We start from the raw sequence: 72,089 nt of genomic DNA, 5'->3' as shown, positions 1-72,089 counted from the left end.
ATGAAGATCACAACGTTGTAGTATGGGCAGGGCAAGACGACATGGAAGGGACGATTGGTGTATAAATGAACTAATGAGGTGCAATAAATTGCTATGAAATTGATGTGGCTAAGAGGAGGAAGGATGCACATGCTCTCAAGTATAAATGACAATCAAGAACCAAAGTACTAGACAAGGGAGCACTTACCTTACAAAAAGAAACATAGGATGACTTGAGCATTAAATAAAGGTCTAAAGCTCTTATTAGTCTATCAATCTTACTTCACGCTCAAACATGTGAAGAGCAAGTGAGAAAAATCCAAGCCAAAGAAGAGTAGAAACAGAGGAAATGACAATTAGATAAATAGAGATTGAGCCAAAAGATAATATTTTCAAATATTGTGCTACTTTTTTTAAAAGTAAACTTTGATCTTTTGGAATTTAGGAGGTAGTCTATCCATTGAAAACTCTTTTTTTGTAGTGGATCAATATATAACAAACAATAAATATTTTGTTGATGATAAATTTTACTATATTGCATACAAACACTTGCTCGGGTTTGTCTTTGCTCGAAAAAACTCGCTCGGAGCGTGGTAAGATTCCTATATGCCAATACCCATCAACTAAGCATTTTTTAATGTTTCAAACTTAAAGGCATCTTACAGTTCAAGCTCATTTTGAAAAAACTTATAGTTTCCAATTTCTTGCAAAAAAAATTTGCTATGAGAAACCAATGAAAGTGTCTATATAAATTCCCTAAGTGTGTTCATGCGAGGTATTTGTATACAAATAAGTGAGATGAATGGAAAAATAAAAAATTAGACTTTATTTTAAGGCTAATTTTCTATAAATAAAAAATAAAAATACAATGTACATTATTTTTGGGATATAACATAAATCACCAAATGTGGCTTGCATGACCATCAAATAGTATCACCTTACATAATGGAGTCATAGATCTAGTATATATGCATCATAAAACATTGCAAATTTAGATGAACTAAATGTTTTATGTGATTGTTAATTGAATTTATAAGCGTTGCATTTTTTACCTACACAACTTTCTATATTTACATGAACTAAATGTTTTTTTATTTTACATGACAATTGCAAAAATGTCAAACACATATACAAGTAGTTACCATGGATTATTGCATGCACCCTCCTCATTTTTTTCTTTAACTAAAGTATGATTTTTAGTGAAGAATCAACTACTATTTTTCATAGGTGCTTTTCATGAGGTTGTGTACAAAAGTGACCGATTATAATTTTTATGAGTACTTTGGATAACATTTTATAAGTTTTCAAAAGGATTTCTTGAGATATTTTTTAGATTTCTTGTAGCAATTTATTTAAATTTGTGAAAAAAGGACAATAAAGTGTCCTTTTTGGTACCAAACTAGTGTTAAAAGATCTAGAATTGTGTTATTAGTATCTTCTGTTTGTCTCTAAGAATCAAGATGAAATGCATTTGAAATCAATTTGATTGCTCAGATTAGTAATCCCAAAATCATCACAAAAACTCCTATCTTGAATTTTCATTAAAGATTTAGGCTTACCATACTAAACAAAAAAGTGTTTAAACAACCAGAAAATTGTTTGCTTAACTAAGAGGACCTTGCTACAAGCTAGAAGATAAGCATGCTTGCTAAATCTATAGGACAACCAAATTGTATCATTTTGTGCACTAGTGAGTGGCAAGTTAGTAAATCCATGGAAAGATGTTGCTATAGGGAGTCAAAAATAGGTATGGGCATTAACAAACTATATTGCTTCCTATGATGACTCTTAATGTGTTGGCAAATAGAACATTGTGTAATATATATCATGACATCTTTTCAAAGGTGAACTCGAAAGAATTGAGATTCTATTATGTTAATACTTGTTAGAATTCTTAGGATGCTCAAGTTCATGATATTCCTTGAGGACAAGTACTAAAATGAAAATGTAACACACAACCTCTCTTCTTAAAACAAATATCCACCATGAAAAGAATACTTTGTACGAATAGGAGATGCATGATTGCAAAAATGAGCATAAATTTCACAAAGTCAAACTTGTCATTAGCATAAATATCACATATTTTTAAAACAAGGTGTTGAGGCACAAAGACCTGCTAAGTTAAGGGAGGAATGAGATTTATGGAAAGTAACTTTAATTGAGTGCCTAGAATCACATGAAATTTTTATTGTGTTTTAATATAAAATTATATTATTCATTATACATATACAATCACAAATGGTTTATATATTAAAAAAGGCCCCACTTAAATAATGAGGTGAAAGATGTACATTGCACATTATTTTGAAAAAAAAATGAAAATAGAAATAAAAATAAAAATATACATTATATTATTCATTATACATACACAAGCTAAATTCACAATAGTTGTGGCAGCAAAAACCTCGTACTATTCCACCTCTCTCCTCATTCACAAGGGATGGAGGTAGCTCTATAAAATTTATTATGTACAATTTTGACGTCCAATGAGCTATAGTGTAGTGGTAGTGTTGTTTAGTACGTAGCTGTTGGATTTAATTCAATCCCCCCGCTCCATGTTTTGTGTTGAAAAGTGAACGACAGAATTGCTCTTCCGAGGGTGGAAGACTTGCTCATTTTTTTGTGGGTCCAAAGAAGTATAATTTTCTTTTGTGCCAGTGGACCATGGATAGACTCCACACATTCCTTTTGGAATGTCTTTCATCGGCTCTCGTGAACCCAACCATAATCTCAAATGATTTATACATCAGAAAAAGCTCCACTTAATTAATAAGGTGAAAGGTGCACATTACACATTATTATTTAAATACAAAATAAAATGAAAAAAGGCAATAAAATAAAAAAAACACATTAAAACTAAAACAACATAATATTTTAATGTTGTCATTAAAAAAGATAGATTTAATAAGCATAGAGAATAATAAATCAATCTAATAATTTAATAGAATGAATCTTGGTAAAGTCTTTAAATAAAAGGACTCTTTACAAGTGAGAGTATTTTAAAAACAAGTGAAAGGGTCACGACGGCTTCCAAAAACAATAAGAAAGTGATAAAATTGTTAGGTTTAATTAAACTGGTAATAGTGTTTGGGAAAGGATTGCCTCAGCTTAGTCTTGAGCTGATTGAAAATCGAGACTAGCTAGCTGCAAACCATGGTAAACGGAAGAAAAACCGATGAAATATGTGAGAAAGTCGTTCAAAATTTTTGCAAATCTCACGGCTTTCTTCTTTGTGAGAAGGAAACTCGATCAGCAACCGCTTAATAAAAGAGACTTTCTCAAACGTTAACACTGACTGGAATCAAGCTTCAAAATGCAAGGAATGTAAATCCATGTGAAGTTGTGAAATGAAAGGTGAAATAAAAAGAATTAATTAATATATGTGTGTGTGTATATAGAATTTATTAGCATTATGCAAGGTGAAGCTTTACTTTAGCATTCTAAAACAATAGAATGCAAAAAAATACATGTGTGTGTGTGTGTGTGTGTGTGTCAAATGTACTAAAATTATGCAAGGTGAAGCTTCACTTTAGTATTCTAAAACAATAGATCAGGATGTGAAATGAAAGGTAAGTCTCCATCATGCACTGAAAACAATGAAAAGTCTCCCTAACCCAACACAACATTAAGAGTTTCTTTTAGAAAGCCAAAAATTGAATCAATACTTCACATCATATATGGATCAAAATCCTATGCACACTCTTTAATCCTTTGTTCTTTATCTTTTTAGCATGCCAAATTTTTTTTAAAAAAAGCATCTTTGAAAAATAGCATTTGAACGGAAATGTTGTCTTTCTCTTCAATTTTTAAAGGGACACATGTCAAGCAAACAAATTTCAACGACCTTCACCCATATGGATACTAAGGCCTTTAGCAGGCCAAAAGGTTTTATAGACATATCGGAATTGTTTTCAATTGATTGTATGCAAACTTCTTTCATAACCTGCTTGATATTAAATAAGTGGATGAAAACTTTGGATGATTATTGTCTATCTAGTAGGTCCCCGATAATTTTGGAAACCATTTCAATTAGCAAGCATCTTGGGAGATCCTCGTTGGGGGTTCCCATCGTTGCATAGCTCCAATGACCAACAATATTATCAATCTGGAGGGATGAGCTACCCGGTTAGGACATGGAAACACTCACACGATTAGTGAGCTAATCATGGTAACACGAATGGTGACTCTATGAGGTGAGCTTCTCGGTCTATGGAGGAGCTAAGCCACAATGATGGGCAATCTCCACATCCACTTCCCTTCACCTCCAATCAACCCAATCACACACACTAACGATTACAAGACGCACACAACACTAATCATATCATGCAGCACACTAATTGCAAGCACACACACATAGATCTATCGAGCACCACACTCCAATCAAACCTACATGTACACACAAGCAAGAGAGGACAATCACACAAGATTAGAGAGGGATTAACCACTAATTAGTTACGATAATCTAGCTGATCAAAGCATCATAGGCAATCATAAGAAGCATAAGAGAGACATAGTGAAAGAGAATTAAGCATCTATTAGTGTTAACCAAGTCACAAGAGCAAGGAGAAGCTCAAGGACTCCATAGCCACACACCTCAAGAGCTTTCACCAAAGAGTGCTCTCAACAAATGAGCTTGAGAACCCAAATTTTTTTTACACACTACCTTATATACCTAAGGTAAAAATATGCAATGTTCGGGTGCCCAAGGCCTTTAGGGCTCCACCACTTTACTGAATCTGCAACCTAGGCACACTAACTGACGTGTTCTTTATACCTTGGAACTCCCATTGAGCCCGTAACACATTAAAATATTACAATGACTTGAAATAGATCGGGAATTTATAATACATGACCATTTTGAAAAACGTGGAAAATGTGTAACTCCAATCTTTACTGCTTCTTTGTATTCATCCTCGTTGTGCATCCGTAAGGCTCACGTCTTTAGCAGCTTCTGTTAAGTCAACTGACGTTGACTCAATTAACCCTTCCAATTTTAGTGCCGTCCTTGGACACTGTTGAAAAGTGTCCGTGAAGGTTGTGGAAGTTTTTTAATTGGTTTTTGATGGCCTGATTGTCTTCATTTGTCATTGGATTTGTTGATGAGGTTAAATTTGCTACAGCATTTTCATTGGGTCCGAATATGTCTGATGTGAGAGATGATGTTGCATTTTTCCGTTGTAATAGCATAATGATGAGGCTGTTGTTTATTTATGAAAAGTATGTACATGGGAAGTAGAATGATGAGGTTCTAAATTAGGGTTTAATACATGGATGACCAAAGGGAAAAAAAACCAGTGGGAAAAAAGTGTCTTTGGGTTAAGCGCATTATTGGAGTACTTATTAGAATGGAAAATATTAATAAAGTACTCAAGGAATTATTTGCTGATAGATATGGAATAAAAAAGGCAGCAAATATGAAAGGGTAGTATGATGGAACATTGGTTTGCCTGTTGTAGTCCACTCAAGGTGCATAGGTGGAAGCAAAAAAAAGTGTCTAATGCATATGTCCAATAATGGGACATCCTATTTATGCTTACACAGAAATGCATGGGAAACAATATGCTCTACGACACTCCACCAATTGTAAGTTAATAGACTCCAACTCTTATGCTCATCTCATCCAGCTTGAACGTAAGCCTAATAACTACGACTCTTAGCACAAAGTTTAATATGACTTAAAGGTTTGGGACTAATGCTTTGCTCATTTTAGCAACTTGACTTTTTATATTTTTGTGCTTACTACAAACATTTCTTCAGGTAAAAGTAAGCTTGAATCCTCAAAAAGAGGATTAGTGAAGGACCAAGTTGGCATTGAAGGTTTCTTTTGCCATACTTGTTTTATCATTTTTGAATCTGCATTCGCGTTAGTTGTGTTGTCCTTCTTTGACTGTGAAGACTCCATTACCTGTTTGATTCTCCAATTGGGCTTGTTGATAGGAGTCTTTGATGTTGTTGTAGGCCTCTATTCACTGGCGGCATTTGGCTTTTGACTAGGAGCATTAGAAGACTTAGGAATCCAAATCTCTTGATGACCTCCATTGTTGACTTTGCTTTGCTCTAGGTCTTGTTGAGTTCGTGAGATCTTTATGCAGTTCTGGTGTAGTTGCATTTGGCTTGTGATTAACTGGTAGCCAAATCTTTATTTACCTTGTGTAAAATCCTTGTCCAAGAGGAACATTCTTTGAGATCCGTCTTTGTTCTGTATCCTCTTGAGAGTTGTGGTTGACTTTAGCATTTTTTGATGTTGTTCTATTGTATACCTGCTTCTTAGGTATCTTAGGATATTGTCGAGGTTGATACCTAATGGACCTTCTTTCTTGGGAGGGAGTTGATGTTACTTCATGTGCCCTTACCTGAGGTTTTGGTACCCATATATGTATGTTACCTCCATAGTACTCGTGTTCATTTAAGCTCCATTGTGATGCTATCCATCCCATGTGTTTGTCTTTCTATGTTGAATTCTTGTCTTTAATCCAAACTGAATCATTGACTTTGACTAAACTGCTCGGAAGAAACACTTGCTTGACTTTCCTTTGCTTTCTTGAGTACTTTGGCTGAAATATCTTTGCTTTTTTGGTTTCAATTGGGTCATCAATCGACTTTAAGTTTTGAAAGCCTGACTTGCTTGAAGAAGCTGATCCATGAGGGTTCTTTGTTGTAGAGGCATATGCAGTCACACCTTCTTTGCTAATCGGTGGAAGTTCCACTTTAGGTTTACCTTTGTCTACAAGATTTGTCTTCAATTCTTGTGACTTTTGCAACTCTGAATTTAGCATTAACGGTACCTGTAAATGTTGCTAGCTACCTCTTGGAGAAGAGAGTATTAGCATTGTATCTTCTTTGTAGGCCTTGTGTTGATCTAACCACTGATGTCCAAGGATGACATCTGCAAGCATTTTCTTTGAAAGCTTCACCTGAAACTTCACCTGCTCGTCATGATGTTGGATGCTAAGGGTAGCAACCATTTCTTCTTGACTTGTAGCCGTACACATGACTTCTCTATTATCTGGCTTGGGCTGAGTAATCTCAAGAATGCTCTGAATGTTGTCTGCAACCATATTGCACTTTGCTTCTTTATCTAGTAGAGCATTGCATCTGACACTTGGTCCTTTTGTCCTATTGAGAACTACAGCTATTCCCATTGTTGGTTCTATTGAAGATCTCTATCTTGTTCTTGCCATGGTCTCATCTTGATCTAAATGTGTCTCTATGGAAGGTGGCTTCAGACTCTGTCTTCCAATCTGGCTTGCATCGGCTGATTGAACTGGAAATGAGTGATTGATCTTTGTACTTCCTACTGCTTCTTGACTTTTTGCAACCTCGTTCTTCTTAACTTCTGGCTTTGGTGGCATCATCTTCTCAATAGATTTCGTGGTTTCCCTTTGCTCTGTTTGATTTGCACTTCTTACTGCCTGATTTGCTTTAAGCTCTTCTGAAGTTATGTTTGATGGAGATGAATCATCTTCAATAGGATCTGCTTTTATATAAGTCTCCATTTTAATTGTGCTTGAGAACCTTTTGCTATTGTCCGTGGGTGACTAGTCTTGGTCTTCATTCTTTGTTGTCTGTGTTGACTCTGTCATGTTTGCATTATGTATCTCTAACATCTTCTGGGTCATTGGTATTCTCATTATGATGTCGTTTGGCATATCTTTTGTTGTGATCACGTGAAATTAAAATGTGATAATTTGTGAACTTACTTCAATGGTGGCAGAGATTATTCCCCAACATTCTACTCGTTTGTCTCCAGATATGCTCACAAATTTAAAAGCATCTTCCAGTTGTGGTTGGCCACATCTTTTCCAAGTGCGAAAGGACATGAGGTTTTTGTCTAGTTGAAAATCTAGCTTTACTTCTCCTGATAGATTTTCTTCGTTTTCACCAACAATGTTGCAATTGATCGTCTCAGGAGTGATTATGTCCATTGGTTCAGCTTTATCTACAGTTTCTTTGCTTTGATCACCCGCTTTCGTTGATGTCGGCTCCATTGGCTATAATATTGTACCTTTTGCTTGCAATTGATGAGCAGTGTCTACCTACAGCTAAGTAACCTTTGATCTTAAAAGATCCACAGTACTTTCTAGCAGAATCTGTCTCTTCAGAGGAGATTTTGGTGGTGACCTTTGTGTCACTTTTTGGACTTTAGCTCCCATTGACTTTGAATTTTTTGTCACCTGTTCAGGTAGCTTGAGGCTTTGCATCACCTTCAAATAGTCTTTGAATTCAGTCTTACCATCCATATGGGTTTGTACAAGGTTATGATCTTACTGATATTCGTTACCATGTGCATCTTGATATGCATATGTGAGCTTGATCACATGTAACTGTTTGAACATTATTGGATTTGTTGGCTTTTGACTTTGACTTGTGGAGATCAGCTGAAACTTTTGTCCCTGATGATCTTCATAGAGGCATTTGTCTGCAGATTCTAATGAAATCTGGGTCAATTGGAAACTTCCAACAACCATATGATCTTTTAATGCTTTCTGCTTTGAAGGGGTCTATTGGTTTAAGGCTCTAGGGATTCTAATTGGTGTAGCTTTTCCTGGTACATAAGTTGAGCTTGATGGATTTACAATGCCCCCCGTCCTACGATGATCACTATAGCCTGCTTCATTGTACGAGTTCAAAATTGTTTGGCTCTGGTTTAGTCTCACCTTTTGGGATTGTGAAGGTACACGTTGGGTAGCATTGTTGATGTTTGGCATTTGTAAACCTTCTACATAGTTTTCTATGTATCTTCGTGAAACATGACAAATTATTCCCCAAGTCAAGTTATAGATAGCATTATCTTTGCCCTAATATTGTCTATCCCATGGGTCTTCTATGATATGAGCCTCTATGGTTTCAGGACCCAAGGAATCATAGATGCTAGACTCTCATCTATATCTACGACTGTTTTAGTCAAAGTATATGTTCGTTTGGTCACAACATTGAAGCTTGATTTCCAATGGAGGAGAGTTTGGTTCTGAACAGATTTCTTGGTTCACTTGGGTAATATCCTTCAGCTCTAGAGAGGATGGGCTATAATAGATTCTTTTCTCTGAAATGAACCATCCTTTCTGATCTATCACTGGACACACTTCTATGAGCTGGTATGTGGGCCGTTCAAACACCGGTTGATCCTTCTTGTACAGTTTCCTTTTTTGGTTTACATAGTGTGCATATGAATTATAAGTGCCATACAAAGCTAACATCATTCTGTTTGATGTGTCCCTTAGACTTGTGAATGATTGCACACTTGTGGTAGTGGATACAAAATCATTTGCAAACCTAACAGTCTTTTCAACCTTTGGTGTTATCTAGACACCTTGACTAAATTCATGCAAGAATTTGTTTTTCAAAGAATCAATTTTAAGCTTTTCAGGTGCCTGTGCGTCTTTATGCCAATTTTGAACTTGCAGTGCTTTTATTGGTGCTTCTAATGGTAATACAGAATCATCCGATTGCATTAAAAGTGACAAGCTAGATGCACTTACATAGAGATTCGCATTTCCAATTTTCTCTGTACCTTGCTTGGCATTTGTTGCATCTGGCCTTTTGTGCCGTGGGATGTATAAGCTCACTTTGTATGGAAAGTGTGGACAAAATTTTGCAAATGCAGTTGCTGATTCAAGGGCTATCTCAGATGCAAAAGTTTGGCATGCACGTTTTGGGCATCTGAATTTTGCCAGTTTTTCTTGGACAATCATCAGAAAAATGTCCACCTTTTTGTCCACAAACTGAGCAATATACCACAACTGGTGGTATTTCATTTGGTTCTGTCATATCAAGCTCTTACAGAGGAGTTTCTGCTTCTATGCTTGCCAAGTTGTCAGCATCTTCTTTCAAAACACTAAGCATCAAGCTGTAGACTCCTCCGTCTTGTCCTTTGTACCGTCTTTGGCTTGGTTCTCTAATTAGATTGGCTTCTATTGGTTGATCTATTGGATCTTGCATTTCTGGCTCTCGATTATAGATGTGACCACTATAATCCATGTACAATGACCTTGATTGCATATGCACCAACTGTATGTTTGGCTGGTTTGTGCAGATTTCTGGATAACCACTTGGGTCAATTTTTTGCACTTCATCTTTGAGCTTGCAATACCTGGCTCCACTGAAGTCTATGAACATCTGGGAGTTATCTAAATTTGGCTTTACTCTGATCAATAGAATCTTGGTTCCTGTGCTACTTTTGCTGCTCATCAAGTATCTATGGCCTTCTGAATTTGTGTACGAAAATTTATCCCCATTGTAGGCCTATAGCTGTAAAATCTGCTATGTTGCAGTTGTGCATGTGTTGCCACTGCTACTAGCTTGCTCTGTTGTACTTGAACTCTCCGCTCGATTTGAGTTTATGTCGGCTTGATCTACCAAAACTATCTCCTAACAGATTTTGGTAACGACTAGCAAAATTTTTATTCCTCGTACTAGCCTAATCTACAATCGCATGTGAGTTGTGTCCCAGTTCGTCTAATTGGAAGCTAATTTGCAGTGCAATTGCTTGCACCTACCAATTTTTAGCATGCGAAATTTTTGAAATTTATGTGCCGCTCTACTGCTCGAGTTGGTCATTTTGCTCGCTTTTTTTGGTTGTTTTTCTGCTTCACATTGCACGGTGTAATCTTCTCGGATTTCTTTTTTTGACTTGTTCGCTTTTGCGCGGTTTGCTCGATGTGATTCTTCGACGATGAGTTTTTTGCTTTTTTGGATCTTTTTTACTTTTTATGGCACTTTTTGGCTTTTTCTGGCACTTTCTGCGACTTTCTTTTTAATTTTATTATTTTTTAATGAAAATTTGACTTATCTAAAAAATTTGGTCTTTTTATTATTTTTTGAGAAAGTTTTGATTTTTTTTTTTGAATTTTTTGTGAATTCTGAAAGTTTTCTGGGGTTTTTTGAAGATTTTATAAATTTTAAAAAAAAAACTTTTTCGAGCACTTTTTGCTTTTTAATTGATTTGTTTTGTGCTTTATGAATTTTCTACTATTTTTGGGATTTCCTTGTGAATTTTTTTATTTTTTAATGAACTATTCTAATTTTTCTTTAAATTTTTGATATTTTTAATGAATTTTTAAAGAGGTTTTTATTTTTTTAAATTTCTAATCCTTTTTTTGATTTTTTTATACTGAGCTTTTTGTGAGCTTTTTATTTTTCTATTTTTGTGTGATTTTTCAATCCTTTTCTTAAAAAAATTAATGGATTTTTTAAATTCTTTTTTATGTTTCTTTTAAAATAATTTTTAAAAAAAATTTACCTAGACTTACGTGCAGCGCCGCTTACTAGCGCTAACATGGCGGGGCTGTGTGGATTTTGCGACTCCAACGCGAAGGAGGGTGTGGACCAGCAGGGCGCGCGTAGTGACAGAGAGAGAGAGAGAGAGAGAGAGAGAGAGAGAGAGAGAGAGAGAGAGAGAGAGAGAGAGAGAGAGAGAGAGAGAGAGAGAGAGAAAGAAAGAAAGAGAGAGAGAGAGAGAGAGAGAGAGAGAGAGAGAGAGAGAGAGAGAGAGTGCACGTGGGTCTGGGTCCGGGCTGGCTGCTGTCAACGAAGCAGAGGGGAGAGGGAGGGCGTAGGCGTGTGTGTGTGTGTGTGTTTTCGTGCGCGCATGTGTGGGAGACAACGGGAGAGAGAGAGAGTTAAGAGGCACGCGACAGGCGGGGAGGTGGGGCCTTGTGCTCTGGGGGGTACACGATAGAGGAGGGGAGGGGATGTGTGTGTTGAAAAAGACAAGGAGGGGGAGGGAGGTGGTTCACGCCCTGCGCCGAAAGGCAGAGAGAGAAAGAGGTAGTGTGAGGGAGTTAGAGAGAGAGTGAGGGGGAGGTGAGATAGAGCAAATAATCGGGATTTTTGGGAGGGGAGGAGAGAGAGGAAAAGAGAGGGGAAGGTGAGAGAATGTTGATAATCAGACTTTTGGCAGGGGAGAAGAGAGAGAGAGAGAGTGGGTGGAGAGGGAAGAAGAAGAAGAGAATTTTAATGTCGGCGGAAATTATCCCAGCATACCGTGAAGATTTATCCACCTAGGAATTTTTATGTACCGCAAGGCAAAGATATCGAACTCGAAACCGTTTTTTTATTCATTTTTTATTTCCAAACGTCCAAAAATACCAAAAATAGGCCGAAACACTAATTTTTTTTTAAAAATCCCAAAAATTTCTAGAAATCTTAGAAAATCATCGACAATCACAATCGGACACGCAAAAGCACACCAAAAATAGCAATTTTATTGAAAATGCGATTTACGACAAAATCATCAACCTGGTCCCTGGAAATAGTAAAACGCTCAAAATTTGACGAACGAAGGCCCAACTACGCTTGAAATCAAGATGTAAACAGACATTCAAAACAGCTTGTAAAGATCGCAAGATATCAATTTTTTTGGAATTAAACAAAAATTAATAAAAAAATTAGTAAAAATTTACCAAAAATTTACAAAAATTATCCGAAAAATACCCAAAAATTTTCTAAAAATTCTCCACACATTGGGGATTAGTGCAGCTAAATACAATCACAAAAGTCTCATCAATATTCAATTGCCAAACAATTTCATCAATAAAATCAAGACTAGGCAATTAAGCCGGCAAAATTAGCGACAAAATTAGGTCAAAATTTGACGCGATTGGAGTGTGTAAATCTCTGTTTTGAGCTCAAAAATGCAGCAATTAACCATTACACACATCAAACATGCAAACAAAAATTGAATTAATCATGCACATTAAGCACTTTTTAGGCGCACACACACTAATAAATGGCAGTTTTTACCAATTTTTAGGTGCACACACAAAAGGGTAAATCTTGTGGAAATTGCAATGTGACTTCACAAATCGTTAGTTGGGCATGACCACAACACAAATCAATCATCACAATTGAAAAGCATTAAGCACACATTGATTTGTAAATGCACAAACTTGGGCAAAATAGTGCACACACACCTAAAATTAGGCATACACACACTCAATTAGAATGCACACACACTTGATTTTAGTGCACACACACTTGCAATTGACCATTCAAGCATGCAATTAACTCAATCAAGCACACAATTAGCAATCTACAATCATCAATTAACAATTGAACTTGTCAAATTCATACGCCACCAAATCTTAAAAATTTCGACATTACGACGGCATGAAAACAAGCAAACCAAAAAAATTCAATCCAACATTGCATTGCAATAACATAGCATCAATATTACATTGCATCATGGTGGGATCTCTACAAAATTTACACATCTTTAGATTCTAAGGAGGTTGAGAATACCACCTTGATTACCTTTCCAATGAAGATCGATTGAACGGTTGAAAGCTCCAATCCTTCGTAGCAAATTAGAGTGTAAGTTATCAAAAGTAGTCAAATTAGCAAGGGGTTAGTGTGAAATTAGAGTGTGTAAACACACGATTGGCAAGATACGGTGACAAATTACGGAATTATGAACACATTGCTTCATGCATACACATCCAAAATCCACAAAAACATAAACACACAAGTGAAATTAGTAGTGAAATTAATGAGGAAACACATCCAATTATACCGTAACTACACTAGCATAGGCCATCGTCCCCGATAGCGGAGCCATATGTTGGGAGTTCCCATCGTTGCATAGCTCCAATGACCAACAATATTATCAATCCGGAGGGATGAGCTACCTGGCTAGGGCATGGAAACACTCACACGATTAGTGAGCTAATCATGGAAATACGAATGGTGACTCTACAAGGTGAGCTTCTCGGCCTATGGAGGAGCTAAGCCACAATGATGGGCAATCTCCACATCTACTTCCCTTCACCTCCAATCAACCCAATCACACACACTAACGATTGCAAGACGCACACAAGATTGTAAGAGCACCACACTCCAATCAAACCTACATGCACACACAAGCAAGAGAGGATAATCACACAAGATTAGAGAGGGATTAATCACTAATTAGTTACGATGATCTAGCTAATCAAAACATCATAGGCAATCATAAGAAGCATGAGAGAGACATAATGAAAGATAATTAAGCATTGATTAGTGTTAACCAAGTCACAAGAGCAAGGAGAGCTCAAGGACTCCATAACCACACACCTCAAGAGCTTTCACCAAAGAGTGCTCTCAACAAATGAGCTTGAGAACCCTAATTTCTTTTACACACTACCTTATATACCTAAGGTAAAAATATGCAATTTTCGGGCGCCCAAGGCCTTTAGAGCTCCACCACTTACTGAATTTGCAACCTAGGCACACTAACTGTCCTGTTCTTTACAGCTTGGAACTCCCATTGAGCTCGTAACACATTAAAATATTACAATGAATTGAAATAAATCGGGAATTTATAATACATTACCATTTTGGGAAAACATGAAAAATATGTAACTCCAATTTTTATTGCTTCTTTGTATTCATCCTCGATGTGCATCCATAAGGCTCAGGCCTTTAGCAGCTTTTGTTAACCGACGTTGACTCGGTTAACAAAAATTGAAGGTTGAAGTTACTCTTTACGTCAAAAGGGAAAGGTGAGTTGAGCAGCATGTCGCACGTGGAGAGAGAAAGGGAGGCGATGCGTGGAGAGTAAAGCATCTACAACTTGGGCCATAGCACCTGCTTTACTAAGTTTTTCTTGGGCTCTCAATAGGGTTCCTATTGCTTGGGGCTGGGGATGCTTGCAAGGCAAGTGGAAGGGGGGATTATTTTAGGTTCACAGTCACAAACAAAGCAAGGGCTTGCACTGGTCATGAGGTGCAAAGGAGAGCTACAGAGGTACGCATCGCAAGAACGGGGGGAAGGAGGGGGATTGTTTCCAAAAAGTGAAGGGCTGCTAACTTTTGGGGATCATGAGATAGAATATAATGAAGATTTCATATATTGAGCCTGAAAGCAAACGCAGGGAGGCACACGTGGAAGAGAGACGAGAAGAGAGGCGGATATATTTTTGTGTTGGCACAACCTTTGTCTCTGCAGGGAATGGCAGGTGTGCAGCTGTCCCCCCCCCCCTCTCTCTCTCTCTCTCTATCTCTCTCTCTCTCTCTCCCCTGCTTCATCGACCTCCCCCTGAGTGAGGGGTTGCCCTACGGGGGGGTCCAGCTCTAGCCAGTGCCGCCCTGCACCAGCAAGCCACAACACTATCATTTCTAGCCAGCCGGCGTTTTTTGCATCACCACTTTCCCTGCTCTCTCTCCTCACATACCCTGTCGTCCTCATCACTCACTACCTGGCATTTCCTGCTCTCTCTCCTCGCATACGCCGCCACCCTCGTCACGAGTTCCCTCCCGACTCCCGAGCTTGTCATCGTCACTGGCTAGCCTACCTTGAGTTTTATTTTCCTAACCTTCAAGCCTACCCACACACATAGTCAAATTACTACCTATTAAGAGGTCTTTCCCACCCCGAGATTACTGACAGCCCATCCGTGGGTCTTCTAAGCAGCAGCCATGGCCACTCGGGCATCATCCCGTGGCAAGCCCACCTTCGCACGGGTTGTAGCCATACCCCCGAAACAGGACAACGTCATCGGCTTTCAAAAGGAAGTCGAAAATCTTTGCAAGGAGAACGATGAGCTGAAGCAAAGACTTGCTTCTATCGAGGCACAACTTGCTGCAATGGAAAATTGCAAGAAAAAAGAGATGGAAGAGATGGAACTCAAGTTCAATAAAACAAAGGCGGAAGTGGAGACCATCCTCACAAAGGAGGTCAACACTCAAGTGCAGGAGGTAATCATTTTGCAAGGTTGAAGACCATGTGGCATCCATGTTACGCGAGCGACAACGACAAGAGGACATCTCCCTCAATGTCCGCATCGGCGGGCTCCCAAGTGACTGGAAAGGGGAGGGGGATCTCAAGTTTCACGAGTGTTTTTCCCATATCCAAGCAATTACCCACCTGGTACAATGGGATCCAGCAACAATCACCTCTCTTACACATGAGCTTCGCACCAATCACGCAATCCTCGCTTTCAAGACCAAGACGGATCAAATCAAACTCCTTGAGCAATCAAGGCTTCTCAAGGATACTAAAATTCGGTTTGCAGAAGATCTCGCACCCGCCCAACTCAAACAAAAGAAGGCAGAACTCCAGAAGATACGAGAAGCACGCACATCAGGGAAGTGGGTAGTCTATCGATGAGGTAAAGCCATTATTCAGGAGTTTTGAACTCCCAAGCCGGCTCCCGCCTCACCTTCCCCTTCTTAGTTTTGTTCATTTTAGCTTTTCTGTAATGGAAATGGCCTATGAACTTGGAGAGTAGCGGAATTAGGAAAGTAGGTGAAGCACTTTTAAGAGATTACTTTGTGAGCATAGCAGGTGAACTTAATTGATGGTAGCAACATAAACATGGTACTTAGTTAACTTGGCATGAACAATACTTTTGCAAGAGAGAGAGTTTAGAGAACATGACAATAGTTGAGGACCAGATTCATATGGAGCCGGTCCCCCCTCCAATAGGCATTTGTATTATAGTTTCTCCCATCAAGAGAGACTTGTTACAATACAATCTTTGTGTTCCTTGTGACCTTGGTGATGCAATGAAGATGGAAAGCTTCATGCATCACAAACATAACATAACATAAACTTGAATAAAGCATTAACTATCCCAAGCCTCAGTCCCAAGGCCTCAAACACCTTCGAAGGTGGAGAGAGCTAGCGCGGAATGAGGACAGGGAAGAGGAAGAAGAAACATTCCATAGGAGAAAGAAGTAGCTCCTCACTTATCATTACTCTTCTTGCTAGCATACATAATAGCATAGTAATGGATATAGAGAAGATGGTAAGCTTAAGCATTGAAGCATAGCTCTTGATTGGATTTGCATTCCATAGCCAAGAGTGTTGGTGTAGGCTTTCACTCTCACAAGCTTGGAGAAGGAGGTGGTGGTCCTCAACTTTCACCAAGTGAGAATGGTGTCTCCAATGAGTGTGTGTGATGGTGTATATTCCCCTAGCACCCCCCTTTCTTGCTTTGGGAGAAAATTCTACTTGCTACAAGCTCATTGGACCCCTCTCCCCTTAGCCAATCACATCCAGCATGCAGTCAAGCATATGGGTAGTCCTTTGACAAGTGTCTTCCTTACCCCTTAGAGAGAGAGAGAGAGCTTGAAAATATCTAGATATTTGCTAGATAGAAGTAGAATCTCATTGGACCCCTCTTTAGCCCAACCAATAGCATTCAAGCACACCATGTGGTTAAGGTTAGTGAGAGTCTGACATGTGTCCCATGTGCTCTTTTAGAATTCCCTTAACTTTGAGATTTTTATGCATAGGAAGTTTCTCAAGCAACTTCCTCATTAAGTGAGTAGGATCTCTTTTTGACTCAAGCATATTACCCCCCATGCATAGGAAGCTTCTCAAGAAACTTCCTCATTAAATGTGACAAGTACCTCAAGTACCTTAGTCATCAAGCATGACAAGCACCTTAGGTGGGGTTCCCACCTCAAGCACAGCCTTAGCTTGCTTAAGTTTAGGTCTGGTTCCCACATCAAGCACATCCCTAGCTTGCTTAAGTTTAGGTCGAGTTCCCACCGCAAGCACAACCCTAGCTTGCTTAAGGTTCCCACCTCAAGCATAGGCCTAGCTTGCTTAAGTTTAGGTCGGGTTCCCACCTCAAGCTCAACCCTAGCTTGCTTAAGTTTAGGTCGGGTTCCCACCTCAAGCTCAGCCCTAGCTTGCTTAAGGTCAAAGGACTTTTAACACTAACCATTGGAGGTCTTTAATGAAGCTAACCCTAAGGTCTTTTAAGCTTCATTAGTTGCACATTGCTCTTTGATAGACTACCTCCTTTTGGACCCTTATTGAGATGTAACCATCTCTCCTCTTGGTCCCCTGCTGAGGTAAGTCTAGAAGCACTTATTGCACATTGCTCTTTGATAGACCATCTCCTTTTGAACCCCTATTGAGATGCAACCATCTCTCCTTTTGGTCCCGTGTTGAGATAGGTCTAGAAACACGTCTCTATTCTAACTCTTATTCTCGTTTATTCTCCCACATTAAATGATCAGTTTAATATGGCTTTGAGAGATCTAATAGTGTGAGCACATGCTGAGAGATAAGATTCTCCTTAAGCTTCTCAAAAGCTTCTTGCACTTTTGCAGTCCATGAATACTTAACGTTTCTTTTTGTTAAGTCATGTAATGGGCCTGCTATTAGCGAGGATTTTTTCTAAATGAAGGTTCGTACCTCATGTAGATTCCTTGGATTAGGCCATCCTTTTATTATCTCTAACTTTGTTGGATCCATACGGGTGCCATCATTAGAGATAATGTGACCTAAATATTGAATCTCTTGTACAAAAAATTCACTTTTCTTTTGATTAATGAAAAGCTTATTCTCTCTCACAACTTGAAAGGTTACCTGGAGATGTCGCTTGTACTCTTCAAGAGAATTTGGATGGCCTGAAGATTTTTGTCCATCATGAGTTTGAATGCGTTTGGAGCATTTGTCAGGCCAAAACTTGTAAATCATCAAATAGATCTTCTACCCGCGGCACGGGAAATCCATTTTTGATAGTGATCTTATTTAGTGCTCTATAGTGGACACACATGTGATATGTGTCGTCTTTCTTTTGCACTAAAAGAAATGGTGAACAAAATGGAGAGGAGTTAGACCTCACCATCCCTTTTTCCACCAATTCATGCACTTACCTCATGATCTCCTCTTGTTGAGCTTGTGAAACTCGATAAGGAGGCTTGTTAGGCACTGAGCTTCCTGGTAGGAGCTCAATTGCATGGTCATCATCCCTCATTTTAGAGGTAGCTCACTAGGGATGTCATCAATGCAAACATCTTGGGATCCATTTAAGAAATTAAACAACTCTAATTCCTCTTGATTCCCTTTATTGCAAGGATATGGTGTTCCTCGACTCATTAGCATCTATGTACATTGTCTCTTCCCTGTAGGTGAAGTAGATTTTCCTTTTAAGGAGCTTCATGTTGGAAGCCATGCGGTTAAACCATGGTGCCCCAACGACAACATTCTCATGTTTGAGAGGGGAGATGAAGAATCCTTTTGTTCCACATAGCTTTGGACATGAAGCATTAATTTTCCAATTAAGGAAGTAATTGAGAGGTCTTGTCCCTTGATAGCTCCATTAGATTTCAATGTATCTCCCATCTTGTGGGCTTGTATGCTTAGCTTGGTGGTCAACTCCATGGATATGAAGTTGTGAGTTGAAACAAGGTCAAACAAAATAAAGGCATCATGCTCTTGCATCTTTCCCTAAGCATAGGAAAGGAGAAACCCGTGGGAATGAGCATCCTCTTTTGGAGCTTCAAACATAGAGACTCTAGGCATTGCGGGCAATACTCTTGGGGCAAGGACGATAACCATGGCCTTGCTCCCCATACTTAAAACATTTGTGGTCCTTACAAAAAAAACTTCTAGCTCTTTAGGAGAGAGTTTATATTTACCTTTGTAAACTCCCTTCTCCTGGGACCGATTATTGTTGTTGTTGGAATAGCCTTGGTAAGAATTTTGGGCATTGGTTTTCCTCTTGGCATCACTTTTGTCTTTATTTTCCATGGGATTGGCATTCCATCTAGACCCTTGTTGGAAATTGATGTGCGAAGCAAACATGGTGTGGTGGATTACCTTTGTGATAGAACCAGGCCTTTGAGAGTTGACATACTCGGCCATCTCTTTGGGTAATCCCGCACAGAATTGTTGCTTTTTCTCGACAAAGTCTATCTTTTGAAAGATAGTAGCCTTGAAATGTAAATCCCAAAACTTGTCCACATATTTGTGGATAGACTCATGAGAGAGAACCTTTAAACTTCACCATTTGGTAAGCACTTTGTTCTTTGCATCCCTTGCAAGGAATTGCTTCATGATGGAAACTCGTAGAGTTTTCCATGTCTTTGGGGCTTCGCCATTGCCACGAAGGATAGCCCACCATTGATGAGCCGATTTTTGGAAGTGCATAGCTACATGGTGTAGCTTGGAGGACTTCGTGAAGCCCTCGTCTCCAAAGGCCGCATCAAATTGTTGGATGAAGGCCAATACTTTGTCCGTAGCACCAAAGGTGGCATCATAGGTGAGAAAAGAGATACTCTTTCCTCCCTCTTGAACTTCTTTAGCTTCTGTGACCTTCGCCATGCAAGGTAAGGTTTGCAGTGTCCTCCCCTCTTGTATTCTCTAGGAGAATAGCCATAGATTTCATCGGTAGAGAAGGAAGGTGAAGAAGAAGGAGAAGAGGGTGACCTCTTTCTTGCCCTTTTCTTCCTTTGTTTCCTCTCTTCTTTTTTGGAGTGACGAGGAGAAGGACTATGGGTTAACCGTGTCCTCTTGAGAGGAGTTGGCAATCGTCTAGAACGCCATCTTCATGGAGCCACATTCTTTTTGAGGAACTTAGGGAGTCATTACTTTCTCGTTCTTTGGATTCCTTCTCTTGTATGGGAGAGAGTCTTCTTTTGGGGGCCTCACCAAGAGGCCTCCTAAGCTCTCTCTCCTCTTTGAGAGGAAAGGAAATCCCATAAGCATGAAGTTGTTGAGTAACTTCGACTTGCAAAGAGGGGTTGCCCATAGCTTGTTGCAACCTAGTAACAAGATAACTAACAAACATGGGGGCATCATCATTAGCACCTTCATGTGCAAAATCAAAGTTATCAATGTTCATTCTACTCTCTTGGTTATTGTCAGCCATGTTAATGAACTTATGTGTTTACTTAGTGTATGCTTTGGCAATTCAAAACCTTAGTTGCTACTCCTCTTAGCCTTTGAAAATAGGCACTTAAGTATCTACACCCACGGCTCGAATTGGTTAATTATAGAGAGTAGTGGAGTGAGTCTAACATAGCGAAGTTGTCGAGGGATAGCTCCTTTCGGACTTCTTATGGCTCAATAATGATAAAGCCGTAGGTTAATCTAAACAGACTCCATTATTAAGACCAAGGCTCCCGAGGTGTGCACCATATCCCACATAGTGGGCTCAACAAAATCGATAATAGATCCTAGTCCCACTTACCCTAATATAATTAACAAAATCAACCATTAATAGGCTACTTAAGGACCTCTCTTCTTAAGCAAGAAAAGAGAAACCAAATGCTCTGATACCAATGAAATGGAAATGGCCTATGAACTTTGAGAGTAGCGGAATTAGGAAAGTAGGTGAAGCACTTTTAAGAGATTACTTTGTGAGCATAGCGGGTGAACTTAATTGATGGTAGCAACATAAACATGGTACTTAGTTAACTTGGCATGAACAATACTTTTGCAAGAGAGAGAGTTTAGAGAACATGACAATAGTTGAGGACCGGATTCATATGGAGCCGGTCCCCCCTCCAATAGGCATTTGTATTATAGTTTCTTCCATCAAGAGAGACTTGGTACAATACAATCTTTGTGTTCCTTGTGACCTTGGTGATGCAATGAAGATGGAAAGCTTCATGCATCACAAACATAACATAACATAAACTTGAAGAAAGCATTAACTATCCCAAGCCTCAGTCCCAAGGCCTCAAACACCTTCGAAGGTGGAGAGAGCTAGCGGGGAATGAGGACAGGGAAGAGGAAGAAGAAACATTCCATAGGAGAAACAATTAGTTCCTCACTTATCATTACTCTTCTTGCTAGCATACATAATAGCATAGTAATGGAGATGGAGAAGATGGCAAGCTTAAGCATTGAAGCATAACTCTTGGTTGGATTTGCATTCCATAGCCAAGAGTGTTGGTGTAGGCTTTCACTCTCACAAGCTTGGAGAAGGAGGTGGTGTTCCTCAACTTTCACCAAGTGAGAATGGTGTCTCCAATGAGTGTGTGTGATGGTGTATATTCCCCTAGCACCCCCCTTTCTTGCTTTGGGCAAAAATTCTACTTGCTACAAGCTCATTGGACCCCTCTCCCCTTAGCCAATCACATCCAGCATGCAGTCAAGCATATGGGTAGTCCTTTGACAAGTGTCTTCCTTACCCCTTAGAGAGAGAGAGATCTTGAAAATATCTAGATATTTGTTAGATAGAAGTAGAATCTCATTGGACCCCTCTTTAGCCCAACCAATAGCATTCAAGCACACCATGTGGTTAAGGTTAGTGAGAGTCTGACATGTGTCCCATGTGCTCTTTTAGAATTCCCCTAACTTTGAGATTTTTATGCATAGGAAGTTTCTCAAGCAACTTCCTCATTAAGTGAGTAGGTTCTCTTTTTTACTCAAGCATCTTACCCCCCATGCATAGGAAGCTTCTCAAGAAACTTCCTCATTAAATGTGACAAGTACCTCAAGTACCTTAGTCATCAAGCATGACAAGCACCTTAGGTGGGGTTCTCACCTCAAGCACAGCCTTAGCTTGCTTAAGTTTAGGTCGGGTTCCCACATCAAGCACAACCCTAGCTTGCTTAATTTTAGGTCGAGTTCCCACCGCAAGCACAACCCTAGCTTGCTTAAGGTTCCCACCTCAAGCACAGCCCTAGCTTGCTTAAGTTTAGGTCGGGTTCCCACCTCAAGCTCAACCCTAGCTTGCTCAAGTTTAGGTTGGGTTCCTACCTCAAGCTCAGCCTTAGCTTGCTTAAGGTCAAAGGACTTTTAACACTAACCATTGGAGGTCTTTAATGAAGCTAACCGTAAGGTCTTTTAAGCTTCATTAGTTGCACATTGCTCTTTGATAGACTACCTCCTTTTGGACCCCTATTGAGATGTAACCATCTCTCCTCTTGGTCCCCTGCTGAGGTAAGTTTAGAAGCACTTATTGCACATTGCTCTTTGATAGACCATCTCCTTTTGGACCCTTATTGAGATGCAACCATCTCTCCTTTTGGTCCCGTGTTGAGATAGGTCTAGAAGCACATGTATCTATTCTAACTCTTGTTCCCGTTTATTCTCCCACATTAAATGATCAGTTTAATATGAGAAAATCATTTGGTAAAGTTAGATATTATATTTTATGACATTTTATTTTTGACACCTCTTTGGACCCTCAATCCTTTAAAAGAACGCCTTTGTAATGTTTTGATTTCGGTCCCATGGGTAATATCTCACCTCCGTCGGACGATAATTCTCTCTCTCTCTCTCTCTCTCTCTCTCTCTCTCTCTCTCTCTCTCTCTCTCTCTTCTCTATAGCGATGTGGCGCGATGAACTCCCTATTGTTTCCTTGCAGGGCAAGCTGACGCTGCAGGTACTTCATCTCTCCCTCTATCTTGTCTAGTTTGGTTGCAAGAAGGCCCATGTTGAAGTCGCTACATCTCTCTTTTCATCTCGTTTTGCTAGAGCGAAGGCCCTAAGTGCAGTGCACGATGTGTGAAGGGAAGCATGTAGGAGAGGACAGGAGTAGCAAGACTTACCAAGGCATGTAGGGGAGGGAGCTTGGTTGGGAGTGCTTGTTGTGCCAAGGCATTGCAAACAGGGTAGAGATGATTTCCATGGCATGATAATAATGGAAGAGGGAATGGCACATGCAAGAGAGAGAAAAGGGGAGACGAACTGCTTTGTGTGAGGGTGAGGACGAAGCTATCCTTGGCTTCAAGAGAGCTTGAAGGAGTGTGCATAATGCAAAGGTGGGTAGAGTAGAGGAAAAGGAGAGGGTGTAGGTGGTCACAGACCAGAGGAAAGCTCTAGTGGAACATGCGATCAGAAGGGTCTAGTAGTGTAGCATGTTGTAGGTTCGATCACGGGTGTCCAAGAAGGGGGATACCAAGATTGGGCACAACAAAAAGAGGCTGCACAAGAATAGGAGCAGGTAATGGCCAGGGGGTGACTTGTGGGGACAATCGGCTAGAGCACATGGCGGACATGGCAGAGCGTGCAATGGGTGTAGGCACGTCTGCAAAGGAGACGGGTAGCACTCAAGCGCGGGAGCTGCTACTACAGGCGAAAGCCTTTGAGTTTGGGGAAGGGAGGAGTAGGAATCTAAAAATATTCCTTCTAATAAAATGGGTATAGATCGAGTAATATGTTGATCAAAGATAAATGGGTGTGAAAGTAAATTACAGATGCTTGGTTGGTTAGTTTTGATAAAAAAATTAGATCCCATCAAAAAATATTTTCACCACTTGAAAGCATGCGTAACATATAATAGCTCCATATCGTAAGTGCTATAATTGAACTCATTGGGTTTCAATTTTCTAATTTCATATACAATGGGATGATATATATATGGGATAACTAGCTTGCATCAACACAACACCAATACCATAGCCGCTAACATTAGTTGTACTAAAAATGAAGGGTCTTTTAAAAGCAAAAAGTTGCAAAATAGGAGCATGTGCAAGTATATCTCATCGAGGGTTTCTTGAATTTTCTTATGCTCAATTTGATATTGGAGATGAGATGAGATACTAGTTCTAGCTTTAGGTCTACTTCTAATGTATAGAAATTTACCTCATACATAAGTATGTTGTTAATGCTCAATTTCAGAATAAAATGGTATCTCCAAAGCATATCTAAAGTTAAATCAGTGTTAGCTTTAGGTCTACTTATAATAATGTATATAAATTTACCTCACGTGTAAGTATGTTTCCTATGCTCAATTTTTGGATTAAAATGGTATTTCCAAAGCATATCTAAAATTAAGTCAATGTTTACACTTAAAAAACTAGAGATGTATGCTTATAAGCTTAAGAAAGTCAAAAGCTTTTCCAAGAGGTGGGAGTAGTGTCAAGACAAGGGTCCTCGGTCAAGGAAGCTCGTCTGCATGGGGAACGGCCTAAGAGGGGGTCTCCAAGAATATGAAATACTAGAAAAGAGGTCCCTAATAATAGCGGCATGGGAAAAGTCTATATAAAGATATGAATGGGTATTTATGGCACGCCGAACTCCCAATGGTCTCTCAATTGCATGCCCAAAAAATGTGCTTGAGCGTTGCCTAAATTGTTTCGGTTGTTCAAAAATTTGAGCCTAATTGAGGTGCAAAAATTGTGCACTTTGGTGCCAATTAAAATTGTGTGTGCCGACATTAAACTATATGCAATTTGCAAACTGTATTTTGTTTGGTGTCGGTCTATATCATAGATATTCCATGGGCTGACATGTTGGTATCATTGAAGAAGGATGGTTGATAAAATTTTAATTTAAGGATAAATTGGATGTATGCCTATATGTTATGGAGCATAGGCAATCACAAATATTGTACACACCTTTTAGGACAACTTCTAGGCTTCAATGAAGGCTTAACTAGAGAGATAAAGGGAGATATCCTTTCCACCCCACCTACCCCGTCAAGACAATGTATGAGGCTTCCTTCAATCTCTATTTATAGCCCATTTTTAATGCACTACGATGTCAATATACCATTTGTTCTACTTGGTGCATCTCCTTGTCTTATAAGTGATTTTTGTTTTATGCGAAAGAATTCAATTGTGCTCGTCATGATTTAGTCATGTACGATTCAAGTAACGATCATCCACCTTAATCACATCTAGACTAAGTACGTGGGATTTCTTGTAAGAAGTAAGGGGGTAAAGTAGCCCAAGAAAAGGGAGAGAAGTAAAAGGTGCACAAAAGTTAAACTTGTTCACATTGAAGCTTCCCTGTAAAGACAAAGAAATGAACCAATGAAACTAGATACCCAGCTCTCTATGACCATGAACCAACATGCAAACAAATGCAAGTACTCTTACTTGAGACTATTAAATTGTAAACATTGGCCCACTGGTTTGCTTTTTCTAATATTCTTGTATCAATTCTAGGGATTTCCTTGTTAAACACAAGTGTAAACTATCTAATCATGAGCCCAATCTTGGAAGTGGTTGAAGCACACCCATTCACCCAGCCATCAGATTCTTTTAATTAAGACTATTGTACAGTAGTTTACATGCAAATTGTAGAGTGTGCATGCTATGAGGATGAAGCTATGGCCGTCTCTTCATTGGTATGACAAACCTTTTACCATGTTCATGTAATTTAATTTGGTTTCTTTAAAAGCTACTTTTATTTTATAATTTTTCTAACTCCTCTTTAATTTTGACTTTTGTGCCATATGTATATAAATAAAAGCATGTGTGTTTTTATCATCCTATAGTAATTTAAAAGAAGTAGTTTACCATTTTTCTTGTGTCCATTATCATGATCATTGATGTTATGACTTTGAAGAACTTTGTTTTATGACTCTAAAGGAAGGAACGTACGAAGGTTTCTAAAGGATATTTGAAGCATTATTGTTTATCTTTTTTGGGCCAAAACCATTTCTATGTAAGTTGTTTAGTCACTAAGTGCGCAAGAGCTGAGGGGGGAGAGATGACGTAGCGCTTGCAAGGTACTTGTGGGTGTTCGTGGATGGACTTGAGGTGGGGCATCAACGCATGGACAACAAAGAACGGGACGAGGAGGCTTGCACGTGCAATAGCTAACAGAGAGAGGGGGTAGGTTGCATGGTGGGGCCAACAATGATGGTGGAGGGAGAGAAAAGAGAGAGAGAGAGTGGGTGCACACCCTTGGCGGCTTCAACTGTTGACAGAGGAGAGAGATAGAGAGAGAGGTTGAGGCTATGCACTGAAAGTGCTTTTGGCATTTTTGTGGTTTAGTGTTTTTGCCAGTTGATTGTGAAGTAGTTATATATGTGCATCATGGCAAAAAGAAACGTTTATTTTTTAAAGAATTTGTGACTTTTGATTGAGTCTCTCCATTTCGAAAGGGTCTACCTCAAAATATTAAGTGTAGCACTTGAGTTTATAGAGAAGGACTTTTTATATTTCAAAGAATTATAGAATTACATGTTCAAGAAGGACTAAACAAGGTGAAAATTCACTATGGCCTACATGAGGCTATTGAGAAGAATTTCATAATAAGAGACTTCTTTGTGAGAGAGAAAAATAGAGAGTGACACTAGTATTTCAAAACATGTGTATCACAATAAAATATTATGTTTTTTTTGGAAAGAAGTGTAACGGTGAACAATTTAGATTACAATATATTCCAAAAGTATTAAAAATAATGATTGAAAAATTAGTTGGAAGCATTGTAAGAAATTGAAAAAACAAGGTGAAGAATCACGGTGGCCTGCACAAAGTTAATAGAGGTTGATTGAGTGTGGAATGAAAATATTAGAGGTGTTAATAGAGCATCATAATGTATGTTCAGGAGTGATGTGACCAGTACACGAAGTTTGTTCCTGTTTCATAGGAGAAGATGAAGAAGAAGAGAAATTTTAATGTCGTAGGAACAATCTCAAGGGCCAAGAGACCTCAAAATCTATCAGACGAGCCTTGAGTTCAAAAATCTCTCTTGTGGTATACACATGCATGGCTGAGAATGAGAGGCCAATAGAGGGTGACCTTGCTCAACCCATCGACAGCTTGCGCACATGCAAACTAGTCAAAAGTGCTTGTTCTTCATTTCACAGTAGGGTCCACACCTTTTTGCATGTTGTAGATGACAAAAACCAGTAACTTCTCTTCCTGCCATGCGAACGGCTATCCACCATTGCGAACATTAGATCTAGAAGTGTGACCTTGTGATGCCGACGTTTAAGGACTTGGTGACTATGTACATGGCTGTGGCGGGCCTCTGGTGGGCTCACTATGCTTTTGCATCGGATTCACTTACTGCCACTTTGCATGTGCGCAACCTATCTCACTTGGGTTGGAGAAAGAGAGAGGCCACAACCTCGTAAAACCGAGTTCCACATAGTATTAGTGATATTAGTAGCATTAACTTAAAATTCCAAATCATTAGCCACACAAGAAAAAACAAGGTAATATTCACAAAATGCAGAGTATTCGGAAGATTACTAAAGTTCAGGAACTTGTCTCCTTCATTCGACTAAAATGTAATTCTCAAAGCGTGACTAGGAGTGTAGCATATTAATTAACACTAGTTTGATAACCTAACATGACATAAAAGTAGTCCTTTTAGGTTTTGGAAAAAAATTCAATACCACTCTCATTTGTATGTGTTTTAAGAAGTCCTTACATCAAATCAAAGTAAAGACCACACTTTATACGACAAAAAAAGAAACACTCACAACTCTTTATTATATGGTCATGAGGAACTTTCAAAGCCAAAGGAGTACTCGAATTGACAAAAAAAAGGGCATATTTGCAAGGTGAACCCCATTTTATACAATATACAAAATTCTCTAGTGATCGAGTATATTTTTTCTATAAACATCAATGGGTTTTTGACCAATGTATGTGGTTGATGTAGGCCCAATTTCTTTTGTTTGGACATAGAATTAAGTACAAAAAAATTGCATTTTCCTAATTTTGCTGACCTATTATCAATGTTTTAATGCCCTACACCTATTATTATCACTATAAATGCTTTCATCTTACACACTTTGGTTCTTTACTTTCATGTTCAGTAACAGAAAGCATCAAAAGAATCCAAACCTATCTTTAGAAGACAATCTGGAACACACCTATGAAGTACAAAAAATGCACAAATGAAAAAACTGGCATCCACAATGTGGCCTTCTGTATCTCTTATAAACCTATTGAGCTAGTGCCAAATTGTGATTGTATGCTTATATTTGGACTCAAGTTTCAAACACACCATGTTGATTGAGTGAAATTTTGAAATTGAAGACACCATGATCAGAACTCAAAATGAGTCCAATTTTGATAAAAAGCAAAATCACTCCCACTTCTTTGTTGTTTTCTATTTAGGGTCTTACGAGGCCCAAAACTCAAGGAGGAAGAGCTATATAGTAATCACTCCATGACCGCACTCAAACTTGCCTCATGATTTTAAAAACACTTCCAAAGTATTCATCAAAGTGTGTTTTTTACTAATAAATCAGCACAAACAATTTTTCATAAATAGGCCATAGCTTCTAATACATAGACTTTCGAGCAATTAGAAGCACAAAAACATCTTGAGAATTATCCACGCTATTTGTGTAGCACTTTAAAGGTCATTAAGTTGTGTTTTAGGGTGGTCTAATGCCAATTTTATGAAAATTGACAAAAAATAGCATACGATTTTTAGCTCGGGTTAGGTTTAAAAATGCTATTTAAACCAAAATCTAGAAATGAAATCACTAGGCCAAAAAAATTCCAAGTTTTTTTAAGGTCACAAGCTAGCTTTGTGGATATAAATGACTTTAGAAGCTTACTTGGCATCTCAAGCAACAATTCTTGGAAGTTGTTGAGTTAAGAGGACAAAAAAGTGTCCAAGGGCATAAACGTGTCTTGTCACCAATCTAATACCACTAATTTTGTTAGTACTTAGTGGGACTCGACTCTAACAAATGATAATTCAATTAACAAATGATGATTCAGATATAATGAAATACTTTTCCTAGATTCTAAGCTTCAAGCCTTTTCCAAATTGAAGCATATCACAACCTAGTCTCCAGGAGCACGTTCAACTTCTGTCAAATTTGGTATATATGATTTAAGTAAAGATTCAACTTCCAAAATAGAGCGCCCACATCGTGGGTAGGGTTTTTTCATGGGAATTTGAAGAAGTTTTCTTCTCTCTCAAAGGCACGAATTGAAAGGCTTAAACTTCCTATTTTTGAAAAAATAGAAAATGCTATTTTGATGCTAGTTCTAAAGCTAGGGAGTTAGGCGTCTCTCTCTCTCTCTCTCTCTCTCAGTGTCTGACAACCCTGATGCGCGCTATTGGCTCCTCATAGGTGTTGGAGAGGAGTGCTCTCTCTCTCTCTCTCTCTCTCTCTCTCTCTCTCTCTCCACATTTTGGGGCTGTGGCATTCTCTCTGTCTCCCACTCTCTCTTCCGCGGCGGCAGCAACGCGATGGACTTGGTCAGCCACTGTGTGTCACGAGGGCGTCATGGTCGTCCTGTAGATCTGCCACATAGTGGCAGTTTGATAAGGTTAGAATAATAAACTTTAACCTTATCGTTTGCCATTAGCCACTACACACGAAAATTAGTGTGACCACAATGCTACCGTTTATACAGTGGTGGTGAGAAGACTTGGCTCTTATCTTTTTGTTTTTGTTATAGACTCGCACGTAGTTCGATCACCGGCCAGCGCTCTGCTTAACTAGTATGGCTATCTTATCCTCGTAAGGTGGCTATGGCGAGAGAAGCTTTGCGTCGACATGAGATCTTCGAAATGCAGGGTTTCATGCCACTTACAATGTCTTCCTCAGCTCTAAGCTCATCATCATCGTCATGTTTTTCTCCATCGTCATTCAGGAGAGACTATACAGAGAAGTGGGAACCCAACGAAGAACGTAACAAAGCAGTTGACAATGTGCGTCACGTGTTGTGTAGGGCAGGTACATCATCTTCAGTCAGCTCTGCAGCTCCTTTTGGTTTCAAGCTCAGCACGAGCTCCGAAATTCATAAGCTTCAAGAAAAACAGCAGCCCAGTTGGAGCTGCGAAAACATTGGACAGGCGGCTCCTGGGCGATTTGGTTCGTGCAGAGTAGAAGCATCACCTTCATCACCATCATCATCAGCTGAATCTTTTTCTTCACTAGTATCCTTGTCATCAGATGCACCTCAATCTGATTCTTCAGAATTGCCATCTGTGTCCAAACGCAGCAGGCCTGTGTTTGTCTTGAGTGACAAGCCACATAGAGCCTTGCAGCAGCAGAGCAGGCCTCCAGAGAGAGGCAAACCAAAGAGACGCTTCGAAGATAAGGATGAAGATGATCACGGTTTGTCTCTAACAACCACCGTTCGCGATCACCGCAGTGGTACGTCTGTCTCATTTATCAATGATATGATTAAGGCTGATTGTTATGTTCTATAGGCTGCATTTTCATAATATACCCACATATATTCTGGTTATAGACTCTGATAGATGGAGAGGGTTAGAAAGAAAGATCTGATCAATGTCTTATTCCACTCGTTGCTTTCTCTTCAAGGATTTGTAGAAGACTTACTTTTCTGGTATCATGCTGGCTTTCCTCATGTGGTATTGCTTCTTTTGACATCTTCTTCTCCTTTGTCTTCAATGGCTGCTCGTGTATTTTGATCTTGTTGTCCTTTTCTTAAGAAAAGATTTTTTCTTCTAAGTTAATAGTCTGATTGTGGTTTTTCTGAACCATCTTCTTGAGTCTTAGAACTTCTGCTTGTAGCTTCTTCATTCCCTTGAATAGGTAAAGCTCTCATGAAGATGGCTTTGGAAGATTTGGCCCTTGGTGGGGGCAGTCTATATGAGTCAAGACTGCCTTTCTTTTTTCTGGTGGCCGTTGCTCTGCATTGCAGTTTAAGGCAATCTAGGCTATCTTCATCATCAACTAATTGTAAAGCAGCCCTTTTCTCTGCCTTGGTATTGGCCTCACTAAAACTGTGTCTTGTTGCTATCCTCGCATCCTATTGGGCTTTAGCTGATGTCTGTTGATTGCTGTTAACTATCCTAGTAGACAGGGAAGAGGTATGTTGAGCAGCAGCCTCAAGCAAAGAATCCGTAGGAGGGAGAGAGAGCAATAAGAGTTGCATGCAAAAAGGGTAGCTAGTAGGGAAGGGAGGTTGTCTAGGAAAGGAGGTCGCACATTAGAGAAGGGTTGTGCATGGGAAGGTTGCACAATAAAGAAGGGTGTAAACGGTGGGAACATCTGCTAGATTGAGGTGGTAACTGGCACATGGAATAGTGAGTTAGAGAGCCAATGGAGAGCTATAAATAGGGCCCATTACTTCATTTGTAGGGACGGAGTACTGAATCCCTAAGCCTAGTGCTAAGAGCCATTCATACTTTGTAATTCTCATTAAGCTGAAGGCTTACTTGTCTCATTGACTACATTTGTACACAATTATCTGATTTGAATAATATAACTTCAGTTTCAATTCTCAGTTTCATTGTCAATCTCTTTTCAGTTCCAGTCTTATCTTTCAGTTACCATTTGGTCTGATCTGAAGTCTTATGTCTGGTCTAAACTAACTTTAACTACCGACCTCGAATAGATGTCTGAAAGTGTGGAGCACATTCCAAAGGGACACACGAGGAAAAGTAGAGAGAGAAAGAATAGAAGCTTCATTAATGTCCCTACAATGAGCTTATAGGACAAATTAGATACATCTTTATCACCACATTTGGGAGGCTTTTAGTGCTCACCAAGGATCCATCTTGCCCACGTGATCACATGACACAACACAAGCCAAACACGTCCATAGAACAACATTAGGGGGAGGTGTCTGACTGAAACCGGCCCGTAGGCTTTGGCTTTCACCCGAAATTCTTTACTTTAGACACACACAGAGAGCACTTTGCAAAGGGAACCTGCGATGGGAATTAACACTTAAACACACACACGGCTCAGAAGCTAGAATGCTCCGAGCAAACGCTGACAACCTGTAGGCCCCAAAATTGGCACCCCTTTCGGTATTTCTTAATTCTATAGGAGGGTAAATTTTAAAGAAGAGTCCTGGGAATCCTTTATCTGTATCGAGCTAGATACCACCTGTTTTGGCCAAATTTCGGCAGCATAACAGCCCCAAAACTTGTACGAAACCAATTCCCCTACTGGAACTCTCTTCCACTGGCATAAACCCTCTGATTCCTGTCCAAAAACAGTAAATTCAGCATGCTGTATTTACTGGTTTTTGCCCTGTTTTCAGCCCCAAACAGTCCCCTAGTTGTCCTTTGCCAGTGGGGCACGATTCCCAAGGGGTCTGGTGTCCGTATGGCTGAAAAACAGTCAATTTACAGTGCATACACAGCACTGAATTCGCACCTGTACGGTGAGGTTATGACCGTCACCGGTGCCTGCTTTGGAGTAGCAGTTAGCTACCCTCTTTCCTGCTCAAGGAGGCTCTTGCCTCAGCACAAAAGCATGAACCCCCACTACTGTACATGAGTCAACTGAGGAGCACTCTTGTGGGGCATCACATAAATGCACGTAGGGGAGAGAGAGAGCAGTGCACACTGTACATGAGAGGGAAAGAAAGCACTCCATAGCTCTTAACCTGTGATGATAGGTTCTCAATGAAGCATCCCCCCCAACATAAATCGAGCGTCCCCTCTTCTGCCCTTGACCTGTAATGCATCTGTGAACAAATTGATGCAAAAGGGGAAGATTTCCATGGCTGCCAAAACCGAAAACGCAACAAAACAGCCCTGTAAACACGCATCTGATGTCTTCAATGCTGAAAATGAGCTCCTTGGTCCTAGGTAAAGTCATGGGAAGCTCAAAAATGGAGAGAAATGGTTGAATATCACAGTTATCAGCCTCCAAAACTACTCCAAAGAGTCAGTTACGAGTTCTGTTCTCCCAAACTTGGTACATTGATCAAAAAGTGCCACTTGGCACTCATACATGCAATTTTCCCGCATTGGACTTCCTGCTTAAAAATCTCTCAACTGGTGCATCAGTTGACTTTGCAACAGAGTAATAAAATGTTCCCTTTGTCATTCTGAAGCTAATGACGCGAATAGATTTCGTTGCCCAAAATAGCAGTTCCCTAATTTTTAGGAGATGCTTCAGTTGGGCTCCCATTGGTCTTCTGATGTCTATCCTCATTGGGACCGCATCCAAAAGTGCAATGTGGCCCAACTTTCGGATACTTTCTGTTGGTGATCCCACCTTGACTTTATGCCTTTATTGAGTTCACTTCCTAGTATCCACCAACTTGCTAAGTGCGACGGGGATACCTACATGATCTTGAAATGAGCCTAGACATCCTTTTACTTTACGAGTTGCAGTACCAACCAACTTCTCGTCTGCGGATGAAACTACCGTTCACATTGGCCAGAAACAAACCAACAACTAAGGTTATCAGTTGCCACGTCCTCGTGACATTGACTCACGCCTTAGGCTGGGTTTAGATGAATTGGCGGCAATACATTGGGTAGGGGCGTCAAGCTTCCGTGGGCGTGAAAGTATTGGCTCAATGTTGAAGACCTCTCTCCGGACCCACCTCGAAAACAGTCGGGCCCCCTCGGGAAGAGCACCTTGGGTCATAGTCACAGGGGACGCCCATTTTTGGGCTTCCCGTTCCCACTTTTCCGTCCCGGCCTCTTTTTTACACTAAAAATCCATTTGAGCCCCATCCCCCATCCCCACTCCTCGGGACGCGTCCCTTGTGACTATGCCTTGGGCGCTCTCCTGTTGGCATGAAAACGGGGGGGTTTGTTGATCACGGTTAGTGTGAAGGTGCACTGCTCTATCAAGCCGTCACTTGGAGCTTGACTGGATGCTAGTTTTCGAGTCGATGTTGTAGTTCTTCCTTGCTGCCGCCTGTTGTGAACAGGGGGTGGTGTAATAAGACTTGGGCTGGCCCGTAAAATGCTAAAATTCGTACGTTGTGCCACGTCAGCATGCTGCCACAAATCACGGGTCTATCTGCACACTGCCATGTCATCAATCTTATACGCAATTTGGCCACGAGAAAGGGACTCCTTTCTGTGTTAAGATATGCAAAGGGGAAGCAACCTCTGCAAACTTTCGAATGAACCGCCTGTAGTATGAACACAATCCCAAGAAGCTTCTAACTTCATGGACATTCTTCAAATTGGGCCAATCATGGATAGTCTCTATCTTGGTCGGATCCATTTGCACTCCTGCTATGCTGACACAATGTGTCCCAAAAAGTGTTCTAGTAGGAAAAATTCACTTTTCTTTGCATTAATCACTAACTTGTGATCTCGTAATGCCTGAAAGACCTGAAGCAGATGATCTCTATGTTCTGCCTCATTTTTGGAGAAAACAATGATATTGTCAAAGAAAGTGCCAACAAATAGCATGTACTCTCGAAAAATCCTGTCCATCATCCGGTTAAATGTCGCAGGAGCATTGGTTAGGCCAAAAGGCTTCACCAAAAACTCAAATAACCCAAAAGTTGTCCGAAAGGTTGTCTTGTAGACGTCTCCCGGCACGATTCGAATCTGATGATATTCACTCTTCAAGTCGATCCTGCTAAAGCACGAGGATCCCTGTAACCTGTCAAGTATATCATCGATCCTAGGAATCTGAAATCTGTTCTTGATGGTGATTTTGTTGAGAGCTCTATAATCGATGCACATTCTCCAAGATCCGTCTTTCTTCAAAACCAACACTAGAGAGCAATACGGTGAAGTACTAGGCTGGACAAGACCCTTTTCCAAGAGGTCTTTCACTTGGTTCATAATCTCTTTGTTCTAGGCTCGGCTCACGCGATAAGGTGGCCGGTTCGGTGGTGTGCTTCCAGGTATCAAATCAATAGTATGATCTTCAGGACGAGCGGTTGGTAACTTGCCTGGCAGGCCCTTTGAGAAGCAGTCAGCATGAGAGTGGAGAAAATCTTGACGTTCTTTATCAGGTTCAGACATATTTGTCCTATCCTCATCACTCAACTCTTTCATAAAGATTGAGTAAACAAACAGACTGGATTTCATGAACTTTGAAATGGCCGAAGCCGATACAATAGGGACAGACTCGCCTTTAAGTTTAATATCAAGTACAATGGTTTTGCCCTTCTCTGTGGTCAATGTTGCTTCTCGCCCGATGGTCGACCACGGCGTTGTTCTTGTGGTACCAGGGAATTCCCAAGAGGACATCATAACTGTTAGGTGCAGCGGAATGATTGTTTGCGCTTTGCTCAAGATGAGTGCTCCAAACTGTGCTCAAGGTTCCTTTTGTTCTTATGGAAGGTAGAGCCTTCCGTTCTTAATGGAAAGTGCTATGATCACAAACAAAGTGAATGGACACTGTGCGTGCAAGTGTATGAGACTGAGAGATAGAGAGAGAAGAGAGATACGACACTAGAGACGTAAAACCCTCCTCCGAAGGCCCCACTCTCGTCGGCGAGAGTGGTCTACTTATTGATTGCACAAAGTGGTACAATGACGATGCAATGGACTGATGCAATCTGGGACTATGCCGGTGACGACGACGGTGATGACGACGATGACTTTAGGGCTGAAATCTGTGGTCTTCTATCTGCTGAATTTCGGGGCTGTTTCGGTGGCTGAAAATGACTGTTTTGGCTGCGTTTTCGAGGGCTGAGAATGGCCATCTTCTGCAATCATTTAGGGCTGAATCTGCTGCTGTCCAATAGGGCTGAAAATGCTGACCATCTGATGCGGTAAGGACTGAAAACCAAAAACGTTGGGCTGCCTCTGTAGCGTCAGTAAAACGCTATGCAAACCTGGGACTGCTGGCGATCATGGCTGAAAACTCCAGGGCTGGGGAGGTCTTGGCGATGTCAATTGAAAACGCTAGGCTGAGTATCTGTCGGCGATGCACTGCTGTGGAAACGCAAGGGATGGGAAGTGCTGAGGGTCCAAAAACGCTAGGCTCTGGGAAAGCTTTGGCGCTTGAGGGTTCTTGCTGAGAAGAATGCTTGTTGAGCATGTGCTCCCGCTGCCTCTTCTGCCATTGAGTGCTAACTTGGGTTTGCTTATATACAAACTTAGCAAAATTGCCCTACCTACTTTTGTTGGAAAGTCACTTAAAAATAATAAGTGAAAATACCAAAAATAGGGAAAATAGGCTAAATGCACTGGAAAATTCCCCTCACTGAATCTGATGGATTTTGAAGGGAATACCGATGATCATTCTGTGTGCAACCGGAGGATATGCATCTACACTAAGTGACTGGGCATGCACGGTCTACGAATAGACTCACAAAAGTGCCAGATCACTTATAATCTAGACTGATTGGACTGATTGAACCTTGAATATGCTGTAGCTTGTCCACGGACACATAGGGTTGCGATGTGTCACGTGACATCCCCTCCTTTTCAAAGTGAGGTACGGGTACCGAATTGTATGGCGTCGAGGGAGATCGCCAATAGCATCCCGAATCATGGAAGGGACTCTTCGCCGGCCCACTTTGATGTGTGGGTCGTGCGGTACTTGAACTTCATAAAGGTCTGCAAAGCTTGCTTCTTTGGGCCGCGCCGAAAGCGACACAAAATCTTTTGAATCTCCTTCCTTGCTTCAACTTCGTCTAGAGTCGTACTTCTTCCATCTTCAAGAATCTCCATGGCTGAAAATTCCTGAAACCATTTCCAACACAAAATCATGAACATACCCATGCCATGTAAAGTGAAGGGAAAAAATCTTGTCTTCGCTAAAGACTGTGTATGCAATGTAGATGAACATAGAAATGGAGTGACAACCCGTTCATCGAACACATGCAAATAATGAGATCGAATCTTTTTCTTTTGATCTAGAGCAATCAATGGTGGCAATTCACAACGGAAATGCCCATGCTTGGTGCTCATACTTTCATGTGATCTTTCTTCAACTGTGGCATGCCAAGGAAGAGACATGGAATGTGACTTCCTGACATACATACTTTTCAGCTTTTCACGAAAAATCTGCATATATTCGTGCTCATCCATGAGAGAAACGTGCTCAACATACAATATGTCATGCCTAGGAAAAGGGATCACATAACGATGCTAACGAAAATACAGGAAACGATCACGAATGAAACACTCGAACAATGCGTGCGTATCAATCATGCGAACACATAATACTTCTTGTACGGGTTCTTTGGACCTAGGCTCGAGAGCCAAGATCGTTTCTTCGTGAATGATCGAATCTACGAGGTTAGCTTCGCTAGAAAAAGCATCCACTAACACATCATCCTTGTGAACAATCACATCATCTTCATGCAACTCATCATGCTTGTGAGAAATCACATCTTGATCATGCAAATCATCATGCTTGTCTTTATCATCCAAATCATCATGCTTGTCTTTATCATCCAAATCATCATGCTTATCATTGTCAATCAAATCATCATGCTTCACACAATCATGCAAATCCTGTGTGTCATGCTGTGGAGAAAAAGAGACTGAGAGAGTCTCCTTACCCGAATCCTTTCAATCTTGTCCTGCATATTAGCAATGAGAAAAGAGTCGCAAGAACTCTTCCCTTCGTGCTTTGATCTCGCGATCAAATTCTGCTTGTTTTGCTTTGTTCGTTGCTTGTCTTTCTGCTTCGTCTTTTGCGTGTCTGCGTTCCATTTCTGCTTTTCTTTCTTTGAATTCACGATCCAATTTGGCTTGTCGTTCTTTGGCTTTCAAGCGTGCTTGCTCACGCTCACGCGCTATGGCTGCCATTCTTGCGGCATTTCTTGCTTTGCGTTGTAAATTCTGTTCCATAAACAACAACTCCAACTCCTCCATTGGAGTTAGTGCAATCGGTGTCGTAGATGGGGAAGGGTCAGAAAAACCTCCTGGTGTGGAAAATTCTTCTTCGCCTCTCTTATGCTCATCACCTCCAAGCAAAGTATCCATTCCGCTTCGAGTGATGACCATTTTGAAATCGTGGGTTCTTGTGGGTTCTTGTGGTCTTGGGTTCTTAAGTTCACGAGGAACTTGGGTTCTTGCGGGTCTTGGGTTCTTAAGTTCACGAGGAACTTGGTTCTTGAGGGTCTTGGGTTCTCAGGTTCTTGGGTTCTTGAGGTTTTCTTTCGCTTGCAAACCGTGTTGGAGAAGGATCTTCTCTTCTCCCGAGTTCTACTCTTTTCCGCGGGCGCACCCCTTGGTGGCCTTGCGCTCACACCAAGGTTGCTTTTTCCCACCTCACTTCGATTGGCGGGCCGCTAAGTGCACGGTCCGCTCTCAATGAGCGAAAAGAGACACAAGGGGAGGCTAGACAAGCCCTTCTTTCTTGGGATTCCTGTCACTCTTCAACAAAACACGATTAGGAATCGACACACCCAAGCGAACTTGGGTTCGTACGACCTCAACAAGCAAAAAAAATTCTTGTGGTTCTTGTGGTTCTTTCCTTGAGTGATACAGAACACTGCCAAAGCTCTGATACCAATGTTAGGTGCAGCGGAATGATTGTTTGCGCTTTGCTCAAGAAGAGTGCTCCGAACTGTGCTCAAGGTTCCTTTTGTTCTTATGGAAGGTAGAGCCTTCCGTTCTTAATGGAAAGTGCTATGATCACAAACAAAGTGAATGGACACTGTGCGTGCAAGTGTATGAGACTGAGAGATAGAGAGAGAAGAGAGATACGACACCAGAGACGTTGTAAAACCCTCCTCCGAAGGCCCCACTCTTGTCGGCGAGAGTGGTCTACTTATTGATTGCACAAAGTGGTACAATGACGATGCGATGGACGGATGCAATCTGGGACTATGCCGACGACGGTGATGACGACGACGACTTTAGGGCTGAAATCTGTGGTCTTCTATCTGCTGAATTTCGAGGCTGTTTCGGTGGCTGAAAATGACTGTTTTGGCTGCGTTTTCGAGGGCTGAAAATGGCTATCTTCTGCAATCATTCAGTGCTGAATCTGCTGCTGTCCAATAGGGCTGAAAACCTGACCATTTGATGCGGTAAGGGCTGAAAACCAAAAGCTGGGCTGCCTCTGTAGCGTTAGTAAAACGCTATGCAAATCTGGGACTGCTGGCGATCATGGCTAAAACCGCCAGGGCTGTGGAGGTCTTGGCGATGTCAACTGAAAACGCTAGGTTGAGTACCTGTCGGCGATGCACTGCTGTGGAAACGCCAGGGATGGGGAAGTGCTGAGGGTCCAAAAACGCTAGGCTATGGGAAAGCTTTGGCGCTTGAGGGTTCTTGCTGAGAAGAATGCCTGTTGAGCATGTGCTCCTGCTGCCTCTTCTGCCATTGAGTGCTAACTTGGGTTTGCTTATATACGAACTTAGCAAAATTGCCCTACCTACTTTTGTTGGAAAGTCACTTAAAAATAATAAGTGAAAATACCAAAAATAGGGAAAATAGGTTAAATGCACTGGAAAATTCCCCTGACTGAATCTGATGGATTCTGAAGGGAATACCGAATCTGATGGATACTGATGATCCTGCTGTGTGCAACCGGAGGATATGCATCTACACCAAGTGACTGGGCATGCACGGTCTACGAATAGACTCACAAAAGTGTCAGATCACTTATAATCTAGACTGACTGGACTGACTGAACCCTGATCATGCTGTAGCTTGTTCACGGACACATAGGGTTGGGATGTGTCACGTGACAACAACCTTCCAAAGGCATTATGTAAAAGTCCTCATGCCCCAAATACCCCTGACAATGCAACCGAAGTTTGCCAATGACAAGTGTAATGGCTACGTCCCTGCCGGGTGCCTCTAGAACTGCCTCCGTAAGTGGTCCCATCCGATCGGGAGTGATCTCGAGCCGCGCCGCCAATTCCGGTGAAATGAAGTTTTCCTTGGCTCCTCCATCGAAGAAGATCAGGGCTTCTTGGTCTTTCACTTTACCCCAAGCTCGGCAAAGTTTTGTACTCTCGTCCAACGTGCTGCGATCGGTACCCACGCAGAGTCCTGTTTTCATCTTGCCTTTTCTTCCACGTTCCTCAGCTGCTCTCAAACTCTCAGGCCTTTCGTCGTCCTTGTCGTTCTATTGTTTCTGTGCCTTTTTAGGGCACTTCGCGGAGACATGCCCAGTTTCCCCGCATCCAAAGCACTTCCCTTCCCTGATGTAGCGAGCTCTCTCTTGTGAAGTGAGTTTGGGTCGTGCATCCTTCTTTTCAGGGTTGCTCTTCCTCTTTCTACTTTCATTTGTCGAAGTCTGTTCGGCTCTTTGCGTCATGATCTCATCGGTGGGGTAGGTCAAACTGCCAGAGTGAATGGCAAAACCCCGTTTCGCATGACTCGTCAGCTCCTGAATGGAAGCTGACTTTTGTTCCAAGCAGTGATCTCGGATCTCTGTAGGAAGACCCAAGGTAAACCGCTCAATTTGTTCCTTGAACGAGATCTTCTCAAATGAAGAGGCGGGTAGAAAAGAGCTCCAGAATCTCTCGCAATAAGCGTCCACTGTATCCTTCTTGGTCATCCACAGTTGGTTCCAAGCAGTTCGTGTATCGCGTTCATACTCTCGAGTCAGCCAAGAAGAAATAAGAAGCCTCTTGAATTTCAGCCATTTAACTGGCGCAACCTTGTTTAATAGAATCATGGACCACCAAGTTCGAGCATTCCCCTTAAAGTAAGAGGCAGCTCTCCAAATCTAAGAGTGCTCTGAGTAACACCCTCCCGCGAAAGCGATGTCAAACTGCTGTATGAAAGACAAAGCCTTCGAAGCATCTCTATAACCAGAAAACGTGTCAAATTTAATTGACTGTTTACCTTCCTTAAACTCTCGGACTTTCTTGCTTTTGTCTTGCAGAAAGTCATACTGGTTGGCTTTGTAAAAATTCTTCTTCTTTGAATAAAAGTTGCTGTCATTAGAGTCCGAACTGTCTGTAGACGAGTCCTCAGTAGAATTGTCAATCACGGGGCGAGATCTAGACTTCTTTGCCTTTTTCTTGCCCTTTCCGAAGCGTTGCTTCTTGCTTCGCTTTTTGCCTGTTCTGTCTTCTTCGCTCGAGTCAGATGAGTTAGAAGAACTATCCGAAGAAGAAGAAGAAGAAGAAGAAGAAGAAGAACACTTTGCGTCCAGATGCTCTGAGTTGTGAGAGGGCAACCTACGTATTGAAAGAGTACAAGGGGATGCTAAAAGCAGAGCCCAAAGCTTCAAAAACTGTCCATAAAAAAACTGCCCTTAAAAATAAAGCAAAGAGTTTCTTTTTTCTCTCTCTCTCTCTAACTTGCGTAAATTAAAGAAATTTCTTGCGTAGAGTTTTCAAGCCTTATTGCGTAGCCAAAAAGTAGCAAAAATCCACGCAAATCTGCCGTCCGTACAGCAAGCCACGTGGCTGACAATTTCCGCACCCTGCTGCCCAATTCTGCCGTACGCTGCCTCAGTCCAGCCAGGGTGTCCGTGTCCGTGCAGTAGGCCACGTCAACATTTCTGCTGCAGTCCGAGAGTCCTTGCCAAGAGAGGGAGGGTGTGTGTGTATATTGTGTAGGCCACGTCACGCATTTGTGACAGAAATATATGAGGGCGCCCGGAGAAAAGTAGGCAGCCGGACCAGGTACAACCTAGACTATTGGTGGCCAGCCCGGAGACATACTAGCCGTGCAAGTATGCCTGTGAAGCAGCATAGTGGTGTAAGTCTAACAGGACAGACAACGACTTTAACAACCGAGTCACTGAAGAGTGTACTTTAAGTAAGTATGATGGTAAGATGGATGCGTCTGTGATTTACTTTTGGTTGTATCAATTCAACGCTTACTTTGCTAACATAAAAAAAATCAGTAACAACAAAGTTTCTACAACTATCATGTATTTGTCGGCCGGTGATGCCATTAATTGGTATCAAGCTTGGCAAGAGACACAGTTGACCGAGCATCTTGAGCATGTCACGGATGGCGAACCATTGCCTTACAGTTGGGTCAACTTCCAAGACAAGCTCAAGGCTCGTTTTATGTCACCGTAGTACCTTGAATGGTTGAGAGAGGATTGGCGAGACCTCAAGCCAAATGGGACTCCCATTATGTCTTTTTCTAACCAAATTTTGGAGATTGGTGTGCAATTGCCTAAGTTGATTGAGGATCTCAAGGAGGCCTTGCTCTTTGGTTTGGACGAGTACATCGAATACGATGTAGAAGTGGTAGACCCTACTGACTACAATATCGCCGTCAGGATATCTCTTAAGCAAGAAATGAAGCACAATAAAGGTAAGCCTAAAGAGAATGAAACTGGCATGTAGCCTCACTGAAGGGCGGTAAACTTTGGCTTTCATCCAATCTATATTTTGATCGACTTTACCTATACTTTACGACACAAAAGTAACTTCACAAATAAACCTATGATTGGAATTCAACACTTCAAAACAAATCACCACTTGGTAGCTAGAGTGCTCCCAAGTAGACAGTGCCACCCTGTTGGCCCCAAAGGTAGGTGCCCCTTTTGGTATTTCTTTATTCCAATTTAACTTTGAGAAAACCTTTAAACTTTTACGAGCTGTCCGGCTTCTATTGGGTTGAAAATTCCCTACTCTATCTCAACTTCGGTAGCATAACGACATTAGAAGGCTTTAGAGACAAAACTCCCATGTAACAGGTGACTTTCCAAGCGCATTAGAGCCCTTTTACATATCTAGCGAGAGAATACAACACTCTGAAATCTCTGTTTTTTGCCTCTAAAATGCACCGAAACACCTGTTTGGCAGATCCTTAGCTTCCCCCAAGCTTCTGGGACTTTAGGCATCAAAAAGTGTCAAAACCCTAAACCTGCAAGAAATTACAGCAAGCTGTAATTCTCTGTTTTGGGTTATGTTTTGCATGCCAAACCCACCTGTAGGTAGCCTTCAAGTTCCTACACGTGTAGGGCTATTTGCCCTTTAATTTAGACGAGATTTGTGGAGAGAAATCTCTCTAAATCAACCCGTACTTGCTTGCGATTAGCAGTTAGTAATCCGGTACCTGTGCAACAGGCTCTTGCCTCTGCAATCGCACAGAAACCCACAGAACTGTACATACAGATGGAAAGCCCTTGAGCTGGGCATCACGATTCTGTATTCAAAAGGGGAGAGAAGTGGACGAGAGCGGAATCATTGTGCTACATAAGACAGAGGAGAAGGCAAGCTTTCCATTGAAGTTGTAAACCTGTACCCACTACTCACACAGGCACTGTGGCGTCACAATGACGCGAACAGCAACCCCAAATAGCCCCAAATTGATTTAGGTGTCCCCTTGCAGCTGAGGTGTCTGGCAGATTTGCTCTGGAGCTGCCAAGTGTCCAGCAGTACAGAATCTGCAAATATACTGGAACAACAGCTTGAGTAACTTAAACAAAAGAGAGAGAGATGGGGAGAGAAAATTTGGTAAAGACCACATCTCTTATGTTGCAAGTACTAGCAGTAAATAGAAGTGAGCACTCAAAAGCCCACTTATTCTTTTCCCCACTCATATGTAATTGACTCTGTTGTATTGGTGCTTTTTTCCTGAGGTCCGTCATCAGTTGGATGTGATAGAAACTCAGCTTATTGGTTTTTTCCATGGTACATTCTATTTAGGAACTAACTCAATACAAACCTGCATTGATGACATGAACGAGGATGTCTTAATGTTGTTCAGGCTATGCGTACTAAAGGTGATGATTGTCCACTTCCTAATGTCTTTATATTGTAGACTTTTATTATGATTTATTGATTATTTTAGGAATGAAGGAATTGCGTTTGGTCTTGTGTGTTGTTGAAAAAGTTTGGAAAGGTTCACTGATACTAAAAGTATATTTTTTGTAAAACAATGGTGAACTTCATCAAGTAAGCCTCCCTCATGGATTTTCTTGTTTGTTTTGTTTAATTCATCTTGCCCACATAGTTTTCTTGTATTTTTTGTTTAATTTCATCTAAAAATTTCTTGTTCTCTGCAGTAAAATAAGATAAAATTTTGGTTAATCTTCTACTAGTTTGAATTTTGAGTCTTCTTTCTTTTATACGTTTATGTGTATTTCTTGATTGTGTTGTTTGAGCAAGTGGTTTTGTCGTAAGCAAGTTCAGAGCAACCAAGAAAGCGGGAAAACTTTTTCAATTAGCTTGATGGCATACTGATTGTTTTGAAGTTGGTATCCCGTATATTGCTTAGCTCTAGGGCTGAACATTAAAGAAACTATGAGGTCTCTGATTTAAAGTTACTCTATGTAGCTGTTGCAATGATGCACAGTGTTGTGCAAGCAAATGGAAGGATGGGTTTGTAGTCACTCCGTTTTGCTTACATTTTTCTTATGTAATCAGGGTACGTTGCTCTGATTGGCAAACCAAATGTGGGGAAAAGCACTCTCATGAATCGGATGATAGGCCAAAAGCTCTCTATTGTCACTAATAAGCCACAGACAACACGCCATCGAATCCTTGGCATATGTTCTGGTCCCGAATACCAGGTGCACTTGCAAGGTTTAGTGGGCAGCTTTTTTTCCTTTTTTTTTGTTGGCTAAAATTCATAGTGGACTTGGGATCATGTATATTGATACTTGCTTTCTATAGATGATTCTTTATGATACACCTGGAATGATTGCAAAGAGAATGAATAAGCTGGATGAGATGATGATGCAAAATGTACGGACTGCAGCGCTCAATGCCGATTGTGTACTAGTCATAGTAGATGCTGCGCAAGAACCTCAAAAGGTTAGTGGAAATACATAGGCCCACAAAAAGCTTTGCTTTTTTTCGTTTTTAGCTGGTTATAGCACATGGAAAAAGCTGACCCTTAAGCTTTGCCAAGGATTCAGTTAATAAAATTATCTGATCTCTATTTAACTTCTCAACAAGTGCCAATATTTTTGTTAAACAAACATGTTTAATTTCTCTATGAGTTCTGAATTGGGATTTATTTGCTTTCGAAAATTGTGGTACAAGAGCTGATTCAACAATAGTTACAAAGCTTACATTATGTCCATCAAAGAGGACCTTCAAGGCTCTGCAAATTGGATGCTGAAGCCTGATTATAAACTGTTAAGAAGTTGCATCATGATTGCATGTAGCGATATAAAGCTCATGGAGGTCTGCACAAACTGATTGCTTTTACTTTTTCTTATACCCTTAGCTTGTACTTTCGCCGAATCACTCATTTAAATAGCCCTTGGCAAGGTTGGTACAAGCGAGGGACAAATGATCTGGAGAAGAGTCATATATTTGAGCTTTGACCAGCTTTTTAATTATTGAACACGGGATTGACTTGTAGGTACTAGTTGGGACTAGATTTCTCATGTTTGTTTTGTAGGATCATCTTTGCTCTCAGTACCATAGTAAGTAGTTTAAATCTTGTCAAGGAGGTATTCTGCTATGAAGCCTTTTTTGTGATGGAAAGATTCAATTTAAAGATTTAGCTTGTATATGGCATGGATCTATAGATTACGAAGCTCTCTTTGTCAGCAGTTCACGGAGGGTTTAGAGGAAGGAGCATTGAAGATTGCTCAAAGTAGGCCCAGTCTTTTAGTTATGAATAAGAGGGATGTGATAAAGCCTGGAGAAATCGCCAAAAAGATACAGGTGAAGAATGCTGTGCTTCGTTTTCCTTTATATAAGAACTTCCTAGATGATTGCAGTGAATCTGACGTTTTTTATGTTTTAATCCGTATTGTGCAGTGGTATGAGGAATTTAGTGGACTTAAAGAAGTTCTTGCTGTCAGTGCAAAGTATGGCCATGGAGTTGAGGAGTTAAAAAGCTGGTTGGTGTCTAAGCTACCCCTTGGGCCAGCGTATTATCCAAAGGTAGCATAATAGGTCTCAAAAGTTTCTGCTTGAACTGTTTTTAAGGGTGTTGAAGGAAACACATCACTATATGAGGTGGAGTCATGGTTCACTTCTCCTTACATGTGTTCATACTGCGACATGAAATTCATGAAAGGTGTCTTTTCGATCATGATCAGCTGTAAGTTTCAGGCCAGAGCACAATTAGCTTGAATATTTGAAAATAGCCTTCCCTTGCACCAGTTAGATTTGCACTGTAGTGAAGCTAAGGCATATTGTCTTCGTCAATACTACTTATCCTTGAAGGGTGATTGAGAATCGAGGTCTTCGTTCCGGACATGTTTGGGTGGCTTCACAGCTCTTGGTTTTGAGGAACAGAGCAGTTTTTTGTGTCAATGGTCGAGACATGCCGTCAGAATATGCAGCGGAAGATGCAATGAAGACAAGAACTGGCCTCCAATCTGGTGGACACCTCGACTCCGTTCTGGCTTGACTCTGATAAGATCCTTTGACACTAGAGAACACCTGCAATGCCACATACATATACAAGCACATGCACCTTATGGTTATAGCTCTAACTATTGCAGTTACTTGTTCTGGTGCCCCCTGGTTTATTCCTGAAGGCCTCTTCAAAGGTATACTCAGCAGTTGATTATTAAGTGGTCACATCTTACGATCGATTCATTCTAGGTAGACTGTCATTTTCTAGCACCATGGATGACCTAAGCTTCCAGCAGTTGTAGGAGGGTGCTCGCAAAATTGACTGGCGAGAGGTCTGCATAGCAGTAGTGGCAGTAAAACTTAGCCTTGTTGCTCTTGCTCTGAAGCAATTGCTTTCCTGAAATATCCACAGGCACATCGGTTTTCATTTTAGAGCTCACTCCTCACATGTTTGTCATTGAGGTATGTTTCAATAAGCTCTGTAAACTAGACCTGATGACCAAGCGCTGCAGGTTAAGGAGTGACTCAGGCATCAACAGCCCTCCTCATTTAAATGGAATTCTCCTATATATGTGTTTCTGGCTCAGTGTTTGTATCCTGCCGCTAAACATTTTTTATTAATTGTGTTGACCCAAGTGAGGTCCAACTCGTTGGGCCATCTTCAAAAGTAATGTTTTTATTGACGGATTGCTGCAGGAAGATGTGAGCGATCAACCTGAGAAGTTTTTTGCGAGTGAGATTATACGAGAGAAGATATTTCTTCAGTATATGAAGGAGATACCTTATGTTTCTCAGGCATGATAAGGCTTTCCTGCTTGTGTTTTGATTATTCAATTTGTAAGTCTAAGCTAATTTTCTAGCTGTCTGAATTTTCAGGTTAATGTCTTGACATACATTGAAAGGATACCCCCTGCAAAGGATTTTATTGAGGTTGAAATTGTTGTTGAACGAGAATCTCAGAAAGCTATCATGATTGGCAAGGTGAAATTTTATGCATGTTCGTGTATCTTTGTGTTCATAATTTTCCTTAATGTCTAAGTCCCAACTACGAGGATTCAATAGTACAATCAGATGTTTTAAGGCTAACAAAATTCAAGGTCTTGTACTTTGTGGCTTTGAAACAAAAGGGTTTAGCTATGCTTTTGCTCTCTACTGGTATATAGAATCTGTCAGAGGGTGGATAGTTGAGATCAGAGTTCTCCGAAATTTCTTGGAATGGAAAGTTGGAACAAAAAAATGGAAAGAGAAGCTTTCTTTCGGAAATGCCGGAGGTTAAGTATTGTTGTGACTCTGCCAGTTCAGGAAAGTTCAATCCATCCACTCCCGTCTGACTTGAACCTCTTGATTGTTGAGAGAGGCATATGATTCACACAGCTAGTGAGGAGTAATGTAAGGTTTAACTATGTATTCAAGCAAGTAAGTGGTCCATTAAAGGATGACACTGTGTGCTGATGGATGGTAGGAGATGGGGGGGGGGGTTGCCATTTAACCCATCGTTGGGCATGGATCAATACAGCGTGTCTACTAGCATTAGACGGCTATGATTGGACTTCTTGGTTACCTGGCAAAATGATTTTCCAACAATGTTGAGTTCGGAGTAAATCAGTACTGATTTGTGCATATGTATTTCAAGAGCAGTTTTATTGTGCACAAAACTTGATCTATCATTGTAGATTGGCTTGCTTTTGGGCAGACATTTCTCATTGAAGCATGCCTCAAATTTACATGAGCTTTAGCACATGCCGATGGTGACACTGATCGACACAGTGGTAAAGATGCGATGTTTGGACTTCTGATGTCCAAGAGCTTCTAGCTGTGAAGTGTTTTTGGTTACTAGAGCTCTCCATCTTTTTGTGTTTACTTAGGGGCTATTATTTAGCAAGCATCTGTGACATAATCATGTAGGAGCTACAAATCTGTGTGTGAAGGCTGTGAGGTAGGCCTGCTGTTGCCGAAACTTGCCTGATTTTAAAGGCTTGGTACTAGTAGCTGAGTTTTGCCAGGATTTGTTAGTTCATTTCTCCATGATTTCTTGAGGATAATACGTTCTGCAAGGATCTCCACTGTAGGTGCTCTAATCTTTGTTGGTCTATCCTTAATGCACATCTCATAGTTATCTCAGAGCAGATAAGAGGGCTTCCCAGGTAGTTGATTAGGTTAAAAAATTGATGGCTGCATTTTGGCCCAAATGTCAATTTCATCTGAAAAAAATGGCGTTGCATCTACAGTAATAGAGAACCCTTACACTTTAAAAGTGTCTCTAGCATTTTTTGCCTAAGCCTTTTCTAAATCATTTTCAAGTAAATAAAGGTTTGTTTTTATCTTATTTTAATTTGGGTTTAGAAATAAATAAAAGTGGTTTAGTTTTTTTTTTTGTCCGTTTTCTTTTCTGGCTTGCTTTTATGTTTTTTTGCAAGTGTTTTCTTAAGTTCAGACTTTTCTGACCCTATGAAGGTCTATATTACTTACACTTCAGCTCTTGTACAGGAAGGGTCAGCCCTGAAAACTTTGGCCACGGCATCACGACTTGATATTGAAGATTTTGTCGGCCGAGCAGTATATCTAGAGGTGAGTCTATGACACTCCTCGTACACTTTCTGGGGCTTGCACATTTTGTTATCAATGTTCACAGTTGTCTTTACTCCAGATAAAAGTGAAGGTGAAGGAAGATTGGCGTGCAAATGAGAACCTATTGAAGTATTACGGTTATGGTGGTCAGTTGTCGGTATGAAGCTTTGTGTTCTAATGGTGTAATTATCAGTGTGCAAGGGAAGTGTTTTGTGGAGTGGTGCAGCAAATCAAAAAGCAGACCTGTCTGTAGACAACCTTGCGAGTAGAGGTCCCTCACAAGTCATGCCAACAAATGTGTATTCTTTTTTTCATGGAAACATAGCCAGAGCCTGCATTTACATGCAAAGATATGAACACAACTTGAGAGTATCAGCGATCCAGAGCTGCCGATTATAAATGCTTTCCGACTTCCCGCTGCACCATAAGGTTCTGTTGGATTGGGAAGAGCTGATGCCAATGCTGGTTCTTGGGTGAGAGCGCCATCTGGAACTTTCACAATTGTACTTTACAGATTTGTTCTCCTAGAACCCCATCCTACAAACCTTCATGGGACTGAAATGATGGATTCCTTTGCTTGTAAGCAACAGAAAGCCTTGTGCGGTACTCTTTCAAGTGGCTCATTTTACACCAATGAGACAATACTGACAAAGCCGACCTCAAATACAGGGCTTCGAGAAATCTTGAGGTGGTGTGGAAGGATGGTGGCTTATTAGAGTTCTTAAGTTGAGAGTCTTGATTGTAAGTTTGGGTGAGCCTATTCTTTGTTCCTTTGGCATAGCAAAACAGAGCTCACCTATATGTCATAAAGTTGATCAATTTAAGGTATGCCCTCTCAAAATACTTCAAAGCTACTGGTCAGTGTTTGAAAGGTAATAGCATGTCTCGAAAAGTAATGAAAAACTAAAAATTTTTGCAAAATGGCAGACCATGAATGAGTAAAGAGGGTTCTTCATGAAAGTGACCATCTGCATATTTCAAGGAGTTGTTCAAATTGGAGCTCAAACATGCTAATGCACTTGTGTTGTGATTATACTTTTTTGTGGTGAATTGGAGGTTGTGTGTAGTTTCAGCAGCTGAGTTCAGGCCTATTGTCATGGACACTACTGAATGTGCTAAAGATGATAACCTTGGAGATATGTGGCATCGTGGGGCATCACCCTGGCAATTAAAGGGAAGCAATGTGATTCCAAAGGATCAATGAAGCGCTGGTGCCAGAAGAGGCTACTACTGAATGCTAACCTTTGTTTGGAAGCTCATAAAACCCCATTTTTTGCAGACTCTTTGCTAAATTATCCGCAGCCCCCTATCCTCCTTGTGACCCATGATCTTAGAGCATCAGGATGCCGACATACTTCTCATGAGTAGAGATAGGACATGGTTAAGCCATGCTTAGTCGTACATGTTTGATAAGAGGCAGAGGCTTGGACTGAAAGTTATGCAGGGAGGTTTGGTGTAAGTGTACCAACCTTCAGAATTCCACCACTGTTAGGCAATGAACTAGACATTAGATTTGTCATTGAAATTTTAAGGTATAGTTCCTTAATAGATGTTTCAAGATAATGGAACAAGATAACGGAACATGCTTAAGAATTCCACCACTGGTAGGTGGTGGATTAGGCATTGACCTATCCCTAAAATTTGAAGAGTAGGTCTTGCTAATAAGTCTCCGACATGAAAGGCTAACCTCCTTAGTAGTCGACTCTGCAAGATGTCTCTGCTCGAAGCTATGTAACTCCTTGAACAATTCACCCAACCCGGATTTAGGCAGCAAATCTGTGAGCCATGTATATGCGAGGTAGTCTATAGGCTGCAGTGCAAATTACGGTGGGTTGTAACTGATGTGGGGCAGGTATTGCAAGCTTGGAGTGGACAGTGTTGGCTATCGTGTATGGTGCAAAAAGCCAAGTATGTATTGAGAAATGATATGGAAGATCATGGTGTTAGCTGCATGTCTACTAGCACACACAATATTTGGTGCATCATAGATGGTTTGCTTGTAGATCCAAGCATTTTGGTAATAGGTTTTCCATCAGGATGCTAGAGCAGGTTGTTGTCATTGTGGTGGTACAGTCCGGTACAGTCCTCGGATGTTGTAGTGATGCATGGAATGACGAATGACTATGGAGAAGTCCTTTGATGTAGAGCATTTTGGTGGGATGTAATTCAGGAAAAAGCCAGCTTGAGAACTTTACTTACAATGGCAAATAAATGTCAAATGTGGTACAAGAGAGGTTCAAAATCTGAGATGGTATAATCATGGGTTGTTTAGCAAATTTTTCCTTAGCATAGCAGTGGGTTGAAGCCACATGGTCTAAAGCGGTCTCCACTCGACGCTCCAGATACGACTCTCCCATGGCACCCAACAGAGGAGAAAGGTCACGGCATCAGATGCTCTATTGTGACGTAGTGGCACGAGCCTGTATCTCAGAACAGCATCCGGAAGATGCATGACATAACCGGGCTTTCAAATTTATGGTTTCATGATGCCTCTGTGCCTCACTAGCCCCTCAGAGGGTACGCCTGAATTGGGCGGGGGCTTTTGAATGAGGCAAGGTGAGCGGCATTTTTTGTGTGAGCCGGGACAGAGGCGATGGTGTGCGCCTAGGTTGGGAGAGGCTGTTGGAGGCTAGGGAGGGCAACAACGCCCGCCTGAGTGATGGGTTGACGCTAAGGAGTGCATGAACATGGTATGAAGAGGGGTTTTGCGTATAGAGCTCCTCCAAGGCATTTGATGCCTCCCTCAAAGGCTTTAAGCAATCCACGACCATCCGCACTTTTGCTTCTTCAGTATATGCATGCCATGCTATTTGTATGTTCTTTATCCTCGGCATTCCATTTGGCATGTCTCATAGGATACAGTTGCATGCAATAGGAAGAGCACCGGAAAATGTAAAGAGCGGGATCAAAAACTAGAGGCTAATGAACTAGAGGATGATATATACATATACGTGTGTGTGTGTGTGTGTGTGTGTGTGTGTGTGTGTGTGTGTGTGTGTGTGTGTGTGTGTGTGTGTGTATATATATATATATATAGTTTTCTTTTCCAGTTTATAATCAATTCCAAAATTATATTTGCATAATAATTCCATTCATCTTTGTTGTCGCACATTAAGATTAGGTTGAGTGTTGATCCACTTAAGGCTCTTATAGAGTGTGTGTGTGTGTAATTCAAATCTCTTGTATGTATATATGCAATGTATGGGGATGATAAGTGATTCTCGATGTTTCCAGAACATGGTTATGAGAGTCACACAATGGAGAGTTCACACTATGCTTGAGAGAGGAAAGTGTGTAGGTAAGTCATGGTTGAAAATGTGAGGAAAGCAAGTTCGGATGTGAGCAAAAGTGAACAGTGTGATACTGCTCGAACTTGTAGTGAGCATAATGTGCATAGACTCTACTTCGTTGCCTCAACACTTTGTCTTGCATCAAAGGAAGTGGGAGCTAAGTTGAATGGCTGTGATAGTGTGTATCGCTATTATGTATACATAGAGTATGCATTTTTCAAACATACATAATCCAATCAAATTAAATCACGTGATTTGGTACATGTTTCAAAAAGTGATCAATGTAGTGGATTTATACTCTACCCAACACTTTCACTGTTACAATTATGGTATGTAAAACCATGTCTATGCAATGGTGGGTAATCCTATGCAATATAACTAGCATGTGTAATATGTTGCCTGCTCATCTTCGTGGCAAAAACATGAGGAGGCAATATAACTAACATGTGTCATATGTGACCTCCTCATATTAGCTCGTCATCACTTTATTGTTTGAATAGACTAGAGAGATTCATTAGCCGTATTTGCATTGCATTGCAGATCAACTTAGAGAAAAGATTGCACACACACACACACACACACATACACACACACACACACACACACACACACACACACACACACACAGAATTGAATCGAAATGAAATGTTATATTGAACATATTCAAAAGGCCAAAATGACCTATGAGACCCAAAAAAGTTACATCTCGAGAGAAATTGATAAAGTGTTTGGAAGAAACTAAGAGAAATTGAAACTGAAAGCGAAAAAGTTAAAATAGAACTTTAGGGCATTATGAGGGGTTAACTAGGAGCTCTCTAGCAAAAACAAAGATACAATCTCATGAGAGATCGTGAGGGTAAAAACATCATCATCATCATCATCATCGGTGTCCTAGGATGTCTAGCATTGGTCATTGGAAAATCTCGTTGATGTCCTTCATGGTAAGTACTCTGAATGGCCGTCTCTTGTGTTATAGTAGAGTAGTCATCATTGGTGTCCTAGGATGTCTAGTATCGGTTGTTGGGTAATCTTGTTGATGTACTCTGAAATGGGCGTCTCTTGTGTTGTAATGATCATGATCTTCTGCTATAGTCTCCGTTGATGTTGTGATGCCCCTCATAGTCGTGGGCGTTTGGATCTCTCAAACTTAAGGGCTTGGTCAACCTTTGGTACGTGTTTATTTTGAATCTGCTATGATGGCTGCTCCTCTGGTTGCACAATAGCTAGTTTGAGGAAGTTTGTGATCTATCTTTGGGACTATCTCTCTCCACCTGATCCCCTTAGTAAACCCCTTCTGTGTGTGCGTAGCTCTAAAAGATACAAACCAAGCTCGGATCTTGGTATCTCATAACTCTAGACAATGGTCCAAAACGCTATCTAAAAAGATAGTGAAAACAACTCTATATCTCGAAGCACATTGGAAAATGGCATATATAATGATCTCTGTCTTTGGCTCCATATGACATAACTGACACGTCCTAGCCTTTGATGATACTCATCTTAATCTACCAATCTCAATCTTGAGCTGGTTTGAAGAGGTGCGTATTTGACTAATAGCGCATTGTATCCCATGATATAAATGAGTGTCCATGTAGCTAGGTTTGGTCACAAACCCATCCTTCGTAAAAGTTGGAGAAGATGCTCTCTATAGAAAGCCATCTTTGCGTCGAACTTGTGTCTGATGTATCCATGTTAGTCTGGTGTCTAATTTTTTGGGTTTCCAAGACCTGGTTTAGTAAGTGTCTACCCGTGGGAATGCTCTCCTATAGCATATAGGCACATTTAGTGAGAGCCCCTCTTTTAGTTGAGTTTGCATGGAAAGATCTACCTTATATACGTAAAGCTTTTGCAAATCAAATAAAAGAAGCGTTATTTCCTATTGTGTCAAAGCTCTCCTCTCTCTCTATGTAAGGATAATGTGGTTTCTACATCTCCTATCACGCAAGCCGTTGTCCAAGCAAAGAATGTAGAGAATGTGGACACTCAAGAATTGCACAAACGACAAAAACGCTCAAAGAACATCGTCATTCGTGGAATCAAGGAGGAAAGCATGGAAACACCCCAATCTCTTGCAGTTGCTATTGAAGAGTTTTTTGCTACACACTTTGGCATGTCAGGAATCATGGCTTATGGTGCACATCGAGTTGGAAAACAAGGAGTCCCTCGCTCGGGAGAAAGACCTATTGTATGTACCATGGCTGATGAGGTAAAGAGAAAGATCATCCTTGACAATGGTTGGATCTACCTCAAAGGAACAGGTTGTAATGTATATGAGGATCGCACTATTATGCAACAAAATGTACGTCGCAAAGCATATGAGGAAAGAAGCAAGAAGGTTAAGGTATCACCTCAAGAAGAAAAGCCACTTAAGGAGGATGCAAGTCCACCCAACAAATAGGGACACATGATCTATGAGACCAACTCACGCTTGCGAATAAGCTTTTGGAATTGTAACGGGTATCCATGGAATGCGGGAATTGGCATTGATGAGCTTACCAATGACTCCGATGTGATACTTCTTGTCGAAACATGGGAGCATGATGCGCAACGAATTCTTGGATTTGACAAATACGAAGTGCATTCTTTGATGTGGGCCAAAAATGCAAAGCAACAAAGAGGCCAAGGAGGCGTAGCATGTATGACCAAAAAGGGTTTGAAAGATGTTTCCATTGTCAAAGAAGATAAGTATAAATGCTACTTATGGCTGAAAATCAGCCCACCAAATGGTCAAGTCATGTTTGTGGCCGGTTACTACATTCCTCACTATGACTCCAACTTTTATGCTTGCTTGAATATGGATAGAGATCAGCCCTTTGTTGAACTAGAGGAAGACATTGCTCATTACAAGGATCAAGGTGAAGTCATTGTTTTTGGAGACATGAATGCTCGCACAAATATGCTACAACACGACACACAACAAGTAGACATGCCGCATGTCTCAAGAAGAATGGATGACTCATACATGTATAATCGAAGTTCTAATGATGCAAAAGAAGTGGATCACTATGGAAAGTCACTTCTACATATGTGCAATAGTACCGGAATGCTCATTGCAAATGGTGTATCTCTATGGCAAGGCACCAATGACTTTACATGTAGAAAGCACAACGGTGCTAGCGTGATTGACTATATGTTGTTCTCGGAAGCCACTCTAGAATGCATACAAAGCTTTACACTTGGTGAATGGAATCCGGAATCGGATCATAGGATGTTATGTATTGACCTCAAGTGTGGTAAACGGCCCGAGCATGTAGCCTCCAATCATGATGTGAATCATTTGTACCTACGTCTAGACTTCAAACGAGCACTTATATATGCTGATATGGTGGACCAAATGTTAAGCATGATAGAGCATCAAGAGAGCCCAACATTAGAATGCAAGTGGAAAGTTTTCAAAGAGGTAATTTTCTCTTGTGGGAAGGAATGCTTTTCGGTGAAACACATGTCTTGCAAAAGGTTTAAGAAGGGTAGCACCAAGAAGAAATGGTTTGACATGGAATGTAGTCAAGCCCGAAAACACTTTCTAAGATTGGATGCAATCAAAGATGAGGAAGTTTACTTGGAATGTTCACACACATACAAAGCACTTGTTCAAAAGAAGAGGAGAAGGTGGGAAGTCGAAAAACAACTTCTTTTAGCACAAGAGAAAGCACATGCATGTGGCAAGTTTTGGCAAAATCTAAAAGGCAAGCGCGTTGAGAGCTTTGGTGACTTGACTCTTGAGGATATGTATATGCATTGTAAGAATCTCTATGAGCAACCCAATGTTGATAAGATGGAGTGTTGTAGCTCCCTTCCGTTTATGTCTCCCTTCTTTACCATTGAAGATGTATGCCGCGCGCTTGAGAAACTTGCTACTCGTAAGGCAGGTGACCTTCAAGGTGTCAAGGCTGAAACGATTAAATGGACAAGCAAGAAAACACGATATTGGAAATGCGATATGTTTAACCTTGCACTTCAGTATGGCATGCCTCATGATTGGAGTGCAAATTGGATCAAACCTTTGCACAAAGGAGGAGATGTAAACAATGTGAACAACTATCGCACTATAATGGTTGGTTCTTTAATGGCAAAGTTATTTGGATGTATCATGGAGATGAAGATAAGTGAATGGGCTGAAAAGAATGGCAAACGTGCACTTGGCCAAGCAGGTTTTCGAAAGCATCATAGCACTATTGATCACCTTGTCACTCTTCGAGTTCTTATGGAAGCGTCTCGATTGAAAGGAAAAAAGTTGTATTGTTGCTTTGCGGATTTCAAGAAAGAATTTGACATGGTACTGCGAGGAAATCTTTGGAGACGTATGCAAAGCCTTCAAGTGCCGAGAGAATTTATGCATGCAGTCTTTCGCATCTACCAAAAAGTGATATGTCGATTACGTATGGGAGATGGAATTTCAGAATTTTTTGCAAGCACTATTGGTGTCAAACAAGGATGCCCACTTTCCCCAACCCTCTTTGGGCTACTCATTGATGAATTGGAATGCATGGTTCTTGACTTTATGCAGCAAGAAGGCATAGAAGAGGTTAAGATTGGAAATGCGGTGATCATGCTTTTGCTTTATGCCGATGATGTAGTGCTCTTGGCACATACCTTAGAAGATGCACAAAAGCTTATGAGTGTCTTGGAACGCTTTTGCCTACATAGCGGGCTGATCGTGAATGGATCCAAAACCAAGGTTATGCTTGTAAAGACCCTCAATGATGAAAATCCATGCATTGTATATAACAATGAGAAACTTGAAGTGGTAGATCACTTCAAGTACCTTGGCCTTGAGGTTCCATCCAATCATAAATGGAAGGATTGTGCAATGCGTCGCTTGGAAGCCGAAAAGAGGGCCTATTATGCATTTGAGAACATGTGCAATGCAGGAGAGATCAAGTGTTGGGCTCTCAAAAAATACCTCTTTGACACATTGGTGACACCGGTGCTTCTTTATGGAGTGGAGGTGTGGGGTGGAAGCATCGGGAAGTCTACTTGGAAAGAGTTTGAGAATGTCCAAAAGCGTTTTCTCACCAACTTCTCCAAGTCAAGACACAAACACCCTACATGCTCTTACTTCTTGAGTCCGGATTGCTTCCCATTGAGGTCTTGGGCATGCAAAGGGTTGTGGAGTACATGCGTAAGACACAACGTAGCCCTTTGCATCGACTTCCTAGAATCGCATATGAAGCAAGTCAAATGGTTCAAAAGACATGCAAGAGCAAAATACTAAGTTCGGGGTGGATGCTTGATATCAAGAAATGGTTTGGAAGATGGGATGCATGTCACTTGGTCAAGGATGCGTCGATCGACTCCCAAGTTAATGAGGCCTTCTTACAACGCCAATGTATCACGGCTTGGGAGAAATCCGAAGGTTCTCGCTTCAGCCATTACACCACACACGTTGCCCCAAACTACAAATCTCTCTTCTTCTCGGAACGAGGTAACCGAACCCATTCCTACATCCTTGAGCCCATCCCGTTGAGTGCGATCCGCACCATTGCCTCCATTCGTCTTAGCTCCCATTCTCTACGCTGCGAGACAGGACGTTGGGGCACTAGCGAGGAGTGTCATCGACTTTGCACCTTATGCCCTCGTCAAGTGCGAGAGAGTGAGTACCACACACTACTTGAGTGCTCAGCTTTTGACCACATTAGGTCCTCTTTTCCCCATATATTCAGCCATGATCTCTCCCTACATACCTTCCTCTCCCAACCACGATGTGGACTCTCTATTGCGACGCTCATTTCAGCCATTTTTGAGCATCGAGAGTCACTTATGAACTCCACTCACACCACGTGACATGTTCATTTGGTCCCATAGGTCATATTTGACCTCCCAGGACGATAATAGAACTATCTATCTATCTCTCTCTCTCTCTCTCTCTCTCTCTCTCTCTCTCTCTCTCTCTCTCTCTCTCTCTCTCTCTCTCTTTGCTTTCTATTCTGCACGCCATCTTCCCCATGGCTAAGCTCCCAAGGTGGCATCCTCCATACATGTTGCCCTTTCAAGTGGTATCAAAGCCATGTTCAAGGTTGTTTGCAGGTAGCATATCAAAACGCAGATGGTGGGGTGGCAATTCTAACCCTAAGATGCAGTCACATGTAGTGCTCGAGGTGCATCTCATAGGTGTTCTAAAACGTTGTCACCTACTGCAACAAACATGGGCAAGCCTAGGTAGCACCTGAAGATTGGGCATCACTAGCAAGAGCATATCAAAACGCAGTTGGTGGGGTGGCGATATTAACCCTAAGATACAATCGCAGGTAGTGCTCGAGGTGCATCTCATAGGTGTTATAAACTGTTGTCGCCTAACTGCAACAAACATGGGCAAGCCTAGGTAGCACCTGCAACATGCGCATCACTAGTAAGAGCATATCAAAACGTAGCTGGTGGGGTGGCGATTCTAACCCTAAGACACAATCGCAGGCAATGCTCGAGGTGCATCTCATAGGTGTTCTAAACCGTTGTCGCCTACTGCAACAAACATGGGCAAGCCTAGGTAGCACCTGCAGCATGCGCATAACTAGAAAGAGCATATCAAAATGCAGCTGGTGGGGTGGCGATTCTATCCCTAAGACACAATCGTAGGCAGTGCTCGAGGTGCATCTCATAGGTGTTCTAAAACACTGTCGCCTACTGCAATAAACATGGGCAAGCCTAGGTAGCACCTGCAGTGTGGGCATCACTAGCAAGAGCATATCGAAACGCTACCCAAGTGCTTAACGTTGGCATAGAGGAAGTTTTGCTAAGCGTTTCAAAATGATGTTATACCAGTTTTACTGCTTCTCAAAATGCTGTCTTCAACAATGTGATTTTGAGAGCATCTCAAAATGCTCACATTTGGTGCTCTACATTGCTACCGTTATACCTGTTCACAAAAGCATCTTAACATGTTGCAGTACAATCTAATACCAACAAAGGTGCTTTTTGAATTGGTATCTGGAATAGCTAGTCGTAGAAGACACAACGAGTTATGACCAGCTCAAAGCTGCACCTTAAAACGCCATCTAGGGTACATGCAAACCAATGAAAGGCTTCTCAAAACATCGTCCCTTGTGGAAGTGATTTGTTTGCATGAGAAGAAAGCTACAAATGAACAAGAGCACCGGAGTTCCATTGTGGCAAGATGGTTACCAACTCTATTAAAGCTGAAATTGGAGGTAAAGCAAGGTGTCGACGCTTTCTTCAGGTATCTATACACACAAGATCTCCATCTTGATTTATAGAGAGCATTAAACCTCACTCCTAGTAAGATTGTCAAAATCAAAGATCAACATCTCTTTTTGGAGATGATGTTTTGTATCCGACGGTACATGTTGATCTGGAAAAAGATGAAGAACATAAAAAATCCAACGATTTGCTTCAAGAACCAAGAGGTACATCAACAGATGCAGAACATGAAGATCTTCTCCAAGATTGTGGTACAAGACTTCACAAATTGTTTTTACCAGTTCAATGTCATAGATTTGTTATTTTTGTCTGTTGTCAAAACAATTATATAATTTTATGTCAAATGATACCATCAAAGCCTTGTTTTAGCTTATCAATTTTTAGTTACAGCCATTTCAAAGTTGTACACGTTAGACACTGCCACATATAAGTGGTAAGACCTCCCAAAAAACATATGTTCTCAGAGCCTATTGTCCCACTTCTCATGAGGTTATTGGGTACACCTTTAACCCAAGGTTCGGAGTGAACCAAAAACTCCATCTGCTGGTAGCATAGACAATCCACTATTCTGAGCAAAAATGTGTAGGGCATCCAAGTGACGTTGCATTCTCTCTGGGGAGTCAAAAATCAACACGATATCATTAGCATATAGAAACATGGAATCCATGTCCCTAATAGCTACGCTCCTCTTATCACCGTCCCTCTCTATGTAATGTTAAATCTCATCCACATGTATACCAAAAGGAGTAGGGTAGAGTGGGCAACTTGTTTCACCCCAATAGTGGAGTGGATCGACTCCGGTGTCCCCTCAAGAGTCTGGACCTACCCCACTACTATCTTGTATAAAGCCATGATCCCCAAATCAACTATGTGAGCACCCCCATCTCCTCTAATATACACATTAATTTGGCACTTGGAGCTGTATCGCATTCGGAAAAGTTTGTACTCAAATTTGGACCTTGTAAGAACTGCTATGTCAGTGTAGACAGAGGTAATGGAAAATTTATTTTCTCTTTTTTCATATATGTTTTTTAAAAACTTGAATATATTTTCCGTTACAAGGTACGCTTATCTCAAAAAATAATCTAGTCATGATAACACTTAACTGTCTCTGCGACGACCACTAAGAATTCTGTGTCGAATATCTCAATCTTTTGCATTTTTGAAAACTAAAATATGCTTTCTCAGCTCATTCTCCCCCCCCCCCATTCCACCCTGCGTGCTCTCACACAAGATTGTTGAAAGTTCTTTCCTCCCTTGCCCTCACCTCCTTCTACAGACAATTTCAATTAGTCCTGTCTCAGTCCACTCTTATAGCTTCTCCACGAAGAACTTCTACAAGGAATTAGAGAGATGTATATCATATGTACATAGAGCTCTCATGAGATTATGAGCCCTTTTGTAAGAAAAACAAATAGAACATCAGTTCAAAAGCTTCAAAGGAGAACTTCAGATCACAAGGCATGAAAAATGTGGACCTTTTGTTGGACGACAAAATGTATCCCAAGCATCCTATCATAAAATCCACTCCACCTTTCAAGGATATCACTTCATTAGTGAACTATTTTGGAGATGGACCCAATGGCTTGTATGAATACACCAATCAGTTGGTCGCAAGAAATGATGTTTTGCAAACGAGAGAGAGAGACATTGTATGCAAGGAAAATGTGCGCTTACACCAGAAAGTCGTGCAATGCGTTCAACAGGTTGAAGGAAGCAAGGAGATCATGAAGGAGCTTGCTTAACAACTCACGAGGGAAAAAAAACAGCGCTTGGCCTTTGCCAAAGAGAAAGGAGACTAAGGGACATCGAGGACTTGAAGGTTAGCTCAAGAGGAATAAAAAAGTGAGTGCAAGCCATCAAGTAAGTACATCTATGTATCTATCCTTGCTAAAGTTTATGTTCCTAAACTCTCAGACATAGCTCTTACATTTGATATGTATGCCCAAATCTTTGCTTCACCTCAACAAGGAAGAGGAGCACAACACAACAACCTCCTCGGCACCTTACGGCCTCATGCTGAATCACTAAAATGTCACTGGCCTCTTGGATGACAACCGCTATGGTACGATCATTGCCAAGCATCTTGAAAGTCTTTTAAAGGAGAACCAACTACATGCACGGGATGGTAAGATCATTGCCAAGCAGCTTAACAGTCTTTTAAAGGAGAACCAACACAACAACCTCCTTGGCACCTTACAGCCTCATGCTGAATCACAAAAATATCGTTGGTCTCTTGGATGACAAGCGCTAAGGTAAGATCATTGCCAAGCAGCTTGATAGTCTTTTAAAGGAGAACCAATCACAGGCCCGGGATGTTCAACCAATTTTGGATGAAGCTGGAATATCCAAAAAGGGATATGCTGAAATTTACAAGTATGTAGTGTCATTTGTAGTTTTCATTTTGTTAATAAAGGGTTTAGCATCCTAACTCCTTGTACTCATGTCTGTGCAGATACATGTTAAAAATATTCATATCAAGCACACCCTACTTCCAAACCCTTTCTTTATTTAGAAAACAAGACGGGAAGTTAACGAGGAGGTGCTTCAAACTCTGGGTAGTCCTTTTCACATTGATTCGACATAAAAATCATCAAAAGGGGAGAAAATGGTATATACCAAGTATAAAAATATTTTTTATGATTTGATTGCTTTGCAAACATCATTGTGTAGTTGTTCAATGTTACTCCTAAAGAGTGCAACGATGTCCTAATGTTTGTCATTAAGCTAGATGAGTGCAAGCTTGTAAAGGAGACGAAGGTTGAGCGAGTCACAATCACACTCATGAATAGAGCTTTAGATGCAAGCATTGGACCAAATGATCCCATAAACTTTAGTGTGAAATTTGAGAACAACATTTTCCTTCTTGGAATCTTCAAGGTGAGCTAATGTTATATTGAAGCTCAATTAACATTATGATTTACTTGTATGCTTCAGAATGTGCATTCTAAAAGCTTAAAAATATCTTACCAGGTGCCAACTGAGAACTTTGATATATTGAATTGAGTTTTCCATCAAACTAACATCCCAAAAATTATAAGCAAACAAAGAAATGGAAAGAAGTTGGATGTGGAGGGCATGGGCTCCTACACAGTGGAGTGGCACATGGTGGGAGATCTAAAGATTTTGAAATTCATGTACAACATTTCCAAAGGAGAAACGAGCAAAAGCCCTTGCTTATGTTGCATGGGAGAGGTTCACATCTTGCAACCATATTGGAGAAGAGAGCCGGATAAGCATCTTTGCGACCCCAACTTTCGACCCATTTTGGATATCCTACTTTCCAGAGTGCAGATATGACAATGCATGCACTCTGTAGGATAATAGAAAAACTAATGTTTCTCTACATCTATTTTGCTTGGACCACTTGACTTCTTTCTGCAAAGCAAAGGACAATCTCAGCTTTGGAGACATGTTAAGATAGAGTCGGATGAAAAGAGGTCTAAGAATGGTCGAGATGTTTCAAAAACGTTTTCTATGAGTGGTGTGAAAGCCGGACTCTTCCTATCAATGCCTATGACTTGAAGGCAACGAAAAAGCCATAGTGCACGAGAAAGACAAGCATTGAAATACAACAGGTGGAGAAATTTTCACATTGTTGTAGTTGATCGTGCAGACAATGGTGTAGCAAGGACTCACAAGGAGAAGGTATGAAATGCAATATTCAAGTTTTGTGAATTGAACTCATGGACTGAAGCCAACTATGCAAAATTCCAAGAAGTTGTAGGGACATTCCACAAAACATTCATAAGTGTGTGGACAAATTAGCATATCACTCACTACATGATAATGTAATTGGTTTGATGATATGTTAATCTTTTGAATTACAAATACGTATCCTTGTAATGTTTGTGCTTCTTATGTGCACAACACATTATCTATAATCACATGCCGTGGTTTGCAAGGAAATATGGCAGCTTGGGTATTTGGTCTATACAAGTCATGGAGAAAACCCACTACCAAGCGCGTACTGGATATTTCAGCCATACTCAACATGGAGGTGGTGTAGACAAAGACAATAGATTAGAGGAGCTACATATGATACATAGCGTTGAATAGGGACGTTGTGGCATCGTTGATTGCATAGAAAGCTTCTATGTAGTTGCGTGCACTTTTTGTGTTGTACATAGATTATTCATTGCATATGCAATGTTAAGAATGTAATTAGCATGCACATTGTGGATGGGGTCAATACGAGGAGGGGGGGGGGGGGGGGGGGGGGGGGGGGACCATGCTAAGGGCCATGTCCGCGTTGTGCGGGTGGCCCACGGTGATCATGATGTCCACGGTTTCCCCTCGGCATGATAAATGTGATAATGTGAGAAGACTACAGGAGAAGCTTGTGGGAAAAAACACAGAGAAACTTGTGAATGAATGAAATTAGTGATTTTTTGGAAATTTATAAAGAACCCTTGGTGACTTTACTTCCAAGACCATTTGCATCATGTCCTTCAAACACTTTTCGAATAAAATATAATATTTGAGAAAATCTCACTTGAAGATAAGACTTAAATTAACTTGCCTTCAAACCAAGGATAATTAAAGATCACAACACGATCCTCATAAAAAATTAAAACATAGTGAGGACAACAAGTACCAAGTTCAGTATGCCATTACAAAGAGAATAAGTTCATATGAAGTAATCAATATAAATTAGGTTTCAGGTTCCTAGTGGCCATAGTTCTTGTGGCATTTGTGTCACTGGGATCCTTGTAGGTGGGGACCCCATGGGTAGTGAGGGAAATAGTGGCCTGTAGAGCAGTTCGCTTGGACAACCTGAAACTATAGGTGATGGTCTACTTGGGGGTGGAGAAGAAGGCACAATCGGCTCCTAGTGATGTGGTAAAGGCGATGGAGTTGGCTTTGATTGTGCTTAACATGATACCTCGTCCACATGAAGAGCCAATCCTAGAACACTAGGAAGCCACTGCTGTGGTTGAACATGTGCTAAAAATAATTTTTGATCTCGATTAATGCTGATGCAATTTTGTTGTACATGATGCACTCCGTCACCAAGCCATTGCATCTAGCAAGACAATCAAGAACTGCGTTGCTAACCTTTGTGAAGGTACCCAATAACCATTTGTCTAAAGGAACATAAACATTAGTGGACATTGCAATGACAACTATCGAGCAGAGAAGTCCACTCCTCGACTTATCGAGAAAAGAACTTGTTCTTATCCACTCCATGCCAAAATGGTTCTCTGCGTCCGTCTAGTGTCCAGGGCTCTCTCGGATCATGTCATTGTCAAATTCAAACCATCATTGTTGTCTGCCACATCTCCTGCCTGACGATCATAAAATGGAATAACTTGGAGCCCTTCAATTTTACGTGTGAACATGGCCTTCACCGAGGTCTCAACCTACAACATGGTTAACATTTGAAATAGAAACAAACCAATATCTATCATGAAACTCGTGGAGAAATGGTGAAGAAATTATTGGATCCATGAAGCCGTATATAACAATGTATGTGCGTGAAAACATTCGAAAGAAGATGGTGTGAAGAAGGCAAAAACAACATAAGCAGACCTGGCCTCTTCAATGATGAGTGCCAAGTGGTCTACTTGGCACGCTGCAACTATTGCACCATCCAATAGTAAAAACTTTGTAGCTAGGGTAAACACACTGACACTTCTGCTTTTAACCTTTCCCCTACCCTTCTTGTGTAATGCTGCAAGTCCAAAAAATTAGTGAGGACACTGTACCAAACCAAACCACATTAGTTGCACAAGAAAAATATAACTTACCATTGTATTCTTCGGCTTTGTTTTCATGGATCTTGCCATCCACATAGTCCAAGAACCATGGACATTCTCTCCACATATCCTTACCATGAAGCTTGTCTATCAAATCGTTGGGATAGATCCCACTCTCCTCTCTCACAGACTTTACCCATGCATCACTGGGATGCTTGAGGTATGGACTACAAAGACGTGACTTAAGGGCATCCAACCACCATTTAACAATTACAAGAGGAACAACTCCATTATTCCAAACACACAATTTGAATCATACATCCTAATAAAACTCTATAATTCAACCCATGAAAATCTGAAGAAGGTTAAGACTCGACTTGAACAAGAGCTTAAAGAAGTTAACAAGCAGCTAGATATTGGCCCTAATGGTACAAAAGGACTAGCTCACATGCAGATAGTAGTGGGGTAGTCAAAGACGAGAAGGTAGATTGAGCCTTTAGTGCTCTAAAAAAGTCGCTGCCACAATAGGTGGAGGTCACAGAGGTTGTCATTGTCACGATCCTTCTAGGTCTGATAAAAATACATCTAACCATGCAAACCCAATTGTGACGCTTGTGTTTGGCTTCAGTGGGAGAATCCCGAATAGATACGAGCTAATGTAATTGATTCAGGGGCCACAAATCCTTGGGCATGGAGGAGCAATCGATAATACTACTTACCTAGCCAAGGGGTTTTATTCAGTTAGATTCAAGCAGGTATCCTATGTTTCAAAGATTCTTAGTATGGGCCCCATTTCATTAACAGGACAACAGACTGCGTTATACAATGGGAGCCAATGTTCGACTCGGTAGAGTCCCTTGAGGGGATTCGGTCAAGTTTGCGGGTCTGCCTAGTTGGCTTAAGGATAATATCAGGATGCTGGCCAACCAACTGGGCACCCCTTTGTTTGTCCCTAACAGGAGGGGGCTAGGAAGGTCCTCTAATTGGGTTTGTATAGGTTGGAATGTGTCTAAGACACCACCAAAAAGCATGGTGATCAATGTTGGGTCTTGACTTCTTACTATTTTTCTCAACTTTGGGACTTACTTTGGTGCGTGCTTTGAGTGTAACAAATATGGGCACTTCGTCGAGGATCTCCCCGTGATGACTAAAGCAAACTCCGAGCCTACAAGCCTAGCCCCCGATGCATGGAATAATAATCATTCCTTAGCAAGGAAAAAGCAGCAAAAGAAGGTGAGAAACAGGTTAAGAGCTACGAAGGATCAAGAATAGGGGAGGAAAAAGACGCTATGATGTATGACAATGAAGTCTCCAAATTGCAAGAGAAGACTCTTGAGGTGCAGAGATTCACAGCGTAAAGCCTCAAATGCCCCCGCAAGTTAATCCGTTTGTCTTTCCTACACTTACACCTAAGCTTCTGACAGTAACAACTACGTCGGTTGTGAAGATCCCAGGACTAAAGGGGAGGAAAAGAGGCTATGATATGTGACAATGAAGTCTCCAAATTGCAAGAGAAGACTCTTGAGGTGCAAAGATTCACAACGCAAAGGCCCGAATGCCCCCGCAAAGTTAATCCATTTGTCTTTCCTACACTTACACCTAAGCTTCTGGCAGTAACTCACCAAAGGCTAATGGAGCCTTGAAAGGGATGGTCTTCTACGCACCCCTCGTCCAACTAAAAGGGGAAACTAGTTCCATCCTACTTTGAAACCCCTTTAAAGTGCTTCAAGAAAAGAAATCCCCTGACCCTGAGGAACCTCCAGATTCTCCTAGGACCACAAATGTGGAGTCCAAGCAGGGTCAGATGTTGAAGAGTTTGTTCTCCTCCCCCAATGATGGAAGTTCTGGCTGTTCAGTCATGGAACGTGAAAGGATTCAAGACCCAAAATAAGCATGCCCGCTTTTGGGAGGAAGTTATAAAGGAGAAGGAAGTTAATTGTTGGTCCATCTAGGAAAATCATCTAGATGCCCCCATCAGAAGAAAACGGGCATTGGGAATGAAGCTGGTGTTCTAAGGAGATGGCATGGACAGGTTCAGTGGATTCTTGTCTATTGTGAACAAGGAACTGGAACCCAAAGTGGTCCTTAATCACCTCTCTGGGAGAGCCCTGGGAGTGATAATCATGTGGGCTGATCAACATATCACTATAGTCAATATTTATGGTCCTTGCAATAAAAGGATAGAGCCAAATTTTGGATGCACCTTAGGAATTCCCCTATTGAAGGAGAGTGGCTATTGATTGGTGACTTTAATATGGTGGAGAACAACAAGGATAGAACAGGCTCAACCAATATGTTGGTAGGTTCTGAAAAAACTAAATGGCTGGGTCTCTGTGAGAAATGGGCTACGTGCGATGTGGATCCTTGGAACAGCATGCCAGGCTTCATGTACACAAGCCTACAGTATGCCCGCACGGCTTCTCGGCTTGACATGTGCTACTACTCTCACCAGGTTGATTGGATCCCATCGCTACTGGGGATGAAGGTGCTACCAACAAAGAACATGTTGGACCATATACCATTACACTTGAAACTTAGGAAATAAAATGGGGAGGGGAAGATCCCCAAGGGAAGTAAGAAGCTACTTGTTACCAGGGCACACTTGTTCAAGGACCCTCTATTTAGAAGTCTTACCAAGAAAGCTTTGAACAAACTCAATAAAGATGTTAATCTCAAAAAACCTAAACCTTGGGACCTCTTTGCTCGAAGTATTCAAAAAGAGATCAAAAGCTCTGGTCCTTAGATGAAAAAGGACCAGGAAGAGCGTTGAAAGTAGCTCAAAGAGGAGGTTGCTAGTACGACTTCCAAAAAATATTCTAGATAGGCCTCCAAAGAAGAACGCAAAAGTGGCTGGAAGCGAAAGCCAACCTGGTTGAGCAGAAACTTGAGGAGGTCAAGAGGGCAAGAATGATATCCACAGTGACCTTCCTACAGCCAGAGGCTGTTAATCAAGCACATTTTTTAGGGCCCTAAAAGTCAAGAAGAGTCACGACTCCATTTACTCGCTTAAAAATGAGAATGGGAATACTACAGAAGACCAAGACAATATTGCTAGGATGATGCTTGATCACCTTAGCCAAATCATTGGCCAGAGAGACTTTACTTGAAAGTGTCAACAAGAAAGTTTCCCAGCCTGAAGTCAATCGTCTTGAGACGGCCTTCTTTGAGGATGAATGCTCGCTTGCCTTGAAAGCTCTTGGCAAGGAGAAATCCCCTAATTGGGATGGTTTGACCACTAGATTCTTCAAGGAGTTTTGGGAGAACCTTAGGGTTTTGGTCATGTGTATGGCTAACCAGGCTTTGGTCAAGGGGTCCTTGGATCCCAATGTAAAAAGAGGGCTTATCAAGCCTATCCTGAAATACGTTTGTTGCTTGTAGCTAAAGCATTGGTGTCCCATAACGATGATGTCTGTGGCATAAAAAATCATTGCCAAGGAAGTCTCTCTTAGAATGGACCCCCTCCTTGACAAAGTCATGTCCCCTCATCAACACGGGTTTGTCAAAGGAAGGTCAATCTATGAAAACATCCTGACAACAATGGTTGGCATTGAGTATGTGGCCTACACAAAGCAAGAGTGCATTCTACTTTAGCTGGATCTGGACAATGATAGTGTGGTCCTTCATTGACGATGTCATGAGAAGTCTTGGCTTTGGGCCGCGCCTGTGTCAGCTTATACACATGCTTGGGGTGGGTAGCCAATTTGAGCTATTATTCAATGATAGAATTGTGGGCTCCTTTGTCTAGAAGAGGAAGATTTGAGCGTCATTATTAGAGGATGCAATCCAATAGCAAAAGAGAATGGGAAGGTGGGAGTATGCATTGCTTCCTTTCCAGAGTCGGCTCACGGTGATCAACTCATTTATGCTTCCTTATATTGCCTTCACTAGCTCGCTCCTCAAAATACCCAAGTGTAATTGGAAGGAGTTTTTGAAACCAGTTAAGAGATTCTTATGGAGGAACGACACTAAAGCCCTAGAGATAGAGGTGCAAAACAAGCTTTTAGCCCTAGGGTGGGCTAGCCTAAGACCGAGTGGCATCACAGGAGATCTAGTGCAAAAATGCAATAGAGCAACAGGGGCACTAGAATGGGATGAATTCCATCTCGCACTGGTCCCCCTGGCTATCTAAAGCTGCTCGGATTCTCCTGAATCCCTATTGGAGAGAAATTTCAAGAAGGATGAACAATAAAGGACTTCATTGGTTGAGCCACTTCTGGGATAGAAATAGCAAGTGCTAGAAATCCTCTGACTGGGTGGTTGGCCAATTTCACCTCAACGACATTGAGAAGCTACTGGTCAACATGGTTGTAGAAGGCTTGGACAGTGTTCTGATGCCAATTTGTGAATCTACTTTTGAGTGGAAAGCTTGGAAATGGGCCCATGAGTAGCCAATTCTCTAAACCCCATACCAAGACAATTTATCAAGTGTTAATTCGTGAAGTTAATTGGTTTGCCCCTTTAAAAAAGTAGTGGAAGAAGCAATGGTCGGAGGCTCGATGGGTGAGGTCACAAAGAACATTTGGAATCCACAGTGGCCTTAGTCTATGAAGATATTTATGTGGAAGGTACTTTGGAGGGCCTTGCCGACATGCGTCAAGATTCAAGCACGTGGTATCGGGGTTGATAGATGTTAGGGGGCAGATTAGCTAGCGAAGACCTCATCCACCTTTTCATGTATGTCTAGCTATTAGAGGCCTTCTAGGAAAGATGTGAAATGGATACAAAGGAAATGGAAGATATGTTTTTTCAGGAGGGATTTGTTCCTTGGTGGCAAACAATTTTGAAGTTCTGCACTTTTAATATGTACTCAAATTGTTAGACACTTCAGTGATATCTGGAAGGCCATGAACTATCGTATCTTGAGGCTGATTGGTATAGCTATTGGTGACTTTTTAATACAATCACTCACAATTGTGAGTTTTGAAAAAAAAAACTCTATTGTTCAATACTTGTATAGCAAGCATCAAAGAATACATGCAAAATGCAGCTGCTCCTCTGTGTTGTGTGTGGCTTGTATGGTTGGCTTCCATCGCACAAAAGCCTTACCAAAGTGCTCTCATCACAAAGCCTACATTGCCCCACCAAGAGACATGCCACAATCGCTTGCGACGCGTGTAGCTTCTTCACAGTGGAGTTCTCGGCCTCCATCTTCTCTGCCAAGCTCAAAACAACCCATACTCTAAGCATTAGTAATACTACAGTACTAGATATCATGTACTTTAATGTTACTATGCTCATATTTCTAGCTGCCACCAATAAACGTGTATGCTCAACCACTGCAAGAATGGATTCTCTTGAGTCGGAATAGATGCCTCCATCACGACATATCGCTCTTGGTCAATATGTCAACCAGGCGACATTTTCTACAATGTATCATTGGACACCATCTTAGACAAAAAAAAAATAGTGCATTAAAAAAAAACACTTAATCCGCAGGACTAATGCGTGCCCGTGCAATCTTGGACACTCTTAAGGGGGTCATTTTGCAACCCTTCTCTCACCAACCCACAAAAGAAATGCATTTTTAAAAAACTCCATGCCATTCTCGCAATTGGCGGACCACTATCTCTAATTTGTTATGGACAAAAAAGTTCTCAATCTCTTTCATCGCCAAATCATATCTTGCCTTGTAATCATCTTCGTTTGAAAGGTACTCTCTACTCCTCTAGGCTGGCAAATTCTACGTTTTGAGCCAATACATTGCATCCACTCTTCTATATATCACACACAAATGGAATTGAGCTGAAGGCTCTTAAATGTTCACACACTTAAGCACACAATTATGCACAAACTCTAATCATATGACCAAGAGTGCACACACACCATACTAATCAAGAGAATTAGAGAAGTCATCAACTAATTGAAATAGTCATGGTAGAAGAGAGTTAGATCAAAGTAAGAAGTCATTACCTCTCTCACATCTAGAATAATGAGAGTGTAAAATTACTTCATGACATTAATGAAATGTAGAGAAGACAAGATTAATGAGCAAAATAGAGATTAGATTAATCAAGCAAGACCTACTCTAATTACAAGAGATTAGCATTAGCTTTCTAAGTGTAGGCATTAAGCTCAAGGTTAAGCAATCGAAAGATTGAGCACTCAAGAGTGAGCTCTCAAGAATGAATTCTCTTTGCATAAAAGAGCTTCTTATAAAGGCATGGACTCCAAGACACTATAGGGTGTGGTTAAATTGAACTCACCACCTTAGTTTATACTTGGAACTCTTATTGAGCCCAAAACCATACAATATACATGGAAAATATTTTGGCACATTATTTACACATCCTTTGCTTGGTGCATGCTTGGTCCATGTGTTAACTCCTACTAACAACATTATTTTTCATAATGACTACAAGAAAGCAATGCAAAGAAGTTGATATGATTGATTCTTAAGACATAGATTTGAATGCACTAGATATGATAACTTGCACCATACGAGAGTAACCACATTATTGTTATTGTTATCTTCAATTCCTCTGTTATGACACACACAATCATCCTCACTATTCTCTTCATTGCTATAGTGCTCCTCCTTCATTGCTATCTCTAAAATCGGGATCAATAGCATACTCATCTATCAAGAAGATCGATCATCGTGAGTTGCTATGGAAACCGCATTCACTCTCGGCCGTCTTGAGAGTGCATCGGCTACTTGATTATGCTTGCCAGCAATGTGAGCAATATGAAAATGAAATTATGAAAGAAAATTTGCCCACCTCATTTGTTTGTTAGAGATCTTGGTTTGCGTTGTGAGCGGGATGGAAACACACAGAACGCCTCTATAATGACCCGACACACACTCTTGGAATGATATACACACACACTATGGGGCACCACTCGGCTTACACAACCCACCTGGCCGAGACAGGGAACACACTGACGGAGCGAGAGGAGAGAGACTATCCACTTTCCCACTCCACACAGAGAGACACACACACACACACACACACACACACACCCAAAATGTTCCTCCTTGTCCCTTTTTTGCCCTTCTTCACCTCTGTTATAATTTCTTGACTAGTATCACTATGGTCATGCTGATAAGTTAGCAAAAATCGTGCTTCTTATGGACCATAAAAGTAAACATGTTAAGGTATAGATGCAATAGACAAAGCTATTGATATTATCATTTCATTGTATCCTTTTGCAATCTTTACTTGCATTTTGGTGTTCAGATATGGCATGCCTCTCTTCCGCTCCTCCACTTGGTCTTCCAAATACTTCTTGA

The 72,089-nt window shown here is 41.0% G+C and overlaps 1 protein-coding gene across 1 annotated transcript; it reads left to right on the top strand.

The window, feature by feature from the left end:
* The first annotated feature begins 29,395 nt into the window (after window positions 1-29,395).
* Window positions 29,396-49,568, top strand: LOC147434999 (GTP-binding protein Era-like protein). Its single transcript, XM_086491360.1, has 10 exons — window positions 29,396-29,631; window positions 29,764-30,464; window positions 44,251-44,396; window positions 44,500-44,640; window positions 45,391-45,504; window positions 45,601-45,726; window positions 46,843-46,941; window positions 47,023-47,127; window positions 48,634-48,714; window positions 48,794-49,568. The coding sequence occupies exons 2-10, from the start codon at window positions 29,837-29,839 to the stop codon at window positions 48,875-48,877; spliced, it is 1,524 nt and encodes a 507-aa protein (XP_086347486.1). The 5' UTR covers window positions 29,396-29,631; window positions 29,764-29,836; the 3' UTR covers window positions 48,878-49,568.
* The last annotated feature ends 22,521 nt before the right edge of the window (window positions 49,569-72,089 follow it).

This window comes from Adiantum capillus-veneris, chromosome 19, assembly GCF_014529385.1.
Source record: "Adiantum capillus-veneris isolate H3 chromosome 19, ASM1452938v2, whole genome shotgun sequence".
Taxonomy (NCBI): domain Eukaryota; kingdom Viridiplantae; phylum Streptophyta; class Polypodiopsida; order Polypodiales; family Pteridaceae; genus Adiantum; species Adiantum capillus-veneris.
Note: the sequence above shows the minus strand (reverse complement) of the source record. Positions and strands in the feature narration are given on the sequence as shown.

Excerpts from the sequence above, each read along its gene's own strand:
- LOC147434999 (XM_086491360.1), top strand. The coding sequence starts at position 29,837 with ATGGCGAGAGAAGCTTTGCGTCGACATGAGATCTTCGAAATGCAGGGT. Across the intron at positions 47,128-48,633 it reads AAGCTATCATGATTGGCAAG|GAAGGGTCAGCCCTGAAAAC; the intron begins GTGAAATTTTAT and ends GCTCTTGTACAG. Across the intron at positions 48,715-48,793 it reads GCCGAGCAGTATATCTAGAG|ATAAAAGTGAAGGTGAAGGA; the intron begins GTGAGTCTATGA and ends TCTTTACTCCAG.